The following is a 60,948-nucleotide window of genomic DNA, read 5'->3' on the forward strand; positions in this document are numbered from 1 at the left end:
GCCTATACCCGGAAGGCCAGACGTGATACTGGGGAAGGAATGAGTGAGTGAACGCAGTATGACATCGGGCCGCCAGGCTAGGTGTCAGTGAATGGAACGATCCTGCAGGGGGCATAAACTTCCAGGGAACAAGAGAGGCTTGTCTTGTCTGCATATCGTCGTTTGTCGGGTGGAAACCTTGTATGTCCAAAACCGTTTGTTTTGTGTTTATCATTTTGAAAATGATTTAAAATAGTGAAAACAGCCGATCTACAAGCACATGTGCTTGTAGAAATGCTGTTTTCACTACTTTTGTGCGACGGCCTTGTATGATGAAGCAGGGCTTTACTTTGCGAAAAGAACGTACAAATTTGAAACTTGGAGAATACGAGGTTTCCACCCGACAACGATGATGTCGATATACAGCTTGAGGTGGTGGGCAAATGACGTGCAGAGAATGTTAGACATGAAGACAGGGCCGTATTAATGTCAAAATGGGCCCCAGGCACAGGCCCATTTTCTAAAGAATTGGGGTTTTCCGTGAAACTATTTGTTTTTCTCTGTTAAAAACGGGTCACTAAACAATAATTTATATAGGGTGACCAGACGTCCCGGTTTACCCGGGACAGTCCCGTTTTCAAACTGCGTGTCCCAGTGTCCCGACAAATATCTCTAAAACACTAATATGTCCCGGTTTTCAACATTCACTGCAAAATTGTACCGGTTTTCGCCAGAATTAAATAATAGTAGCTGTTTTCAGTGGTTGCATAGACATTTATCATGTTCTTTTCATGAAACCTGCTCACCTAACCAATCAGAAAACATGAACAAATTCATTGCGTGTCTGAATTCAATACTGAGCCTGTTTGTCAAATCACGCACTGCCTGTTTGCAACCCTGCGGTGCGTGTGTGCGCGTGCACGAACGTTAGAGAATGGGCACGCGTGTGCGCGGTAACGTGCGCATTGCTTTTAGGGTCCCGGTTTTAGGCAACAGTGTTTCGCGTCCCGGTTTGAGTGGCTGAAAATATGGTCACCCTAAATTAATAGGCTAATATAATGTAAATCTCTCCCCTCCAGCTCATATTATGTAAACACTGCTGCACTCTACCCCCCAATACACTTTTAGGTATTTGTACTTTACTTGAGTATTCCCACTTTTACTTCTACTCCAACACTGTACATCTCAAAGGCAACATTTTTACTTTTACTCCACTACAATTATTTGAAAACTTTAGTTACTAGTTAGTCTACTTTGTAGACTATTTGTCGTCTATTTTCAGTGCTTGATACCAAAATGAACTGAGCATAATCAAGTGCACACTGGAGATGTGGCATAATGGCATAGATTTCTACACAGAGAGGGCAATTCTTTCAACATAAGATGTTCAGGAGAGCTTGGACAAGACTAATCTCTCGAGACAGCCTCAGAGAACGCTACGAGGTGTCGCCCTTTCTTCTTTGACGATGGGTTCCCAGATTGGGACAAGACAAATATGAATGCTGCTTTCAGGTATGGCATGGAAAGAGGGCATTTCCTTCATTGTTAAAAACGGCATTCACGGTCTGGAGAGGGCACTTTTTACAGACAGATAAAAGGGCAGGGGCTCAAGCCCCCTTTGATGTATGTGTGCACAGGCCTGGTGGCACTGGGAAGTAATCCACTGTGTGAGACGTTGGGCATGCAGCGACGCTCTCTTCAACCTGTGACTGTGACAGAACTTCAGAAGGAAGGAGGAGAAAAAACTGTTCAGCATCGTCTGGCACGACAATAACTCACCATCAAGGACGACGACGCCATCAGTCAGGATGCGTTTAACTCGTGTATTATGAGAAATGAAACGAAACAAAGGAATGCGTGCGAGACTTGATTAATGTGGTTCTTCCGTTTTGCAGAGGAGCGTTGTGGAGGAGCTCCACAGGGAGTCCACCGTTAACACGGGCATGACGATCCCCCCAGGGCCCTCCTGTGGCGAGGAGGGAGGAGAAACAGGAAGCAGGGGCGTCACAACGGGTAGGAAAGTGGGACTGAGTTACCAGGGCCCAAGGTGGAGGGGCCCTAGTAACTTTAGCTATTGAAAAATAGCAGATATACAAGCTCACAGCGCGGCACCGAGTGCCGCGCTGCGAGCTTGTAGATCTGCTATTTTTGAAAAGTTGAGAAAATCTGTGAAAATCTTTGAATATATGTATTTTTTAAGCGAACATTTCTAACTCAAATATTGCTTCTGGGGGTCCATGGAACTAAATATTTTGAGATCGGGGTCCGTGGCCAAATACATATCATCTTGGGGGTCCTTGACATAGGTTTCTTGCACACATTTTCAAAATAGCAGATCTACAAGCTCGCAGCGCGGCACTCGGTGCCGCGCTGTGAGCTTGTATATCTGCTATTTTTCAATAGTTAACATTCATGGGGGCAGCAAGAGCCGTTGGCCGCCGCGTCCACGTCCATGGACGCGGCCGTGGACGCGTCCATGGACGCGGACGCGAAAAAAACGTCCGTGGACGCGAGGCCGCGTCCACGGACGCAAACGGCCGGCCGTCCCGGCCGTGGACGCGGCCGTGGACGAGGCCGTGGACGCAGACGGCCGGGGACGCGGCCGTGGACGAGGCCGCGGACGTGGACGCAAACGGCCGGCCGTGGACGAGTCCATGGACGAGGCCGCGAAAAAAGGCAGCGAAAAAAAAAAAAAAAGTGTCTATTGTATGTATTTTTTGATGGAGAATTCAAATATGACCTTCTTTTTTGCATAGGACAACTCTAACCTGCATCAATTGGTATTTTATAATTGCCAATTGTACCCTATCCATCTGAAAAACAAATTGGATGTCTATTGTATGTATTTTTTGATGGAGAATTCAAATATTACCTTCTTTTTGGGATAGGACAACTCTAACCTGCATCAATTGGTATTTTATAATTGCCAATTGTACCCTATCCATCTCAAAAACAAATTGGATGTCTATTGTATGTATTTTTTGATGGGGAATTCAAATGTTACCTTCTTTTTTAGATAGGACAACTCTAACCTGCATCAATTGGTGCATCAACCTACTATCTATCTATCTATCTATCTATCCATCTATCCATCTATCCATCTATCTATCCATCTATTTATTTATACTTCACCTTTAGTCCAGAAGAGAGTTCAGCATCAGGAACTTGCACACATGTAACTGTGTCATGACTGTGTCATGGAGCTAAAACAGGGCTATGTTAAATACTCAAAATGACTCTGATGGACCAATCAGGGTGGTGGTGGGGGGAGGGATCAACAATAGACAGAAACTGGATAATGCTTTGTTAACTGTCCCACCTAAGTCCCTGCTAGTCTGAACAAACATCACCTTCCCTCTCATAACACTACTACTACTACATTTATATAAAGCTGCTCTTGCATTTGAATTCAAGTCTGACACAAGTTAAGGTTAACTTAGGTAGTATTTCATTTTGCTGGCTTTTAGGGTCTTTGTGTGAGTGTGTAGGCTCACAAATTATTATAATTGTCATTAAGTGACTCTATCTATCTATCTATCTATCTATCTATCTATCTATCTATCTATCTATCTATCTATCTATCTATCTATCTATCCATCTATCCATCTATTTATTTATACTTACTGTTTACATTTTCTATAAATATTTATTTCTATATAAAACTCAGTTGTGTGGAGTTATTGTGTGCCTTTTCTTGTAGCTAAAGAGTCCATTTGTTCACTAGACATTAAGTCAAGGTTACTATTTTGAGTTGAAGCTAAGTGTTTTATTGCTTTGTGGTTTAACATGATTTAAAAGGCAAATTCATTGTTATGGTTACTTTAGAAGACTGCTTTTGCATTCATGAGTTAAAAAGAGAGCCAAGCTAATTCAAAGAGTTAAGTTAAAGGAACACAAAACATGACCTAACTCGCTGCCATTGGACAGACAGTTACAACATAGGCCTACTCTTATCTTTCACAGAACAGACAATTATCATTTGTTTTATCTATTTGAGACTATGTAGCTGCTCTATGGGAAATAGAGCATTATATCAGCCTATTCAATTGATAATGACCAATGGGTGCCAGTTTCTAAGTAGTTAACCATATTAACATAACAATATATGTGGCCTAGACATGGATATTGCCCAATCAACTCGTAATCTACAGAAATGTCCACCACATCACACAGTATAAAACTTAGTAGGCTCAGTGGATTCACCTATGTTAAATCATGTCAGGTTAGTTTGGTTCAAGGTTCAAGTATAATCATTTATGAGACAAAAATGTAAACAGCACAAATGTACAATCACATCTCGGCTAGAATGATAACATAAAGTCCTGACTACTCCTTGTTATTGTGGTCCTAAATACTACAATGATTAGTTTGGATGCATTGCTTCTATCATGTCCAATTAAAAATAAATACATTACATACATACAGAAATCTGCCTTCTCCTGTATTGTATTAGTGACATTCATTATAAATAGTAAAATAACAGGACAGAGCAAAAAAGGCCTCTGTTGTGTCTTTATCTGATCACATGCAATCAGACACTCACACTGCACAGCAATATATAAACTTTATTACAGGCTCAAGGCCCACAGGGTAAGAAGACAATACATTACAAAGATAATAATTAAAAAAAACAACAACAGAGAGTACATTCACAAAGCCCCACCGGAGCTAAAGAGGCACTCATGCCAGTGTCCTCTAACGGTAGACGTGTACCTGACAGAGCTTTCCCCACATTGGTTACAGATATAAGGTTTCTCTCCGGTGTGAATTTGTTGGTGTATTTTGATATGTTCCAGTCTAGGAAAGCTCTTTCCACACTGGTCACAGCAATAAGGTTTCTTTCCAGTGTGATTTTTCTGGTGTGCTTTGAGATGATGCATATCACTGAACCTTTTCTCACACTGGACACAGCAGTATATGGCTTCTCACCAGTGTGGATTTTCAGGTGTCTTTTCAGAGCCGTCTTCAGAGTGAACCTTTTCCCACATTGGTGACAGCAGTAAGGTCTCTCTCAAGTGTGAATCTTCTTGTGTTGTACGAGGCTAGATTTTACAGTGAAACGTTTGCCACAGTGTTCACAGCAGTAAGGCTTTTCTTCGGTGTGAAATCTCTGGTGTACTTTCAGAGCAGCCATTAAACTGAACTTTTCCCCACATTGGACACAGCTGTATGGTTTCTCTCCTGTGTGAATTCGTTCATGTATTTTGAGATAAGACAATCGAGTAAAGCTTTTCCCACACTGGTCACAGCAATAGGGCTTCTCTCTAGTGTGAATTCTCTGGTGTTCTTTTAAAATCCCCTTTTGAACAAATCTTTTCCCACACTGGTCACAACAATAAGGTTTCTCTCCAGTATGTGAACGCTTATGATCTTTTAATTGTCCAGACCGAGCAAAATACTTCCCACATTGTTCACAGCTGAATGGCTTCACTCCGGTATGAATTCTCTGGTCTACTTTGAGATAATAAATTGAGCTGAAGGCTTTTTCCACGTTGGTCACAACAGCACTGTCTTGGTTTAACTGAGGACAGCACAGGACAGGGAGAGAAAACACACACCTGATAAGAGCCAGATTCACACATTGATCAGCATTTAAGTAACATCATCATTATTATTGTTGAGTCTGAAAAGAACAATACAATGTGATAGATCTTTACACATCTGACCCATAACATTATTAGCAATTCACATGGTTACTATAATAGGTGAGTCTTCTAGCTTTTTAAAAATGTAATATTTCATTAATTCTTTCTGTTACTAAGTGTAACATCCCACTTCTTAATTGTATATTATTTGGAAAGGGTTAGCAAAATGTTTGCCATAAATTCAATGCTGAGTTGCATTTGTTTTCCTACATTTTCCCCTTCAATGTATTATTACAATGTATTTACTATTTCTTACTTAGGTCTACTTAACTTTGTATTTTTACATTATTATATTGATCAACATTAACACATAGTGTGTGTTAGGTTAGGTTAGTTGCAGAGTGTCCACAACTGTCCAGAATACACTGTACATAATAGACTCCAGACTTCAAGTGAAGATGAAATCTCTAGACGGCACCAGCGGCAATTCTGATGAACGGGTGGAACCCAAAGACCATCAAGATCTCTGTAAGTCACAGACTGAGTAAGTCTCCAGATAAACTCACACACATCAAAGTGTTTAAACATTACTTTTATCATTCATGACATAATATCATGTTACTGTTACCTACATGCCTTTATATGGGGAGAACCAAGCAACTTTGACCCAGTTATGATTTTGCTTTTAATAGAAAGGAATCCCTTACATTGTTGTATGTTAAATTACTTTCTGATCTGTTTGTGTTCATTATAACAGCCACAGGAAAGATACATTGTTTCAGATTGTTCCAGAGACTGATGACAGACCCTGGATGTAGCTCTGTCAGGTACACGTCTACCATTAGTGGACACTGGCATGAGTGGCATGAGTGCCTCTTTAGCTCCGGTGGGGCTTTGTGAATGTACTCTCTGTTGTTGTTTTTTTAAATTATTATCTTTGTAATGTATTGTCTTCTTACCCTGTGGGCCTTGAGCCTGTAATAAAGTTTATATATTGCTGTGCAGTGTGAGTGTCTGATTGCATGTGATCAGATAAAGACACAACAGAGGCCTTTTTTGCTCTGTCCTGTTATTTTACTATTTATAATGAATGTCACTAATACAATACAGGAGAAGGCAGATTTCTGTATGTATGTAATGTATTTATTTTTAATTGGACATGATAGAAGCAATGCATCCAAACTAATCATTGTAGTATTTAGGACCACAATAACAAGGAGTAGTCAGGACTTTATGTTATCATTCTAGCCGAGATGTGATTGTACATTTGTGCTGTTTACATTTTTGTCTCATAAATTATTATACTTGAACCTTGAACCAAACTAACCTGACATGATTTAACATAGGTGAATCCACTGAGCCTACTAAGTTTTATACTGTGTGATGTGGTGGACATTTCTGTAGATTACGAGTTGATTGGGCAATATCCATGTCTAGGCCACATATATTGTTATGTTAATATGGTTAACTACTTAGAAACTGGCACCCATTGGTCATTATCAATTGAATAGGCTGATATAATGCTCTATTTCCCATAGAGCAGCTACATAGTCTCAAATAGATAAAACAAATGATAATTGTCTGTTCTGTGAAAGATAAGAGTAGGCCTATGTTGTAACTGTCTGTCCAATGGCAGCGAGTTAGGTCATGTTTTGTGTTCCTTTAACTTAACTCTTTAAATTAGCTTGGCTCTCTTTTTAACTCATGAATGCAAAAGCAGTCTTCTAAAGTAACCATAACAATGAATTTGCCTTTTAAATCATGTTAAACCACAAAGCAATAAAACACTTAGCTTCAACTCAAAATAGTAACCTTGACTTAATGTCTAGTGAACAAATGGACTCATTAGCTACAAGAAAAGGCACACAATAACTCCACACAACTGAGTTTTATATAGAAATAAATATTTATAGAAAATGTAAACAGTAAGTATAAATAAATAGATGGATAGATGGATAGATGGATAGATAGATAGATAGATAGATAGATAGATAGATAGATAGAGTCACTTAATGACAATTATAATAATTTGTGAGCCTACACACTCACACACAGACCCTAAAAGCCAGCAAAATGAAATACTACCTAAGTTAACCTTAACTTGTGTCAGACTTGAATTCAAATGCAAGAGCAGCTTTATATAAATGTAGTAGTAGTAGTGTTATGAGAGGGAAGGTGATGTTTGTTCAGACTAGCAGGGACTTAGGTGGGACAGTTAACAAAGCATTATCCAGTTTCTGTCTATTGTTGATCCCTCCCCCCACCACCACCCTGATTGGTCCATCAGAGTCATTTTGAGTATTTAACATAGCCCTGTTTTAGCTCCATGACACAGTCATGACACAGTTCCATGTGTGCAAGTTCCTGATGCTGAACTCTCTTCTGGACTAAAGGTGAAGTATAAATAAATAGATGGATAGATAGATGGATAGATGGATAGATAGATAGATAGATAGATAGATAGATAGATAGATAGATAGATAGATAGATAGATAGTAGGTTGATGCACCAATTGATGCAGGTTAGAGTTGTCCTATCTAGAAAAGAAGGTAACGTTTGAATTCCCCATCAAAAAATACATACAATAGACATCCAATTTGTTTTTGAGATGGATAGGGTACAATTGGCAATTATAAAATACCAATTGATGCAGGTTAGAGTTGTCCTATTCCAAAAAGAAGGTAATATTTGAATTCTCCATCAAAAAATACATACAATAGACATCCAATTTGTTTTTGAGATGGATAGGGTACAATTGGCAATTATAAAATACCAATTGATGCAGGTTAGAGTTGTCCTATTCCAAAAAGAAGGTAATATTTGAATTCTCCATCAAAAAATACATACAATAGACATCCAATTTGTTTTTCAGATGGATAGGGTACAATTGGCAATTATAAAATACCAATTGATGCAGGTTAGAGTTGTCCTATGCAAAAAAGAAGGTCATATTTGAATTCTCCATCAAAAAATACATACAATAGACACCTTTTTTTTCTTTTTTCGCTGCCTTTTTTTCGCGGCCTCGTCCATGGACTCGTCCACGGCCGGCCGTTTGCGTCCACGTCCGCGGCCTCGTCCACGGCCGCGTCCCCGGCCGTCTGCGTCCACGGCCGCGTCCACGGCCGGGACGGCCGGCCGTTTGCGTCCGTGGACGCGGCCTCGCGTCCACGGACGTTTTTTTCGCGTCCGCGTCCATGGACGCGTCCACGGCCGCGTCCATGGACGCGGCGGCCAGCGGCTGTTCGTGGCCAAATACATATCATCTTGGGGGTCCTTGACATAGGTTTCTTGCACACATTTTCAAAATAGCAGATCTACAAGCTCGCAGCGCGGCACTCGGTGCCGCGCTGTGAGCTTGTATATCTGCTATTTTTCAATAGTTAACATTCATGGGGGGCCCACAGTGAATCCTTGTACCCAGGGCCCAGAATTTGGTGTGACGCCCCTGACAGGAAGACAAGCAGGGTGAGATGGACGGGGGACTTGGTGCGGAATGTGAGAGCGAAAGGGAAAGGAGAGGGTTAAGTGCAAGGGTGTCGCACCAAATTCTTGGCCCTGCATGGGTACAATGATTCACTCACATTTTGTGCTTTAACTATTGAAAAATAGCAGATATACAAGCTCACAGCTCGGCTGCCACCGAGTGATATATATTTTTGAAAAGTGCTGAACATTTGTGCAAGTCTTTGAATATTTCAAATCCTTCTAAGGTTTATTGAAAAACCTATGTTTCCCATCTCAAAATATTTAGTTCCAGGGACAATTTGCACACATTTTCACGACTTTTCAAAAATAGCAGATCTAGTGCCACGTTGCGAGCTTGTAGATCAGCTATTTTTCAATAGCTAAAGTATAGAATAATGAAGGCCCCTCCACCTTGGGCCCTAGTAACTCAGTCGCTGTTTTTTGCCCTTGTATGGGTATTGGGAATGCTATTGGCTGCCAACGGTCACGTGCAAACACAGGGATACATGGGACATTGTCTTGAGCTTGCCGAAAATAAAGCACACAAAGAAGAATCATGCCTATGAGCACAAGCCCCTCCTACAGCATACCCTGCTTTAACATCAATTATAAAAACGAATTGGAGCATATTTTCACATAACACATATCATTGTGATTGAACCAAGGCTTTAAACTAGCGACAGGAACCATAAAGTATTTACAACAATGTTTATTAATGTCACGGTCACAGACCTTTGTCATTGTCTAGGTAGGTGTTGTATTTATGTGTGTTCCCTGGTCTAGTTGTCATGTTTCTATGTTCTACCCAGCTGCATCTCATGTGTATATCAGTCTTGTTCCCCAGTTAGTCTTTGTTGAGTCATTGTCTAGTGTCACCTGGCTGTCAAGATCGTCATGTACCTGTTTGTTTCCTGTATTAAAACACCCTACAATGGGTTTTGCACTCCACTTTGCCTGGTTGTCTGCATTTGGGTCCTCACCACACCACCAGATCCTGACAATTAAGGTAAGAAAATCAAATGTAAATGTTCAGGGGGAATGAATGTAAATATGGAGAACATATATGTTGCTTTTGGTATGACCAAATATGACCTTCTTTTTTGCATAGGACAACTCTAACCTGCATCAATTGGTATTTTATAATTGCCAATTGTACCCTATCCATCTGAAAAACAAATTGGATGTCTATTGTATGTATTTTTTGATGGAGAATTCAAATATTACCTTCTTTTTGGGATAGGACAACTCTAACCTGCATCAATTGGTATTTTATAATTGCCAATTGTACCCTATCCATCTCAAAAACAAATTGGATGTCTATTGTATGTATTTTTTGATGGGGAATTCAAATGTTACCTTCTTTTTTAGATAGGACAACTCTAACCTGCATCAATTGGTGCATCAACCTACTATCTATCTATCTATCTATCTATCTATCCATCTATCCATCTATCCATCTATCTATCCATCTATTTATTTATACTTCACCTTTAGTCCAGAAGAGAGTTCAGCATCAGGAACTTGCACACATGTAACTGTGTCATGACTGTGTCATGGAGCTAAAACAGGGCTATGTTAAATACTCAAAATGACTCTGATGGACCAATCAGGGTGGTGGTGGGGGGAGGGATCAACAATAGACAGAAACTGGATAATGCTTTGTTAACTGTCCCACCTAAGTCCCTGCTAGTCTGAACAAACATCACCTTCCCTCTCATAACACTACTACTACTACATTTATATAAAGCTGCTCTTGCATTTGAATTCAAGTCTGACACAAGTTAAGGTTAACTTAGGTAGTATTTCATTTTGCTGGCTTTTAGGGTCTTTGTGTGAGTGTGTAGGCTCACAAATTATTATAATTGTCATTAAGTGACTCTATCTATCTATCTATCTATCTATCTATCTATCTATCTATCTATCTATCTATCTATCTATCTATCTATCCATCTATCCATCTATTTATTTATACTTACTGTTTACATTTTCTATAAATATTTATTTCTATATAAAACTCAGTTGTGTGGAGTTATTGTGTGCCTTTTCTTGTAGCTAAAGAGTCCATTTGTTCACTAGACATTAAGTCAAGGTTACTATTTTGAGTTGAAGCTAAGTGTTTTATTGCTTTGTGGTTTAACATGATTTAAAAGGCAAATTCATTGTTATGGTTACTTTAGAAGACTGCTTTTGCATTCATGAGTTAAAAAGAGAGCCAAGCTAATTCAAAGAGTTAAGTTAAAGGAACACAAAACATGACCTAACTCGCTGCCATTGGACAGACAGTTACAACATAGGCCTACTCTTATCTTTCACAGAACAGACAATTATCATTTGTTTTATCTATTTGAGACTATGTAGCTGCTCTATGGGAAATAGAGCATTATATCAGCCTATTCAATTGATAATGACCAATGGGTGCCAGTTTCTAAGTAGTTAACCATATTAACATAACAATATATGTGGCCTAGACATGGATATTGCCCAATCAACTCGTAATCTACAGAAATGTCCACCACATCACACAGTATAAAACTTAGTAGGCTCAGTGGATTCACCTATGTTAAATCATGTCAGGTTAGTTTGGTTCAAGGTTCAAGTATAATCATTTATGAGACAAAAATGTAAACAGCACAAATGTACAATCACATCTCGGCTAGAATGATAACATAAAGTCCTGACTACTCCTTGTTATTGTGGTCCTAAATACTACAATGATTAGTTTGGATGCATTGCTTCTATCATGTCCAATTAAAAATAAATACATTACATACATACAGAAATCTGCCTTCTCCTGTATTGTATTAGTGACATTCATTATAAATAGTAAAATAACAGGACAGAGCAAAAAAGGCCTCTGTTGTGTCTTTATCTGATCACATGCAATCAGACACTCACACTGCACAGCAATATATAAACTTTATTACAGGCTCAAGGCCCACAGGGTAAGAAGACAATACATTACAAAGATAATAATTAAAAAAAACAACAACAGAGAGTACATTCACAAAGCCCCACCGGAGCTAAAGAGGCACTCATGCCAGTGTCCTCTAACGGTAGACGTGTACCTGACAGAGCTTTCCCCACATTGGTTACAGATATAAGGTTTCTCTCCGGTGTGAATTTGTTGGTGTATTTTGATATGTTCCAGTCTAGGAAAGCTCTTTCCACACTGGTCACAGCAATAAGGTTTCTTTCCAGTGTGATTTTTCTGGTGTGCTTTGAGATGATGCATATCACTGAACCTTTTCTCACACTGGACACAGCAGTATATGGCTTCTCACCAGTGTGGATTTTCAGGTGTCTTTTCAGAGCCGTCTTCAGAGTGAACCTTTTCCCACATTGGTGACAGCAGTAAGGTCTCTCTCAAGTGTGAATCTTCTTGTGTTGTACGAGGCTAGATTTTACAGTGAAACGTTTGCCACAGTGTTCACAGCAGTAAGGCTTTTCTTCGGTGTGAAATCTCTGGTGTACTTTCAGAGCAGCCATTAAACTGAACTTTTCCCCACATTGGACACAGCTGTATGGTTTCTCTCCTGTGTGAATTCGTTCATGTATTTTGAGATAAGACAATCGAGTAAAGCTTTTCCCACACTGGTCACAGCAATAGGGCTTCTCTCTAGTGTGAATTCTCTGGTGTTCTTTTAAAATCCCCTTTTGAACAAATCTTTTCCCACACTGGTCACAACAATAAGGTTTCTCTCCAGTATGTGAACGCTTATGATCTTTTAATTGTCCAGACCGAGCAAAATACTTCCCACATTGTTCACAGCTGAATGGCTTCACTCCGGTATGAATTCTCTGGTCTACTTTGAGATAATAAATTGAGCTGAAGGCTTTTTCCACGTTGGTCACAACAGCACTGTCTTGGTTTAACTGAGGACAGCACAGGACAGGGAGAGAAAACACACACCTGATAAGAGCCAGATTCACACATTGATCAGCATTTAAGTAACATCATCATTATTATTGTTGAGTCTGAAAAGAACAATACAATGTGATAGATCTTTACACATCTGACCCATAACATTATTAGCAATTCACATGGTTACTATAATAGGTGAGTCTTCTAGCTTTTTAAAAATGTAATATTTCATTAATTCTTTCTGTTACTAAGTGTAACATCCCACTTCTTAATTGTATATTATTTGGAAAGGGTTAGCAAAATGTTTGCCATAAATTCAATGCTGAGTTGCATTTGTTTTCCTACATTTTCCCCTTCAATGTATTATTACAATGTATTTACTATTTCTTACTTAGGTCTACTTAACTTTGTATTTTTACATTATTATATTGATCAACATTAACACATAGTGTGTGTTAGGTTAGGTTAGTTGCAGAGTGTCCACAACTGTCCAGAATACACTGTACATAATAGACTCCAGACTTCAAGTGAAGATGAAATCTCTAGACGGCACCAGCGGCAATTCTGATGAACGGGTGGAACCCAAAGACCATCAAGATCTCTGTAAGTCACAGACTGAGTAAGTCTCCAGATAAACTCACACACATCAAAGTGTTTAAACATTACTTTTATCATTCATGACATAATATCATGTTACTGTTACCTACATGCCTTTATATGGGGAGAACCAAGCAACTTTGACCCAGTTATGATTTTGCTTTTAATAGAAAGGAATCCCTTACATTGTTGTATGTTAAATTACTTTCTGATCTGTTTGTGTTCATTATAACAGCCACAGGAAAGATACATTGTTTCAGATTGTTCCAGAGACTGATGACAGACCCTGGATGTAGCTCTGTCAGGTACACGTCTACCATTAGTGGACACTGGCATGAGTGGCATGAGTGCCTCTTTAGCTCCGGTGGGGCTTTGTGAATGTACTCTCTGTTGTTGTTTTTTTAAATTATTATCTTTGTAATGTATTGTCTTCTTACCCTGTGGGCCTTGAGCCTGTAATAAAGTTTATATATTGCTGTGCAGTGTGAGTGTCTGATTGCATGTGATCAGATAAAGACACAACAGAGGCCTTTTTTGCTCTGTCCTGTTATTTTACTATTTATAATGAATGTCACTAATACAATACAGGAGAAGGCAGATTTCTGTATGTATGTAATGTATTTATTTTTAATTGGACATGATAGAAGCAATGCATCCAAACTAATCATTGTAGTATTTAGGACCACAATAACAAGGAGTAGTCAGGACTTTATGTTATCATTCTAGCCGAGATGTGATTGTACATTTGTGCTGTTTACATTTTTGTCTCATAAATTATTATACTTGAACCTTGAACCAAACTAACCTGACATGATTTAACATAGGTGAATCCACTGAGCCTACTAAGTTTTATACTGTGTGATGTGGTGGACATTTCTGTAGATTACGAGTTGATTGGGCAATATCCATGTCTAGGCCACATATATTGTTATGTTAATATGGTTAACTACTTAGAAACTGGCACCCATTGGTCATTATCAATTGAATAGGCTGATATAATGCTCTATTTCCCATAGAGCAGCTACATAGTCTCAAATAGATAAAACAAATGATAATTGTCTGTTCTGTGAAAGATAAGAGTAGGCCTATGTTGTAACTGTCTGTCCAATGGCAGCGAGTTAGGTCATGTTTTGTGTTCCTTTAACTTAACTCTTTAAATTAGCTTGGCTCTCTTTTTAACTCATGAATGCAAAAGCAGTCTTCTAAAGTAACCATAACAATGAATTTGCCTTTTAAATCATGTTAAACCACAAAGCAATAAAACACTTAGCTTCAACTCAAAATAGTAACCTTGACTTAATGTCTAGTGAACAAATGGACTCATTAGCTACAAGAAAAGGCACACAATAACTCCACACAACTGAGTTTTATATAGAAATAAATATTTATAGAAAATGTAAACAGTAAGTATAAATAAATAGATGGATAGATGGATAGATGGATAGATAGATAGATAGATAGATAGATAGATAGATAGATAGAGTCACTTAATGACAATTATAATAATTTGTGAGCCTACACACTCACACACAGACCCTAAAAGCCAGCAAAATGAAATACTACCTAAGTTAACCTTAACTTGTGTCAGACTTGAATTCAAATGCAAGAGCAGCTTTATATAAATGTAGTAGTAGTAGTGTTATGAGAGGGAAGGTGATGTTTGTTCAGACTAGCAGGGACTTAGGTGGGACAGTTAACAAAGCATTATCCAGTTTCTGTCTATTGTTGATCCCTCCCCCCACCACCACCCTGATTGGTCCATCAGAGTCATTTTGAGTATTTAACATAGCCCTGTTTTAGCTCCATGACACAGTCATGACACAGTTCCATGTGTGCAAGTTCCTGATGCTGAACTCTCTTCTGGACTAAAGGTGAAGTATAAATAAATAGATGGATAGATAGATGGATAGATGGATAGATAGATAGATAGATAGATAGATAGATAGATAGATAGATAGATAGATAGATAGTAGGTTGATGCACCAATTGATGCAGGTTAGAGTTGTCCTATCTAGAAAAGAAGGTAACGTTTGAATTCCCCATCAAAAAATACATACAATAGACATCCAATTTGTTTTTGAGATGGATAGGGTACAATTGGCAATTATAAAATACCAATTGATGCAGGTTAGAGTTGTCCTATTCCAAAAAGAAGGTAATATTTGAATTCTCCATCAAAAAATACATACAATAGACATCCAATTTGTTTTTGAGATGGATAGGGTACAATTGGCAATTATAAAATACCAATTGATGCAGGTTAGAGTTGTCCTATTCCAAAAAGAAGGTAATATTTGAATTCTCCATCAAAAAATACATACAATAGACATCCAATTTGTTTTTCAGATGGATAGGGTACAATTGGCAATTATAAAATACCAATTGATGCAGGTTAGAGTTGTCCTATGCAAAAAAGAAGGTCATATTTGAATTCTCCATCAAAAAATACATACAATAGACACCTTTTTTTTCTTTTTTCGCTGCCTTTTTTTCGCGGCCTCGTCCATGGACTCGTCCACGGCCGGCCGTTTGCGTCCACGTCCGCGGCCTCGTCCACGGCCGCGTCCCCGGCCGTCTGCGTCCACGGCCGCGTCCACGGCCGGGACGGCCGGCCGTTTGCGTCCGTGGACGCGGCCTCGCGTCCACGGACGTTTTTTTCGCGTCCGCGTCCATGGACGCGTCCACGGCCGCGTCCATGGACGCGGCGGCCAGCGGCTGTTCGTGGCCAAATACATATCATCTTGGGGGTCCTTGACATAGGTTTCTTGCACACATTTTCAAAATAGCAGATCTACAAGCTCGCAGCGCGGCACTCGGTGCCGCGCTGTGAGCTTGTATATCTGCTATTTTTCAATAGTTAACATTCATGGGGGGCCCACAGTGAATCCTTGTACCCAGGGCCCAGAATTTGGTGTGACGCCCCTGACAGGAAGACAAGCAGGGTGAGATGGACGGGGGACTTGGTGCGGAATGTGAGAGCGAAAGGGAAAGGAGAGGGTTAAGTGCAAGGGTGTCGCACCAAATTCTTGGCCCTGCATGGGTACAATGATTCACTCACATTTTGTGCTTTAACTATTGAAAAATAGCAGATATACAAGCTCACAGCTCGGCTGCCACCGAGTGATATATATTTTTGAAAAGTGCTGAACATTTGTGCAAGTCTTTGAATATTTCAAATCCTTCTAAGGTTTATTGAAAAACCTATGTTTCCCATCTCAAAATATTTAGTTCCAGGGACAATTTGCACACATTTTCACGACTTTTCAAAAATAGCAGATCTAGTGCCACGTTGCGAGCTTGTAGATCAGCTATTTTTCAATAGCTAAAGTATAGAATAATGAAGGCCCCTCCACCTTGGGCCCTAGTAACTCAGTCGCTGTTTTTTGCCCTTGTATGGGTATTGGGAATGCTATTGGCTGCCAACGGTCACGTGCAAACACAGGGATACATGGGACATTGTCTTGAGCTTGCCGAAAATAAAGCACACAAAGAAGAATCATGCCTATGAGCACAAGCCCCTCCTACAGCATACCCTGCTTTAACATCAATTATAAAAACGAATTGGAGCATATTTTCACATAACACATATCATTGTGATTGAACCAAGGCTTTAAACTAGCGACAGGAACCATAAAGTATTTACAACAATGTTTATTAATGTCACGGTCACAGACCTTTGTCATTGTCTAGGTAGGTGTTGTATTTATGTGTGTTCCCTGGTCTAGTTGTCATGTTTCTATGTTCTACCCAGCTGCATCTCATGTGTATATCAGTCTTGTTCCCCAGTTAGTCTTTGTTGAGTCATTGTCTAGTGTCACCTGGCTGTCAAGATCGTCATGTACCTGTTTGTTTCCTGTATTAAAACACCCTACAATGGGTTTTGCACTCCACTTTGCCTGGTTGTCTGCATTTGGGTCCTCACCACACCACCAGATCCTGACAATTAAGGTAAGAAAATCAAATGTAAATGTTCAGGGGGAATGAATGTAAATATGGAGAACATATATGTTGCTTTTGGTATGACCAAATATGACCTTCTTTTTTGCATAGGACAACTCTAACCTGCATCAATTGGTATTTTATAATTGCCAATTGTACCCTATCCATCTGAAAAACAAATTGGATGTCTATTGTATGTATTTTTTGATGGAGAATTCAAATATTACCTTCTTTTTGGGATAGGACAACTCTAACCTGCATCAATTGGTATTTTATAATTGCCAATTGTACCCTATCCATCTCAAAAACAAATTGGATGTCTATTGTATGTATTTTTTGATGGGGAATTCAAATGTTACCTTCTTTTTTAGATAGGACAACTCTAACCTGCATCAATTGGTGCATCAACCTACTATCTATCTATCTATCTATCTATCCATCTATCCATCTATCCATCTATCTATCCATCTATTTATTTATACTTCACCTTTAGTCCAGAAGAGAGTTCAGCATCAGGAACTTGCACACATGTAACTGTGTCATGACTGTGTCATGGAGCTAAAACAGGGCTATGTTAAATACTCAAAATGACTCTGATGGACCAATCAGGGTGGTGGTGGGGGGAGGGATCAACAATAGACAGAAACTGGATAATGCTTTGTTAACTGTCCCACCTAAGTCCCTGCTAGTCTGAACAAACATCACCTTCCCTCTCATAACACTACTACTACTACATTTATATAAAGCTGCTCTTGCATTTGAATTCAAGTCTGACACAAGTTAAGGTTAACTTAGGTAGTATTTCATTTTGCTGGCTTTTAGGGTCTTTGTGTGAGTGTGTAGGCTCACAAATTATTATAATTGTCATTAAGTGACTCTATCTATCTATCTATCTATCTATCTATCTATCTATCTATCTATCTATCTATCTATCCATCTATCCATCTATTTATTTATACTTACTGTTTACATTTTCTATAAATATTTATTTCTATATAAAACTCAGTTGTGTGGAGTTATTGTGTGCCTTTTCTTGTAGCTAAAGAGTCCATTTGTTCACTAGACATTAAGTCAAGGTTACTATTTTGAGTTGAAGCTAAGTGTTTTATTGCTTTGTGGTTTAACATGATTTAAAAGGCAAATTCATTGTTATGGTTACTTTAGAAGACTGCTTTTGCATTCATGAGTTAAAAAGAGAGCCAAGCTAATTCAAAGAGTTAAGTTAAAGGAACACAAAACATGACCTAACTCGCTGCCATTGGACAGACAGTTACAACATAGGCCTACTCTTATCTTTCACAGAACAGACAATTATCATTTGTTTTATCTATTTGAGACTATGTAGCTGCTCTATGGGAAATAGAGCATTATATCAGCCTATTCAATTGATAATGACCAATGGGTGCCAGTTTCTAAGTAGTTAACCATATTAACATAACAATATATGTGGCCTAGACATGGATATTGCCCAATCAACTCGTAATCTACAGAAATGTCCACCACATCACACAGTATAAAACTTAGTAGGCTCAGTGGATTCACCTATGTTAAATCATGTCAGGTTAGTTTGGTTCAAGGTTCAAGTATAATCATTTATGAGACAAAAATGTAAACAGCACAAATGTACAATCACATCTCGGCTAGAATGATAACATAAAGTCCTGACTACTCCTTGTTATTGTGGTCCTAAATACTACAATGATTAGTTTGGATGCATTGCTTCTATCATGTCCAATTAAAAATAAATACATTACATACATACAGAAATCTGCCTTCTCCTGTATTGTATTAGTGACATTCATTATAAATAGTAAAATAACAGGACAGAGCAAAAAAGGCCTCTGTTGTGTCTTTATCTGATCACATGCAATCAGACACTCACACTGCACAGCAATATATAAACTTTATTACAGGCTCAAGGCCCACAGGGTAAGAAGACAATACATTACAAAGATAATAATAAAAAAAAACAACAACAGAGAGTACATTCACAAAGCCCCACCGGAGCTAAAGAGGCACTCATGCCAGTGTCCTCTAACGGTAGACGTGTACCTGACAGAGCTTTCCCCACATTGGTTACAGATATAAGGTTTCTCTCCGGTGTGAATTTGTTGGTGTATTTTGATATGTTCCAGTCTAGGAAAGCTCTTTCCACACTGGTCACAGCAATAAGGTTTCTTTCCAGTGTGATTTTTCTGGTGTGCTTTGAGATGATGCATATCACTGAACCTTTTCTCACACTGGACACAGCAGTATATGGCTTCTCACCAGTGTGGATTTTCAGGTGTCTTTTCAGAGCCGTCTTCAGAGTGAACCTTTTCCCACATTGGTGACAGCAGTAAGGTCTCTCTCAAGTGTGAATCTTCTTGTGTTGTACGAGGCTAGATTTTACAGTGAAACGTTTGCCACAGTGTTCACAGCAGTAAGGCTTTTCTTCGGTGTGAAATCTCTGGTGTACTTTCAGAGCAGCCATTAAACTGAACTTTTCCCCACATTGGACACAGCTGTATGGTTTCTCTCCTGTGTGAATTCGTTCATGTATTTTGAGATAAGACAATCGAGTAAAGCTTTTCCCACACTGGTCACAGCAATAGGGCTTCTCTCTAGTGTGAATTCTCTGGTGTTCTTTTAAAATCCCCTTTTGAACAAATCTTTTCCCACACTGGTCACAACAATAAGGTTTCTCTCCAGTATGTGAACGCTTATGATCTTTTAATTGTCCAGACCGAGCAAAATACTTCCCACATTGTTCACAGCTGAATGGCTTCACTCCGGTATGAATTCTCTGGTCTACTTTGAGATAATAAATTGAGCTGAAGGCTTTTTCCACGTTGGTCACAACAGCACTGTCTTGGTTTAACTGAGGACAGCACAGGACAGGGAGAGAAAACACACACCTGATAAGAGCCAGATTCACACATTGATCAGCATTTAAGTAACATCATCATTATTATTGTTGAGTCTGAAAAGAACAATACAATGTGATAGATCTTTACACATCTGACCCATAACATTATTAGCAATTCACATGGTTACTATAATAGGTGAGTCTTCTAGCTTTTTAAAAATGTAATATTTCATTAATTCTTTCTGTTACTAAGTGTAACATCCCACTTCTTAATTGTATATTATTTGGAAAGGGTTAGCAAAATGTTTGCCATAAATTCAATGCTGAGTTGCATTTGTTTTCCTACATTTTCCCCTTCAATGTATTATTACAATGTATTTACTATTTCTTACTTAGGTCTACTTAACTTTGTATTTTTACATTATTATATTGATCAACATTAACACATAGTGTGTGTTAGGTTAGGTTAGTTGCAGAGTGTCCACAACTGTCCAGAATACACTGTACATAATAGACTCCAGACTTCAAGTGAAGATGAAATCTCTAGACGGCACCAGCGGCAATTCTGATGAACGGGTGGAACCCAAAGACCATCAAGATCTCTGTAAGTCACAGACTGAGTAAGTCTCCAGATAAACTCACACACATCAAAGTGTTTAAACATTACTTTTATCATTCATGACATAATATCATGTTACTGTTACCTACATGCCTTTATATGGGGAGAACCAAGCAACTTTGACCCAGTTATGATTTTGCTTTTAATAGAAAGGAATCCCTTACATTGTTGTATGTTAAATTACTTTCTGATCTGTTTGTGTTCATTATAACAGCCACAGGAAAGATACATTGTTTCAGATTGTTCCAGAGACTGATGACAGACCCTGGATGTAGCTCTGTCAGGTACACGTCTACCATTAGTGGACACTGGCATGAGTGGCATGAGTGCCTCTTTAGCTCCGGTGGGGCTTTGTGAATGTACTCTCTGTTGTTGTTTTTTTAAATTATTATCTTTGTAATGTATTGTCTTCTTACCCTGTGGGCCTTGAGCCTGTAATAAAGTTTATATATTGCTGTGCAGTGTGAGTGTCTGATTGCATGTGATCAGATAAAGACACAACAGAGGCCTTTTTTGCTCTGTCCTGTTATTTTACTATTTATAATGAATGTCACTAATACAATACAGGAGAAGGCAGATTTCTGTATGTATGTAATGTATTTATTTTTAATTGGACATGATAGAAGCAATGCATCCAAACTAATCATTGTAGTATTTAGGACCACAATAACAAGGAGTAGTCAGGACTTTATGTTATCATTCTAGCCGAGATGTGATTGTACATTTGTGCTGTTTACATTTTTGTCTCATAAATTATTATACTTGAACCTTGAACCAAACTAACCTGACATGATTTAACATAGGTGAATCCACTGAGCCTACTAAGTTTTATACTGTGTGATGTGGTGGACATTTCTGTAGATTACGAGTTGATTGGGCAATATCCATGTCTAGGCCACATATATTGTTATGTTAATATGGTTAACTACTTAGAAACTGGCACCCATTGGTCATTATCAATTGAATAGGCTGATATAATGCTCTATTTCCCATAGAGCAGCTACATAGTCTCAAATAGATAAAACAAATGATAATTGTCTGTTCTGTGAAAGATAAGAGTAGGCCTATGTTGTAACTGTCTGTCCAATGGCAGCGAGTTAGGTCATGTTTTGTGTTCCTTTAACTTAACTCTTTAAATTAGCTTGGCTCTCTTTTTAACTCATGAATGCAAAAGCAGTCTTCTAAAGTAACCATAACAATGAATTTGCCTTTTAAATCATGTTAAACCACAAAGCAATAAAACACTTAGCTTCAACTCAAAATAGTAACCTTGACTTAATGTCTAGTGAACAAATGGACTCATTAGCTACAAGAAAAGGCACACAATAACTCCACACAACTGAGTTTTATATAGAAATAAATATTTATAGAAAATGTAAACAGTAAGTATAAATAAATAGATGGATAGATGGATAGATGGATAGATAGATAGATAGATAGATAGATAGATAGATAGATAGATAGATAGAGTCACTTAATGACAATTATAATAATTTGTGAGCCTACACACTCACACACAGACCCTAAAAGCCAGCAAAATGAAATACTACCTAAGTTAACCTTAACTTGTGTCAGACTTGAATTCAAATGCAAGAGCAGCTTTATATAAATGTAGTAGTAGTAGTGTTATGAGAGGGAAGGTGATGTTTGTTCAGACTAGCAGGGACTTAGGTGGGACAGTTAACAAAGCATTATCCAGTTTCTGTCTATTGTTGATCCCTCCCCCCACCACCACCCTGATTGGTCCATCAGAGTCATTTTGAGTATTTAACATAGCCCTGTTTTAGCTCCATGACACAGTCATGACACAGTTCCATGTGTGCAAGTTCCTGATGCTGAACTCTCTTCTGGACTAAAGGTGAAGTATAAATAAATAGATGGATAGATAGATGGATAGATGGATAGATAGATAGATAGATAGATAGATAGATAGATAGATAGATAGATAGATAGATAGTAGGTTGATGCACCAATTGATGCAGGTTAGAGTTGTCCTATCTAGAAAAGAAGGTAACGTTTGAATTCCCCATCAAAAAATACATACAATAGACATCCAATTTGTTTTTGAGATGGATAGGGTACAATTGGCAATTATAAAATACCAATTGATGCAGGTTAGAGTTGTCCTATTCCAAAAAGAAGGTAATATTTGAATTCTCCATCAAAAAATACATACAATAGACATCCAATTTGTTTTTGAGATGGATAGGGTACAATTGGCAATTATAAAATACCAATTGATGCAGGTTAGAGTTGTCCTATTCCAAAAAGAAGGTAATATTTGAATTCTCCATCAAAAAATACATACAATAGACATCCAATTTGTTTTTCAGATGGATAGGGTACAATTGGCAATTATAAAATACCAATTGATGCAGGTTAGAGTTGTCCTATGCAAAAAAGAAGGTCATATTTGAATTCTCCATCAAAAAATACATACAATAGACACCTTTTTTTTCTTTTTTCGCTGCCTTTTTTTCGCGGCCTCGTCCATGGACTCGTCCACGGCCGGCCGTTTGCGTCCACGTCCGCGGCCTCGTCCACGGCCGCGTCCCCGGCCGTCTGCGTCCACGGCCGCGTCCACGGCCGGGACGGCCGGCCGTTTGCGTCCGTGGACGCGGCCTCGCGTCCACGGACGTTTTTTTCGCGTCCGCGTCCATGGACGCGTCCACGGCCGCGTCCATGGACGTGGACGCGGCGGCCAGCGGCTGTTCGTGGCCAAATACATATCATCTTGGGGGTCCTTGACATAGGTTTCTTGCACACATTTTCAAAATAGCAGATCTACAAGCTCGCAGCGCGGCACTCGGTGCCGCGCTGTGAGCTTGTATATCTGCTATTTTTCAATAGTTAACATTCATGGGGGGCCCACAGTGAATCCTTGTACCCAGGGCCCAGAATTTGGTGTGACGCCCCTGACAGGAAGACAAGCAGGGTGAGATGGACGGGGGACTTGGTGCGGAATGTGAGAGCGAAAGGGAAAGGAGAGGGTTAAGTGCAAGGGTGTCGCACCAAATTCTTGGCCCTGCATGGGTACAATGATTCACTCACATTTTGTGCTTTAACTATTGAAAAATAGCAGATATACAAGCTCACAGCTCGGCTGCCACCGAGTGATATATATTTTTGAAAAGTGCTGAACATTTGTGCAAGTCTTTGAATATTTCAAATCCTTCTAAGGTTTATTGAAAAACCTATGTTTCCCATCTCAAAATATTTAGTTCCAGGGACAATTTGCACACATTTTCACGACTTTTCAAAAATAGCAGATCTAGTGCCACGTTGCGAGCTTGTAGATCAGCTATTTTTCAATAGCTAAAGTATAGAATAATGAAGGCCCCTCCACCTTGGGCCCTAGTAACTCAGTCGCTGTTTTTTGCCCTTGTATGGGTATTGGGAATGCTATTGGCTGCCAACGGTCACGTGCAAACACAGGGATACATGGGACATTGTCTTGAGCTTGCCGAAAATAAAGCACACAAAGAAGAATCATGCCTATGAGCACAAGCCCCTCCTACAGCATACCCTGCTTTAACATCAATTATAAAAACGAATTGGAGCATATTTTCACATAACACATATCATTGTGATTGAACCAAGGCTTTAAACTAGCGACAGGAACCATAAAGTATTTACAACAATGTTTATTAATGTCACGGTCACAGACCTTTGTCATTGTCTAGGTAGGTGTTGTATTTATGTGTGTTCCCTGGTCTAGTTGTCATGTTTCTATGTTCTACCCAGCTGCATCTCATGTGTATATCAGTCTTGTTCCCCAGTTAGTCTTTGTTGAGTCATTGTCTAGTGTCACCTGGCTGTCAAGATCGTCATGTACCTGTTTGTTTCCTGTATTAAAACACCCTACAATGGGTTTTGCACTCCACTTTGCCTGGTTGTCTGCATTTGGGTCCTCACCACACCACCAGATCCTGACAATTAAGGTAAGAAAATCAAATGTAAATGTTCAGGGGGAATGAATGTAAATATGGAGAACATATATGTTGCTTTTGGTACCAGAACAGCACAACTAGCGCCCAATCATAGGAACTTTCAGTTCTGTGCTTGCTTCATTTTAAATCCGGTCAACTGGCCCCCTGTTTAATTCATGTTACCAAATCACAGGCCCATTTGGTTCCATTTGTACACTCTCAGAGTTACAGACCTAATTTGGCCCCCTGGTGGTCCACGTACGGACCCGACGTTGAGAACCAGTGTGAACGCGCCCGAGTCGGGTTAGATTTGAACCACTTTAACCATTATTTTATGCTTTAACTATTGAAAAACAGCAGATATACAAGCTCACAGCGCGGCACCGAGTGCCGCGCTGCGAGCTTGTAGATCTGCTATTTTTGAAAAAGAGTGAAAAAGAGTGCAAGTCTTTGAATATCTTTGACCCGATCTTTGACCCGACTTCTAAATCCTTCCTCTAAATCATGCTGTTCTCAAACCTTTTCATGTCAAGGACCCCCAAAATTAAAATTACAGGTATTTGGCCACGGACCCCCATCTCAAAATATGTTGTCCCAGGGACCACCCAGAAGTAAATATTTGAGTTACAAATGTTCGCTTTTAAGTAGATATATTGAAAGACTTGCAAAAAAAAAATCTTGATTTTTCAAAAATAGCAGATGTGCCGCGCTGTGAGCTTGTATATCTGCTATTTTTCAATAGTTAAAGCAGTCAATAATCCTAGGCCTAAATGGGTTAATAGATCCAATAGGAGATCTTGTGAGCAGGGGTGTCAGGCAATCCAAGACAGTTACGGTATGTTGAGAGTTGAGACCTTGGAATTATGAGGTTCAATCAGCGTACAGAATGGTTTTCGAGATATTGAGGTCCAATCCAATCCACTTCATTTATAGAGAACATTTAAAACAACAGTGTTGAACCGAAGGGCTGTAAAGTGATGCTGCAAAGTGCTGCCAATCAGCCACTATTCTCCCTGCATGCATCAGTACAAGCCAGGGACGTGGTGGGCCCCTGATTCAGCCCGGGAAAAAGAGGCGAGAGAGATCTCTCTGACTCTCTATAGCGCTGCTGCTACTAAAATATTTGTCATTTCAGATCATGACGAGTGACAACATGAGTTATATTTCGTCATTGTCGGGTGAAAACCTTGTACAGTATGTCCAAAACCATTTTAAAAATGATTTAAACTAGTGAAAACCAAAATGGAACAAAGGCCGAATTTTTTATTTTTTTTCCTAATGGCCGGCCTGGACCGGCCGGAAATGAAGCGGCCGTTCGGGAGTTGTCCCGCTTCTCCCAATGGCCAGCACGTCCCTGGTACAAGCACATGTGTACTGGACGTGCAGGCACGCACGTGCACACATAGACATCAAAGGGGGCTTGAGCCCCTGCCCTTTTATCTGTCTGTAAAAAGTGCCCTCTCCAGACTGTAAATGCAGTTTTTACTATGGAGAAAGAAATGCAAATGCCCCCTTTTCCATGCCATACCTGAAGGCAGCATTCGAGAGAATTGCCTTGTCCAAACTCTCCTGAACTTGAATGCAGCATCTTACATGTATGTTGAAGGAATTGCCCTCTCTTTGTAGAGATCCATGCCGTTACACCACATCGCCTGTATTGACTTGATTATCGTTGTTGTCGGGTGGAAACCTTGTACGGTATGTCCAAAACCGTTGGTTTTGTATTTATCATTTAAAAAATGATTTAAACTAGTGAAAACAGCCAATCTACAAGCACACAACGCCTCGCACCGCGAGGCGTTGTGTGCTCGTAGATCTGCTGTTTTCACTACTTTTGTGCGACGGCCTTGTATGATGAAGCAGGGCATTGCTTTGCGAAAAAATGTACACATTTGAAACGTGGAGATACGAGGTTTCTGCCCCGACAGTGACGATATGCTTCATACAGTGTGGTATAAATAATGCACCGAAAATAGGCGACCTCCATGCTCACAACGCGTCGTACTGCTTGGAGGTCTGCTAGTTTCGATATATTTCCACCAAAAGGCCCTTTTAGAAATGTCAGCCCCTGCCTCTCTAACATTCTCTGCACGTCCCTGTGTGTACTGGACGTGTGTTTCAGCCAGTGAATGAATGAATAAATATAACGTATACTGTATCTAAATGCACGCACGCATGCATGCACACACACGCGTGTGGCGTGCAAAGACGCGGTCATGGTTTATTGACCGTGTTTATTTGTATCAACGTAATCTCCTCCATTTGCTGCCAGGCATGCTGTAATTTGAATGCCTCCAGCCCAGGAGGGACACGAGCCTTCTGGAAGTGAATAATGAAAGGAAGTTATAGACAGAGAGAAGAGACAAACAGAGATCACACTGCCACAGGCCTGTGTGTGTGTGTGTGTGTGTGTGTGTGTGTGTGTGTGTGTGTGTGTGTGTGTGTGTGTGTGTGTGTGTGTGTGTGCGTGCGCACGTGGCGTGTAATATAGTGGTGAAAAATAAAAAAGCTGGCTCTTGGGCATGTGTGTGTGTGTGTGTGTGTGTGTGTGTGTGTGTGTGTGTGTGTGTGTGTGTGCGTGCGTATGTGCGTGTGTGAGTGTGCATGTGAGTGACTCAGCTTTCAACCCTCAGTAAAGAGGTCTCATCTCAGAAAATCTGCACCATTTTATCAGATTCATTTTTCTGACATTCCCAGACAACACACAATGATATGGTATGTGTGAGCGTACCGTACGTACTGTGCATGGCAAATTCATTTTGCTGAGTTTTAACCCGGTCTGAAATGGAAGTTCCGAAAGTCAGGTGAATTTAGTTGCTCTCTTTTGTAGAGCCCAGAAGTGAATCTAGACCAAATCACTATTTCCTGATATGGTCCCTCTTCTAATGAACGGGGACTGGGATGTGCAGAGAGTGTTAGAGAGGCAGGGGCTGACATTTCTAAAAGGGCCTTTCGGTGAAAACATCGGAAATAGCCGACCTCAAAGAGCTTGGAGGTCAGCTATTTTCAGTGCGTGATACCACACTGAACTAAGCATGATCAAGTGAATACTGGAGATGTGGTGTAACGGCATGGATTTCTACATATAATAGAGAGGGCGATTCCTTCAACATAAGATGCTGTATTCAAGTTCAGGAGAGTTTGGACAAGGCAATTCTCTTGAATGCTGCCTTCAGGTATGGCATGGAAAAGGGCAATCGCAGTTCTTTCACCATAGTAAAATCTGCATTCATGGTCTGGAGAGGGCACGTTTTACAGATTGATAAAAGGGCAGGGGCTCAAGCCCACTTTGATGTCTATGTGTGCCTGAATGGGGACTGCGGAGACCTTTATTTTTTGATCATTTCATTATGTTAATATTTTTTATAATGTGATGTTGCGTCAGTGCATGCATGAAATAACTATCAAAGAATGAAGGTCCCCCATTAATTAGAACCATGCTTGCGTCACTGAATAGATAAGGCACTTCACACAATATACATTTTAAAACTTGGTGACCCTGGATCAGGGACGTGCTGGGCCCCTGATTCAGCCCGGGAAAAATAGTTGGAGAGGCCCTCTTTTTTTGTTATATATTCGTCGTTGTCGGGTGGAAACCTTGTATGTCCAAAACCGTTTGTTTTGTATTTATCATTTTAAAAATGATTTAAACTAGCACACAAACTAGCACAAACTAGCACACAAACTAGCACACAACGCCTCGCGGTGCGAGGCGTTGTGTGCTTGTAGATCTGCTGTTTTCACTACTTTTGTGCAATGGCCTTGTACCTGTATGACGAAGCAGGGCTTTGCTTTGCGAAAAATATTATAAATTTGAAACTTGGAGATACGAGGTTTCTGCCCGACAGTGACGATTTTCTTTGTTGGCCGCACAGCCCCCAAAATGGAACGAAGGCCGACATTTTATTTTTATTTTTTCCTAATGGCCGGCCTGGACCGGCCGGGAATGAACCGGCCGTTCGGGAGTTGTCCCGCTTTTCCCAATGGCCAGCACATCCCTGCCCTGGATTGAGTAAACATGCTTTACATTTCTTTGCCATCTGCCATCCGCCAGTGATTCCCTCCTGTTGTCATCGGACTTGGTGACTTCATCAGTGGGACCTGTCAGATGTATGATGACATGACATCATGCACTTAATCTGTCATTGGGAGGCACATGTCAGCTGAATGATCATTCATATCATTCAAATGTGAAAAGGAAGGCTGAACTTGACTCGCCCTAGAGTTGCTCCATCTCTCTCACACACAAAACTTTTTTTTTTTTTTACAACAAGTGTTCATATTTTAGACAGTCATTAGAGAAAAGAAAAGATGAGTGTTAAAATGTTTTCATTTACTTCTTTCTGTCGATTTATTGATTTTAACGATTTTGATTTGCATGCATGCCCCCAGGTTGGGGGCATGCATGCATGCAAGTGGCTAATATATATTATTTTTAGACACAATAAGCCCATTCCCAAGATGCACTGCAATCTTTCATGGGCAGATGTGACTTATGGGAGCTGGGGTAAATAGTAACAAAGAAATTGCCAGCTTATTGTGTCTAAAAAGACATATTTAGCTCTTGTACGCATGCCCCCACCCACTGAAATCAAAATACTAAAATCGCTAAAACAATAGAAAGCAGTAAATGAAAACATTTTAACACTCATCTTTTCTCTAATTACAATCTAAAATATGAACCCTTGTAAAAAAAAAAAAAAGTTGTCCTTTAAAGCTATACTGTGTAAGATGCTCAACTAGTGGTCAGTAGCCCTATAGCAAACCGCGGTCGCGTCCGCGTCTTTCGCCCGTTTTTCGTACCTTCACACCCCCGCGTCTGCCTCCACAACGCCAAGAGCTATCTTTAGAGGGGTCCCTGGTTCCTGTGCGTTCAGGCATTCCGGAGAAACGGACTACTTCACCCTGCCTGGTAGGCGAGATTACCTTTTGAGTAAAGAGACACACGGGCGACTACAAATATGGCCGCCATAGCGACCCCACTTCAAGATGCGCTGTGATTGGCCGGCAGTGTATAACCCTCGCTGTGATTGGCCGGTAGTGTGATGACGCAATTTTTCCGCGAAAACCGGTCCCCGGTAGGGATCATAGAAAACATATAAAGAGAAGGCTTTAGAAGCTGAAAATAACGGAGTGGGGGTTCTAAAACTTTAGCGATTTAACAGTTAGGACAATTTTAAGATTTGTTTTATAAAAAAGGTTACATGGTATAACTTTAAGGTAGTCCATCGTGGCAGATGATGACTTCTGCTACAATGTGTGGGTCCTTTTATGCCGGATGTGCACTGTCTGCCAAAGACAGGGCAAGTGAGGATCTAACCCAATGGGGCAGGTGCAGACTTGGCCAACTTCCTCCTCCAACTTTTTGCCAGGCGATGTTTCAAGGCAGTTTGGAGGCGTTTGACGTGGAACGCCTCGAGCATCTTCTGATGCCAGGGAGTATAGATGGTCCATGACTGACAGCCTTATATAGGAGCGTGGATAATATGCATATTGCCTTGTAGACTGCTATTCACACGCATGCACGCACGCACGCACACACACCAGTGGAGTATCGATATTTAACCAGCCAAGTGAGCGCCTTCCACTTGGTTAGCCCGGGTCTGAGGAAATAATTCAGCACCAGGCACATGCACACATAGACATCAAAGGGGGCTTGAGTCCCTGCCCTTTTATCCCTCTTGTAAAAAGTGCCCTCTCCAGACCAGGAATGCAGTTTGGTGAAAGAAATGCAAATGGCCTCTTTCCATGCCATACCTGTCATGAAGGCAGCATTCAAGAGAATTGCCTTGTCCAAACTCTCCTGAACTTGAATGCAGCATCTTATGTTGAAAGAATTGCCCTCTCTGTGTAGAAATCTCTCAATCAAGCATCGAAAATAGCCGACCTCCAAGCTTGGAGATCGGCTATTTTCGATGTTTTGACCAAAAGGCCCTTTTAGAAATGTCCGCCTCTGCCTCTCTTAACACTCTCTGCACGTCCCTGTTCAGCACCACGGCCAGTGCCAGTGCTCAAAGGGGGAAAGGTATTATGTGCCAATTTATGACGAGCAAGAGAAGACCGCATGCTCTGCATTGGTTCTCTTCTGATCAAGCTTTTTACTATGAATATTGCTGAGTGTTCCTCAGACTCTGCTGACTCTCCACTAGTGTTAAGACACAGTGCTTGGGCCGTGAGCGAAAGCTGAGTTGCTACAAAACTGACCTTTCTCTGTTTTATAGGCAACGCAGGACCTAAACTTTTGGCCTGGCTCTTGCTTTAATGGACAGATAACCCAGATTGGGAAGAACTTGTGCCGAAGTTTTTTTGTTTGATTTGTTCCCCTCCCCCTCCCTGTTGGAAACAAACCCCCAACAAACTGTGACATCAATGAACTGTCAATCATTATCTAACATAACGTCACTGTCGGGCAGAAACCTTGTATCTCCACGTTTCAAATTTGTACATTTTTTTCGCAAAGTAAAGCCCTGCTTCATCATACAACGCCGTGGCACAAAAGTAGTGAAAACAGCAGATCTACAAAAAGATCTGCTGAAAACAGCAGATCTACAAGCACACAACGCCTCGCAGTGAGAGGCGTTGTGTGCTTGTAGATCGGCTGTTTTCACTACTTTAAATCGTTTCTAAAATGATAAATACAAAACGAACTGTTTTGGACACACAAGGTTTCCACCCGACAACGACGATAAGTAAGTAGGTCAGGTCGGAGAATGATTATTATCACTTATCGTTAAAGTGATTGTGGGAGACAGTTGATATTCTGTCATCTTAGTATCCACCCGTTTCTGCCAGAATTTACCGTAGAATTATTTGTGGGACACATCCGGTTAACAGCAGACATACAAGCTCACGTCGCGTCGCAGATGCAACCTCTGTGAGCTTGTAGATCACACACTCGGCTGCGACGCCGGAAATGCCGCACGCCTTCTGCGCAATGCACCATGGGACGTTGGAAATGGGTGGATAAAGGCACATGACATCTATCAATCTTTGTCTCTCTCTCTCACACACACACACACACACACACACACACACACACACACACACACACACACACACACACACACACACACACACACACACACACACCACACCCACACACAAGTTTATAGGTTTGTTATTTGTAGTGAGATATTTAAGCAATATTACACGAGAGAGTGTGCATGCATATAACACGGTTATTCGGCACAACAGCCTTACCGCAGGAACGAGCCGACAGGCGAGTTCCGTAGGTAGGGCTGGAGTGCAGGATAACCTTGTTAATGCAGACCCTCGAGTGTAATATTGCGATTATACAACTGCTGCCCTTGAAAAAAACACGTCAACGTCATTTCATTGTAATTAAGATATTCGATAGGAATTTGTAATTTTTTAATGCTACATTTAGCTACTATGTCTCTGAACGTCACATGAAAACCGCTAGCCTAGCCGCCTCGCATAGTGTGGGGAGAGAGGAGCGCTTGCTGTCTTTCGTGACCAACGCAGCTGATTTCTTTACTTGATGAGAGACAGTGCATCTGTGCTCGTTATATGCACGGTTGGAGAGCCTGTTTTCCATTGAGAGCCCGACTACCTGTTGTATAATATCTAATAACCCATCCAGTTACAGTATTAGACTGCACAGTCCGGAGGGAGAGAAAACAAAGAGAAAAACATAAGGGCAAGACAAAGAAGACTAGACTAGGATAACTGTCAGTCAGTCAGTCACAACAGGAAGGAGTAGAGAGAGAGACACACACACAAAACCCACAAAATACACAAAGAAACAAGTTAACCTAGTCTTTTACAGTGAAAAGGTGGGTTGTAAGCATGTTTTTAAAAGTCCCTAGAGTGGAGGCATCCACACACACACAGGTACACAATTTTGTGTATGCGTGTGTGTGTGTGTGTGTGTGTGTGTGTGCGTGTGTGTGTGCGTGTGTGCGCGTGTGTGCGTGCGTTCGTGCGTGTGTGCGTGCGTGCGTGCGTGCGTGCGTGCGTGTGTGCGTGTGTGTCTGAGTATGTGACTGTGTGTGTGGTTGTGTGTGAAGGCCAGGGGAGTGAGAATTGTTGAGATATCATATCAGTTTCAATTATTTCAGCATTCCGCTCGTATCCACGTCACGTGCAAGCACCGGGGTTTGAGAGAGTGAGTCATTCTTCCTGACATTCACAATGGTTAATGCGTGCTCTATCTCTCTCTGTCTGCCAGCATGTTTCAAAAAGAGTATTTGTCTGAAGGTGTACATCTGTGTGTGTGTGTGTGTGTGTGTGTGTGTGTGTGTGTGTGTGTGTGTGTGTGTGTGTGTGTGTGTGTGTGTGTGTGTGTGTGTGTGTGTGTGTGTGTGTGTGTGTGTGCGTGTGTGCTCAATTATGTGTATCTGTCTGTGTACATGTATGGCATAAAGCCAACCTGACCTGCAACAATATGGAGGTTAAAAAAGATGGGCCATGTATTATCAGAGAAAAACAGAGGTACAGTACAGTATGTGAATGCTCGTGGTCGCTCGCGTCGCTCTGCGTGTGCGGGCAACGCGTGTGCATGTGTACGCGTGTATGCGGACGTGTGTGTGTGTGTGTGTGCGTGCGTGTGTGAATCAGGTGTCCCCCGGTGTCTGTCAATGTGCTTGTCTGTTTGGACTCCAGAACACGTGTGTTCTTCTGCTGTTGCACGTGTGTCTGCAGGGTGTGCTGCTCGTAATTGGGACGGATGAAGAATGATAATGCCAGGTCCATTCAACATACACATCATTCTGTCGCGATTGTGTCCAATAATGACTTTGGAGCGTGGCTGGGTTAGAGTTCAGATAAAACCTATTTCTCAGCTATATGGAATGACACATGTGGACAGAATGTCTCCTGTCCTGGACTTACTAGGACAACATTGTATGTTGTTAAGGGGGGGAGGGGGGAGAAATACCCAGGTAGTCAAACCAGTAGGTGATTCAAACCCAGGAGGAACTTGTACCAGGGAGTGGGACGTGCAGAGAATGTTAGAGAGCCAGGGGCTGAAATTTCTAAAATGGCCTTTTGGTGAAAAAATTCTAAAATAGCAGACCTCCAAGTTCACAACGCGTCGCGCTGCGACGTGTTGTGAGCTTGGAGGTCGGCTATTTTCATACTTGTTACCACACTAAACTACGCATAATAAAGCCAATACTGGAAATGTGGCGTACAGCATGGATTTCTACACAAAGAGGGCAATTATTTCAACATAAGATGCTGCATTCAAGTTCAGGAGAGTTTGAACAAGGCAATTCTCTTGAATGCTGCCTTCAGGTATGGCATGGATGGAAAGAGGGGCATTTTCATTTATTTCACCATATAGTAAAAACTGCATTCATGGTCTGGAGAGGGCACTTTTTACAGATGGATAAAAGGGCAGGGGCTCAAGCCCTCTTTGATGTCTATGTGTGCACGTGCCTGACTTGTACTGATGTTCTCATCCACAGTGACTCATATAAACACAACCGTCAAATATGCGTATAGGTTTCATCAGCTTTTATGTCCACAGACTCAAAACTTTCCGTGAAATCAACATTTCTCTTTGTATCTTATATTAAGATCCAAAGATAAGAAAGAGTCGGTCTAATGTGGACACAGAGGCGAGAGAGAGACATTTCTCTGGCATTTTATGCCTCTATAAGTTAATGCAACACAGCTCTGTTTACACTTTTATGTGTTCCCATTTACATTTAACAGCATGTGGTGACTGATGACTGAGATGAGACATTTACTTGGAAGGAAAAGGAATATATTAGAATCTGACACCTTTACACCCGTCTATTGGTTGACCGGCAGGCCTAGAGTCTAAGGGTGCGACAGTTTACAAAATTCACGGTTCGGTTTGATATTTTGGTGTCACGGTTCGATACTTTTTCGATACAAAAAATAAACGAAAATGTCCTTGATTTATAAATGTATTTTTATAACTACGTATTTTTGAGCGGTATACGTGGCTGTGCGTGTGTCCGTAGCCTTTTTCCTCAGCGTTTTGCCATAGCAAAATGTGTGTACATAGCATCATGTTTGTCTAGTGATGTCATATGTCGTATGTCTGTAGCCTTTTTCCTCAGCGTTTTGCCATAACAAAACGTTGTCTAGCATAGCCTGTACATCCTAGACTCAAATCCTAGTCTGAAGACGTTATGCAAGCACGACCACCGCTCACCTCACATTGGGTGTGATTTTTTTTCTTTTAACTTTGAACAAAACAGTACCCAACCTCTAGGGTAGTGGTTCTCTAAGTGGGCTCTGCGGGCCCCTAGGGGTCCTCGAGGTGGTTCCAGGGGAATGTGGATGTGGAGTGGTATTGTATTGTATTTTATGGTTCGGTACAGGGTCATTCGGTTCGGTACACCCCCTCGTATTCAACGGTTCAATACGAATACATGTATTGTTGCACCCTTACCAGAGTCCACAGCATGATGGTCCAAACAGAAAAGGGTTAATGATGAGGATGGAATGGAACGTGATGTGCACTTGTATGTGAGACATGAAGTGAGAGTTATCCGTGAGCTGCTGTGATGGGAGAAGGATATCAAATGGAACCCAACCACCGTAAAGACTATTAAGCATCATATAGCCTATATCCCTACTCTGCCTGCAAGCATGTAACCTTGATACATGAAAACTGTTTCACTCCTTTCACTTGTACATATTTTGTTCTGATTGTATTGTATTATATTGTGTACACTTCTTGCCTCTGCAATGTAAACCTATGTATTTTCTCATGCAATTTACTTCGCAGAGCAGAGGTAAATATTGTACTTTTACTGCACTTCAACTAATTTAAACTTAATTAGGCCTACTTTGTAGATTGACTATTATTACAAAACATAGACTGTCTAGGCCTACATCTGCTATTTTGAAAATAGCAGATCTACAAGCTCACAATGCAAAATAGAAAATCTACAAGCTCACAATGCATTGCGATGCATTGTGAGCTTGTAGATCTGCTATTTTCAAAATATTGTAATTACTTTTATGCATATGATACGGTGTGATACTCTTGTGTCATAGTATTTCTACATTGTATACTGATACTTTAATAAGTGAAACACATTTGAACAGGGGCGTCAATTGGGTATGGCAGGGGTATGCAGCTGCCATACCCTGGGTCCAGGTGGAAAATAAAAGTTTATAAATATAAATCCATGAATGTCTTTTTGTCTATCTGTTCGGGTTATTATGTTGTTAAATTACAGTAAAATAACTATGCAACATTTTTACAAAATGGTCACTTTAACAATAACAAGGTATTATAATTAGGTCTATATTCTCCACACTTGTATTCTCCCCATCTTGACAGAATGGTATATTCCCAGGTTCCTGCAGGTCAGCTGCACAGGTGCAATGCATTATTGTTAATTGTGGCACGTTTACTAACATGCCAAGTTTAGCTGCACTTGAACAACCGTTCCAGGCTGCCATATCCAGCCCAAGAAACCATAGAAATGGAAAATATTCGCGCGCGTGCAAGACACCAGTCATGTTGCCATACCTTAGCTTTTTCTGAACTGACGCCACTGCATTTGAATATACTTTTTCCACCACTGAGAGAAAGAGAGAGAGAGAGCGAGAGACCCCTTTTTGCGCCTGCTCGCCACAGTGACACACGCACCAGCGACTATACTCCCGTAGTAAAGTTGTTCTCCTTCACTTCTCAGCCTGAACGGGGGCGGAATGCAGAGCGCAGCGCTTGCATGAATGGGGAGGCTTGGATTTATGAATAGAGCGATAGATTTATGAATGAAACACGGGAGCTAAAAAATGATATCGCGCTGAGATTTTAGCACGCATTTGAAGGCTGCATGAAAACTGCCCGTACACAAACCTTTTTCACTGACTCTGTAAATAAATAAGTGCCTTTTTATGTAACTTTAGGACCAGGTCCTACTTTAAGATAACATAATACTTTGTCGACTAAAGACCTGCATAACAGACGAACTGGTTTAAAAGCACTTTGCCATGGCTTCTTGTTCGGAAACTTTCGATCTCAAAGGACATTTCGCGTGCCAGTCGTCGTCGCCAAGCGGGACGAGGTGGGCGACCACCTAAAAAATGCACCTCCATGGACGGACCACCACCACCACCATGCAGGTCCTCAATGCACGGTTCCTGCCGCAGCTGATGTCCCGGCCGCTGGAGGAGCAGCAGCATGATGACCCGATGGAAGGGACGGCCAGTCCCCGGTGGAACGCCACCGTGGCCGGGGGAGGAGAGGGCGCGGAGAGCCGGGGACACTTCCCCTGGGTGGGGACGCTGCTGTCCAGCGTGCTGATCACCACCATAGTGGTGGACATCATCGGGAACCTGCTGGTGATCGTGTCCGTCTTCAGGAACCGAAAACTTAGGAAAGCAGGTAGGCTGCTGATATTCAATAGGGGCAGGGGTCTTCAACAGGGGGTCCGGGACCTCTAGGGGGTCCTCCAAATCCTTGTGTGATAGAAGCTTTTTTTTTCTCTTTTTTTTATATTAACCACTTGAACCCTATAGCGTCCATATTCGGAGAACTTTAGCCAAACATAGCAGATCTACAAGCTCACAAGCTGTGAGCTTGTAGATCGGCTATTTTCGGCAAAGAGGTTTGGTGTAGAGGGGAAAAAGAGCAGACTGGGTACAGAGTGAAAGTTCAAGTTTATTAAGTATTGACGGTTCAAGTGGTTAAATATCTGAAAACACAAATTGACATGAATCAAAAATACACTGATGACTGTGCTGTCAAACGATGAACCTATATGGAATCTATGGGTAGTGGCTAGTGGGGGTCCCTGCTTCATCTCTTTCTCGACTAAGGGGTCCTTGGCCTGAAAACGTTGAAGACCCCTGCAATAGTTTAACAGGAAAAGCCGACCTAAAACAAAGTCGACCCAAACTTGTTTCCCAACAGGTCTGTGGCCTTAAGCTATAGATGCAGAATAGACTAAAATCAAATCTTTGCTTCTGGGGGTCCCTGGAACAAAATATTTTGCGATGGGTGTCTGTGGCCAAATACATATCATGCTGGGGGTCCTTGACATGACAAAGTTTGAGAGAGAAAATGATATTAACATAAGTTTATTTTCAGAAAACTGTTAGGATTTAGAAGACATTTGTAGAATGCGCTTATCAGTGGTTAAGGACCCCCAAAATGTGTTTTTGGCCGCACGGACCCCCCATCTCAAAATATTTTGTTCCACGGATGGACCCCTATTGCAAAATATTTAGTTCCAGGGACCCCCAGAACAGAAGCAAACATTAGATTTCAGTCTATTCTGCATCTAGCTTAAGGCACAGACCCGTTGGGAAACAAGTTTGGATCGACTTTGTTTTAGGTCGACCTTTCATGTATTCCTGAATAGAACTGAAAAGCAGCAGATCTACAGCTCGCAGCAGATCTACAAGCTCGCAGCGCGGCACTCGGTGCCGCGCTGTGAGCTTGTATATCTGCTATTTTTCAATAGATAAAGTTATTAGGGCACCTCCACCTTGGGCCCCAGTCACTCAGTCCCACTTTCCTACCCCTTGTGACGCCCCTGTCTGCCTCACATAGCCTATTATCTCGTCTAATAGGCTAATTCGACAGATCGACACCGTCTGATACGCACACACACAACCGACCGAGAGCAGTGCGTGCATTGATTGATTGATTGATTGATTGATTGATTGATTGATTGATTGATTGATTGATTGAATAGGCTACTTTATTAAATTGGATTGGAAAAGGTACAGCACAGTTAAAGTTCACTGAATCACACTGATCATACAAGTCAACTAACAACCATAGCCATACTCAATTCATATAAATTCATATACATCTTCTGGCGTCCTTGATTCCATGGTGAATGAGTCTCTATAGCGCGCACGAAAACGCATCCATCACTGCATGCATGCATGATGCACAAATGGACACGATGCATGTTAAAACCAGGCACGTGAGCCCGTTTGTAACAGTTAAAAAACACATTCCCAGCCAACCAACCGCGGGAACCAATGGACTAGAAATATAGCCTGCCCCATTGCAATTTCAAGCAGTGGCGTCAGTTCAGAGAAAGGTATGGCGCGCGTGCAATCGTCATGTTGCCATACCTTAGCAACAGGCATGATACATTTAAATAAGTAGGCCTACAATTTATTTTTTCCCCCGTTTCTACGGTTTATTGGGCTGGATATGGCAGCCTGGAACGCAGTTGTTCAAGCGCAGCTAAACTTGGCATGTTAGTAAACGTGCCACAATTAACAATAATGCATTGCACCTGTGCAGCTGACCTGCGGAACCTGGGAATATACCATTCTGCCAAGATGGGGAGAATTTAATACTTGTTAAAGTGATCATTTTTGTAAAATGTTGCATTTGTAGTTATTTTACTGTAATTTTACAACCAGCACAGATAGACAAAGAGACATTCATGGATTTATATTTTAAAGTAACTTTTATTTTCCCCCCTGGACCCAGGGTATGGCAGCTGCATACCGCTGCCATACCCAATTGACGCCCCTGATTTCAAGTGATCAGAATGTTGTATTGGCTCTCCCTCGTGCTCCAACTTGGTCTGTTAAAGCACAATATCACTTTTCATTCAACGTATACGTTTTGTGAACGGTCAGTTTGAATGGATTCACTGTCGAGCAGACAAAAAGAAAGCCAAATAAGCCCTGAAACCTTTCTCATCGCTAGAAATAACTTCAGTTGTAGGGTATAACTTGTATAGGCTATACCCAGGGGCGTCACAAGGGGTAGGAAAGTGGGACTGAGTTACCAGGGCCCAAGGTGGAGAGGGGCCCTATAGTAACTTTAGCTATTGAAAAATAGCAGCCAAATAAGCCCTGAAACCTTTCTCATCGCTAGAAATAACTTCAGTTGTAGGGTATAACTTGTATAGGCTATACCCAGGGGCGTCACAAGGGGTAGGAAAGTGGGACTGAGTTACCAGGGCCCAAGGTGGAATAGTAACTTTAGCTATTGAAAAATAGCAGATATAATAGATCTGCTATTTTTGAAAAGTCGTAAAAATGTGCGCAAATCTTTGAATATGTATTTTTTAAGCGAACATTTGTAACTCAAATTTTGCTTCCGGGGAGGGGTCCCTGGAACTAAATGTTTTGAGATGGGGGTCTAGCTGTGGCCAAATACATATCATCTTGGGGGTCCTTCACATGAAAACGTTTGAGCACCACTGACATAGAAACATAAGTTTCTTGCACAAATTTCACGATTTTTCAAAAATAGCAGATCTACAAGCTCGCAGCGCGGCACTCGCTGTGAGCTTGTATATCTGCTATTTTTCAATAGTTCACATTCATGGGGGGCCCGCAGTGAATCCTTGTACCCAGGGCCCAGAATTTGGTGTGACGCCCCTGGCTATACCTATCGCATGTTAACTGATATAACTAATTAACTAATTGAGACCTTGTGTTGTGAAGGATTGATAGATCATCATAACACCCGCGTGGAGTAAGCTAATTAAGTCTACAGAGATTTGCCATGTAGGCCTAGAATCTTCAGATAAGTAGCCTATTAGCCTAAGGCAGGGGTCTTCAACGTTTTCAGGCCGAGGACCCCTTAGCTGAGAGAGAGAGATGAAGCAGGGACCCCCACAACCTGTTCATAGATTCCATGTAGTTTCATTGTTTGACAGCACAATCATCAGTGTATTTTGGATTCATGTCAATTTGTGTTTTCAGATATTTAACCACTTGAACCGTCAATACTTAATAAACTTGACCTTTCACTCTGTACTTAGTCTGCTCTTTTTTCCCTCTACACCAAACCTCTTTGCCGAAAATAGCCGATCAACAAGCTCACAACGCCTCGCAGCGCGAGGCGTTGTGAGCTTGTAGATCTGCTATTTTTGGCTAAAGTTCTCAGAATATGGACGTTAGGGTTCAAGTGGTTAATATAAAAAAGGAAAAAAAAAGTTTCTATTACACAAAGATTTGAAGGACCCCCTATAGTAACTCTGAGGACCCCCTAGGGGTCCCAGACCCCCTGTTGAAGACCCATGGCCTAAGGTGTTATCTTAGCTGCATGGTTAAAATCAAATTTCTAAATAACCCATTAGACTTTGCAGTAGGCCTATTAGCCTACTGCCCTACTCATGGGTTTTACTTAAGTAAAAGTAGCAATATGGCAATGTAGAAATACTCAGTTACAAGTAAAAGTCCTGTATTCAAAATATGAGTAAAAGTACAAAAGTATTGTTATCAAAATGTACTTATAAGGTACAAAATTAGAAAGTAGGCTACACATTATTCAGAATGTGCCAGTTCACACGTTTTCAAATGTGTAGGCCTACAAATATTTGAAAATAGCAGATCTATAAGCTCACATCGCCACACATTTTGAGCTTGTATAGATAGATCGGCTATTTTCAAAAGGCCTTATAGCCTAGGGCTGAAGTGGTTAATGTTTTGTAATAAAAATCTACAAAGTAACTGTGGGGCTGTTAAGTCTGACATCATTTTGTAGGCAGAGGAGGAGAACTTTTGGGGCCAAAAGGCCCCAGCGCCCGTGAATCTTTTTACTATTATTACTAATTACTAATTTTTCTTCTCTTTGTTGTTGAAAGGAAAGTGGTAGAATTATACTTTAGTCGTTATTTTTGTCTTGGATCTGTTGAAATAGCAAGGTACAGATATTGATAATAAATCTGCTTGGAGCCAGGTCTGACTACAAAATGATGTCACGGCTTAAAAGCCCCATAGTAACTCAAGTCTTAAAATAAATGTAGTGGAGTAAAAGTACAATATTTGAATCCAAGATGTATAGAGGATAGGCCTGCAAGTAACGATTATTTTCATAATCGGTTAGTTGGACGATTATTTAAACGATTAATCGATTAATTGGATAATGGCACTTTTTTGCAGTTACCTTTACAATTTAGCTTGAAATTGTTTTAGACATTTTTTAACCAACAATAAAGACTATAAAAAAAACTTCCTTCAGAAATAATAGCCTATTTTATTGACTGTATATACTTTGACTGTACATAACTGTACTTTTATATTTGATTAAATTGTAACATATCTCTAACTTAAATATTGTTTTTATTGTTATTCATTCACATGTTTTATTTTACATAAAAGAAATTCATTCATTCAAGTCCAGTGGTTTTCAAAGTGGATTCCTGGGGTTCCTTTAGAGGGTCTAAATTAAGTCTGTATACAGTACAAATGGAACCAAATGAACACTAACGGGTCCATTTGGTTCCATTTGAACACCAAAATATAGGCTAATACTGTACAGTAAATTGCCATTGATTTATTGTTCACACTGTCGGCTGTTTGTAAACTTAAGAGCTTCAAGGCTCACAACTTTCACAAGACACACCTCCGCCGATCTGCAAGCTCACACAGCGTCATGGATGCAAGGTGCTGTGGGCTTGTAGATCAATGGTGTTCCTTCCCTGCGTTCAGTGCATTATACACCGTAGCATTAGGTAGGAATGCACAGCAGCAAAAGAGAGCCGCACATGATACACCGCATTTAAGATTAAACAACGTCAAATGTAACCTGTTTGATGCAAAACATCCAGCCGCGTTCGTCCATTAGTTCAACGCGGGGACGCGTCGTTGTGTTGAACGTGCAAGTGAAACTACTGTGCTATGCTACTAGCCTGAGTAGCAGCCTGCTACGCTACGCTATGTTCCGTGGATTGGCCCCGTCACGCCATCACCTCGCCTCTCATCTGGCCGGGCAGGCCATCGCAGGACATGGAAAACCAGTGGAAACCACTCGAGAAGCGTACTGACAAACCAATCCACGGAACGCAGCACAGCAGGCCGGCACCCAGGCTCATCTCCCCCTTAGCTTAGTAGCCGTAAAGCTACATCTAACGTCTCAAAACAGCCACGATTCGTTGCCGATAAAAATCGATAATCCAATTCGTTGGCAACGAATTTGATTACCGATTTTTATCGATTTAATCGATTAGTTGTTGCAGCCTTAATAGAGGAGTAGAAGTAAAAGTATTGGAAATTGGAAATACTCAAGTAAATTACCAATACCTCAAAATTGTACTTAAGTATACTTGAGTAAATGTACTTACTATAGTGTACAGGACAAGGGCAATCGGTTGTCAAACAGCTTGCGTAGCCAAAGCACTTTAGGGACCGTCTATAACGCAAACGTGGAGAGGAAATCAATTTTTTAGCATCCTAATTGTTAGGGCTCATTCGGCAGCATGCATGGACACCCATAAGATATCTTATTAAGAGCACTTAGTTAGATGTGCAAGGGGCATGCCCTGCATAGCCAACACTCCAACACTTAATGGAGCAGGGACGTGCAGAGAATGTTAGAGAGGCAGGGGCAGGGGACATTTCTAAAAGGGCCTTTTGGTGAAAATATTGAAAAATAGCAGACCTCCGAGGTCGGCTATTTTCGGTACTTAATACCACACTAAACTAAGCATAATCAAGCCAATACTGGAGATATGGCGTAACGGCAGGGGCGGAGCTACCGGGTAAGCTGGGTAAGCGGCCGCTTACCGGCCCGCGGACCACGGGCCGGCCGTCAGACCATCAGATCACATGGATCTTTAGTTTAGCCTATTATTTGGACGCACTTTGCGTTCTCCGCCTCTAGGTGGGGCAGGCGGGCCCATTTAAAACTTCATCATCATCATCAACAGCTGCCCATTGTCACACTTACATCATCATCAATCACTTGTCAGTCAACACAAGCCAGCTAGCCTTCAGCAATGCGTTGTTTATGCATGGCTTAATCATGAGCGGAAATGCATATAAACTGTGCCAAGCGGTGATTGTCAAAATTGAAAAGGGTTAAAAACTAATTGAGAAGCACAATGGGACAAAGGAGACTGTCATTGTGGCTCGCATACGGGCCCGGTGTTCACTTGTTCCGCCAGTGCGTAACGGCATGGATTTCTACACAGAGAGGGCAATTCTTTCAACATAAGATGCTGCATTCAAGTTCAGGAGAGTTTGGACAAGGCAATTATCTTGAATGCTGCCTTCAGGTATGGCATGGAAAGAGGGCATTTACATTTCTTTCACCATAGTAACAGCTTTTACGCATGGTCTGGAGAGGGCACTTTTTACAGACGGATAAAAGGGCGGGGGCTCAAGCCCCCTTTGATGTCTATGTGTGCACTTGCCTGCAATGGAGCTAATTCCAAGAATGTTTATCCATATTCATCAGCAATTTGCTGTACACATCCTCACATTAAAGCAAGATTTCTTGGAATTCTCGGATATTTAAATGGGGCCGGGGTTACGCAGGGTAAAATCAGGTAGGTGTGTGTTGTTTGTTTCCACAAAATAACGACTTTAATTAACCACTTTACAATACAAACCCCAAAATCAATCTTCCAGTTCTAGGCAACACAGAAGGGGGGGGGGGGGGGACTTTTTTTCTATTCCACACAACTCCTCTAAGTTATATTAATGACATAGTTCAATATTGAAAATGGGTGGTCTTCCCCTTTAAGGTCTTCAACCTTACAGCGATGTGTTGTGAACTTGTAGATCTGCTATTTTTGGCTGAGATGTTTGTTGTAGCCTAAAGAGAAAAGAGGGGTCCTTAACCACTGATAGGCACATTCTACAAATGTCTTCTAAATCATAACAATTTTCTGAAAAAAACTTATGTTGCCATCAGTGTTTCGCAAACTTTGTCATGTGAAGGACCCCCAGAATGATATGTATTTGGCCACGGACCCCCATCACAAAATATTTTGTTCCAGGGACCCCCAGAAGCAAATATTTGATTTTAGTCTATTCTGTATCTAAGGCCACAGACCCGTTGGGAAACGAGTTTGGGTCGAGTTTGTTTTAGGGCGAGTTTTCCGGTTACCGCGCTGTTGATTACTGTGTGTGTGTGTGTGTGTGTGTGTGTGTGTGTGTGTGTGTGTGTGTGTGTGTGTGTGTGTGTGTGTGTGTGTGTGTGTGTGTGTGTGTGTGTGTGTGTGTGTGTGTGTGTGTGTGTGTGTGTGTGTGTGACACGATCTAGCTTTGCATGTGAATGTCGAAACCGGACGATTCTTTTTTTCCTGATTTCATGGCACCCATGGGCATGTTTCAGACCATCGATTTTTTCAAGGTCAAATTTCAAGGTCAACTCTGGCATTGTGTACCTTTGGAGGTTAAAAGACCTGCATGAATCCAACATATTAGAAAAGATAGGCCTATGTAGGCATTTACTGTATGTCAATCAAGTCTATGAATCTGTGAAATCTATGAAAAGGTTTAATCTGCATCATGTGTGGGGGTCCTTCTGCATCTCTCTCTCAACTAAGGGGTCCTTGACGTGTATTTCTTTTTCACACAAATATGCATAACAAAATGAATAAATGAAAAATAGATATGATTGTAATGTGACAAATTGCCAGTTTATATTCCTGGGAGGTTAATCCCAGGAATCTAAACCAGCAACCTGATCACACGCATGAGGATGATGAATCTGCAAGCACTTGATTTCCCAATTTCTCAGGACACAGTCCTGACTGAGAAAGTCCTGAGTTGGCTATTAAGCTATTATCCAACAGAAGAGGACCGTGAACATTAAGAAAGAAAAGTCTAAAAAGACAAAATGCTGTCTGACATGATGACATCCATTAACATCTGTTGAAAAATGCATCCTATTCTCAAAGCACATAGCAGTCTATCTATGCCTGACAGTGTGAGAGAGGGAGATGGTTGGAGAGAGAAACAGAGTGGGGAGGGGATAGTTAGTTTATCTATATCCAAGATCATTTTCGTCCTGTCACTCATGTGTCCAAATCTGCCAAACACAGAGCATTAGCATCTTCTGAACCCTACAGCCTTTGAGCCTTAACCTTATGTGACAGAATGACAAACTAGCAATAGCTAGAATCAATGCATAGACAGGAAGCCAATGTCATGTCCCAGGGCTCACATTGTGAGCTAGTAGATCAGAAAAAAAAAAAAAAAATCGCTTTTTGAGCGGTTAAGGCCTTTTCACACAGGCGCAATTTTCAACCATTTTCGCTCACTTCACACTGGGTGTGATTTTTGTTGTATGAAGAAGTATATAGGGCAGGGAGTATTATATAGTTGTTAAAATAACAAATAATAGTTTGGGGGTGTGAGCCACCAGTATAAATGCTTTGTTTAACAGGTCTAAGTGTCCCAAAACAGACGGCCCAAGTAGGAGGTACAGTAGATACTAGGAGAATCAGGGGTCATTGCCATTCTGGCTTGTGGTGGACATTTTTGTTCAAATTCTATGCCACGGACATACAAATTTGTAGACAAAAACAGAAAGAGCTACTAGCTAGCCCTAAATGATCAGGTTTGTAACTCTAAGAGTGTACAAATGGTAATGGAGTTATGGGAGTCTCCTAGTGGACTGTGCCATACTGTACATCATACGTCATTGCGACCGTCAAGTCACAGTTACTATCAAAACCTCCACCGGCTGTCAGTCAGTCTGTCCGTCACACGTCACGTCACACTTTTGCCCTACTCATATCTCCGCCACTATCCATGCCAAACTTTGCACACACACTCCTTGGCTGCCAAACCAACCTCATTTCTCGCATGGCCCTCTTCTAGCGCCACCATGAGGCCGATTCTTGTAAAACACATTTTTGGACATTGCTCCTATACAGATTTTGCCCTAACATCACGCAAAGCGGTACACAGTATATCTAAAGTCATGTCATCAACATGGATCTTTCCCATTTCCCATATTCCCTCCCGATTGGCTACCATTGCCTTCTATAGTTTGTGTATGTGACCTGACACGCTTATCTTCCGATTTAGGGAGTCTTACTGGTAATAAATGTAGGACTTATTCTGTAGAAATATAAAACATAGAAGTAGTCTTGCCACGGACACATTTGTCCTTGCACGGACATATTGATGACCCCTCTATAGGAGACACATGTGGATATACATACCCATATCCCATTTGTTACTGTACCTCTTTAATTAGATCCTCTCCTCTCCTCTCCTCCTCTCTCCATCTGCATGTCTTGTGAGAGACTAAATTACCTTATCATTAGAGATGCACCTACTGTCACAGTCAATCATGTCAATGTCAGACAAGGCAGATCTGACAGATCATGAATCTCATCTCTCCAAAGAAACACCCATTTTGATTACCTTCATCTGTCGAGTCCACATATCATCGTTGTTTGTATTAACAAGAGCTTGTGACTAGATACATATCGTCACTGTCGGGCAGAAACCTTGTATCTCCAAGTTTCAAATGTGTAAATTTTTTCGCAAAGCAAAGCCCTGCTTCATCATACAAGGCCGTCGCGCAAAAGTAGTGAAAACAGCAGATCTACAAGCACACAACGCCTCGCGGTGCGAGGCGTTGTGTGCTCGTAGATCGGCTGTTTTCACTAGTTTAAATCATTTTTAAAACGATAAATACAAAACAAACGGTTTTGGACATACAAGGTTTCCACCCGACAACGACGACACATAACATACGATTACAAGAGATGATGTGTGAAAGAGAGAGTAAGAAGGATTCTGTGGGGAAGGTTTCTGTCTGTAAATGCGACGGTTTTATATCTCACACCATCACCAGAAACTGCAGCGCACTTTACACTTTTGTGTTTTGTGCTGTTGCACTTTGATCTGTTCGGTTGTATTCTGATCTGTTGTTCTCTGATCTAATCTGTTCTGCTTTGTGCCTTTGGAGAAACCCGGAAATTCACACACTCACTCCCTAATTGACTGATTCACTGGAAATCAATCCACTGCAGGAGTTATGAGTGAGTTTGAGCTTGTCATTGATTTCAAAGCTGGCCAGATTATTGTCTCTCAACCTTTCCACAGCTCAGCAAAGCTCTAGCCATATCCGCACTGCATACACTTATTGACTGGCTCTAAATGTCACAGATATGATCATGTAATTTGAGGATGCCATGATGCAAAGAAGTGTTGGACTCCAGCCCAGAACACATTAACATGGAGAAAATAATCATCATAAACCTAACTTATAGTCTTGGAACCCCCCTCCCCAACCCTCCCCAAAATGCAATACATCCCTTTATATTAAAATTGCCGGGCGGGCTGCGGACCTGCCGTCAAGCTCATGTCACCATGACTCTGCATAAATTACAAAACAAAGTTTAAGAAGTAGTGAAAATAGCAGATCTAAAAGCTCACAATGCAGCACAAAGCAACGCACTCTGAGCTTGTATATCTGCTATTTTCACTCACTTGTCTGGATCCCGGCAAACTATTGGCAAAACGTCAAATTTCTCTTTTGGGTCTTGAGCTAAAAAGTTTGGGAACCACTGCTTTAGCAAGCAAGAACTGAAGGACCTTCTTGACTTTGTGGATGATGAGTAGTCCATGATGATATATACACAGAGTACTAGTAGTCCATGATGATATACACAGAGTACTAGTAGTCCATGATGATATACACAGAAACTTTATCCACACAGTGGCTCAGTTTGTGGCCAGCTGTCAAACACTTTAATGACTGCTGGCGTGCGGTCAGAAGTTACTTTTTTGTCACTTGGAGAAGACAGCTGCTCACTATCAGCACTTTTGAAGTGCTTTGCCAATGACGAGAATGGTCGAATTGTGAACTCCAGGCATTCCTAATGTTTTTTTGTGAATAGCCTAAAGCTTTTTAATGACTGAAAGCTTGAAGCTGAGAAGAATGAGACAACTCTGTGGCGTTTTAAGCTCATGTCATGACCAATCTAAGACTGAAACTTGAACAACCGTCAAAGGAGCTTTTCTTGTTTCTTTCTTGTTCTTCTTCGAGACAAGAACGCTCCTTCGGCGTCGAAGTGACAAGAGATCCTGTCACAAGTTCAACTACAGTAAGTGGACAGTGATGCCAAACATGACAGCTGTAGCATATTTTCTTGATCATCCCAGTCAACAAAGCTTTTCGAGGAGAGACTGATAGTGGGGATGGGATTTATGGTTCTTTGAAATGAGACGGATCTCTGGGATTCCTTTCAAAGAGCTGTTCAAAAGACTCATTTTAGTTACTCGTCACTTTGTAGATTTTGATTGTAATCACAAATCGCTGAGTTACTAGGGCCCAAGTTGGAGGGTCCTTTAGCTATTGAAAAATAGCAGATATACAAGCTCACAGCGCGGCACCGAGTGCCGCGCTGCGAGCTTGTAGATCTGTTATTTTTGAAAAGTAGTAAAATGTGTCAAAATGTTTAAGCGAACATTTGTAACTCACATTTTGCCTCTGGGGGGTCCCTGGAACTAAATATTTTGAGATGGGGGTCCGTGGCCAAATACATATGATTTTGGAGATTCTTCACATGCAAAAGTTTGAGCACCACTGACATAGAAACAGTTTTTTCAAAAAAAACCTTAGAAGGATTTGAAATAAGACACCTAGCACAAATTTATAAGATTTTTCAAATAATAGCAGATCTACAAGCTTGCAGCGCGCTGTGAGCTTGTATATCTGCTATTTTTCAATAGTTAAAGCACAAAATAATGTGTAATAATGCGTTCCCAGTTCATGGGGGGGGGGGGCCACAGTGAATCCTTGTACCCAGGGCCCAGAATTTGGTGCGACACCCCTGCACACACACACACACACACACACGCACGCACGCACGCGCACGCGCACATGCACGCACGCACACACACACACACACACAGACACACACAGACATTATCTTCTCCCTCTCCCATGTGTCCTGCACTGTCTCGATCCTGGCAGCACTTTTATAGATACGAAGAACACAGCTAAAATCTCTATAGAGCAATTGAATGATAAACCTGTGATTTGTGAAGTGCTTGTGGTTTTGCATTTCGAACATTTGTCATTTTGCCAACCTCTATGCCTCAGAGATGAAGAACAATGAACTTGGGATAATGGTCTCCCCCCCCCACCCCCACTGTGGATAATGGCAAATTGATATAGTGTAGGGTTAAAGCCGGAGCATCCATGCACCAGAGGTGACAAATATGCCCACAGTTTTGTTGCACCTTCATTTATAACAGAAATGTCAATGTATATGGCATAATAATAAGGGAGAGAAGGTCACATATTCTTTTTTATCAGGTAGACCAGTGTTTCTCAACCTTTTTTTCTCCATGGGCACACTTTTCATGTCCCAAGAATCCATGGGCACACACCAACATAATACGAGGGTGTAAATATCGTCACTGTCGGGAAGAAACCTTGTACCTCCAAGTTTCAAATGTGTACGTTTCTTCGCAAAGTAAAGCCCTGCTTCATCATACAAGGCTGTCACACAACAGTAGTGAAAACAGCAGATCTACAAGCACACAACGCCTCGGCTGTTTTTACTAGTTTAAATCATTTTTAAAATGATAATTACAATACTGGCTTCCTTGCAGTTTCAAGGGGCACACTTGACCCTTCTCAGGGGCACACCAAAGGTCCCCAGGCACAGTGGTTGAGAAACACTGAGGTAGACAACCGTGTTAGGTGCGGGGTATTCTCTTCAGTTGAACATTACAAAGACTCGAGAGCAAATCTCACTTTAGGCTTGGACCACTGGCGTGGCTGATGCAGCCTGACAGCGCGGGTTCGATGGGGAAATCTCGCTTTTTCGACGGCACATCATTTCGACTAAGGGTTAGGGTTAGGTTTAGGCATAGTTTTACTGAGGTTAGGGTTAGGGTTTGGGTTAGGTTTGGGCATAGTGGTTAACATTCACCAGGTTAGCATTCACCAGTGTCGGCAGGTTAGCATTTCACCAGGTTAACATTCAGATGCTATGTCGAACATGCTCCCGGATTCGATTCCCTATCCTGATGACTGTTGCTGCGTGCCCCCTCTCTCCCCTTTTCAGTCTACTGTAATCTATCAACTAGGAAGGGAAAGATGGATGGATGGATGGAATAAAGTCAGACAAGTACTATATAGTTTGGTTGCCCTGCAGGTGCAACCAAGGCAAAAAAAGCCCCCAAAAGATTGTAAAAATAATAATAATCTCAGTTTAGTTCTTGCCTGGCGTTGCCAGCCTCTATCACACACTTCGTTTTGGGAAGAAAGTCTGGGATTTCAGGAAGAGCTTTCATTTCTACCTCATTGCCCCAAACCATGTGCCCCAAGCCTACAGAAACCACGTGCCCCAAGCATACAACCCTGATTGGCCAACCCTTGAAGCTGGTTGAGGAAATAGAATCTCAATCGATCGGTGCCAGACCGTACTACAACACCACTACCGCCAGGGGGTGGTGTTGTGTTCGGTCTGGTTTATTAACCAGGCAAGTTTAGCTCTGGAGAGGAGAGGAGAAGACAGGACAGGACAGGACAGGACAGGACAGGACAGGACAGGACAGGACAGGACAGGACAGGACAGGACATATTAAAGAGGTGGTGCCATAGTTTTGTACTTTTTATGTTTTGTATGTGTGTATGGAGTTAACATTACTCTAATAGACCTCCAGCTGTGGTTATAATGTGCACATTTGTCTTCCCTGTGTATTTTTGGTTTCTTCCTGAAAGCTGAAACCCTCTGAGTCAAAAGGCCCGATCGAAAAAATAAGCGAACATATACAGTATATGTGAAAATAGACAAACATTTGCCAAACATAGCGGATCTACAAGCTGAATTTGTACATCAGCTATTTTCAGCAAAGACATTTGGTGTAGAGGGGGAAAAGAGAAAGTAGAGACCCAGCTGGGAGTAATCCCGGTCGATGAAGTTTCTAAAACGGCTAGTTCCATTCCTTGATTCTGATTGGCTGGTTGCCGTGGTATATGAGACTATAACCCACACCTTGAATCAGTTTATATCAAAGCCAGGTGCGTTATTTCTTTCCACTGTGCCGTGAGGCTGAACTAGAGAAGCGAGCGTTTGATTTTCTCTCAAATCCTGCCGTGCGGGTGTTTCTAAGCACCGCCCGCATGCATAGGACAGTGACTGAATGGCTCCGGACGGGGCTTGTAAAGGCGAAAAGCGCCTCTATTCTCCAGGCACATACTCGGCTGTTAGTTTAGGTTGCTATGCTAGCGTTTTTGATGTGATGTTCACCCACAAAGCAGCTAAATCTGGATGAAAATAAACATGTGTATGGATCGAATATGGTTCTTAACATGAGACTGATCTAACGCATAAGTGTTGTTTCCCTATTTTTTGGCAAAAAGAATGACTTGACTTTATAAATACACACTGGCTTCCGTATCCGTCCCTGGATGTGGCTGGTAAACAAGGAAATGTCTCTTCCTGGTGGCGGAGAAGTGTACCTTTTTCTTTAAATAATGGAATGCTATTATTTTCATGTTGCAATATTGTGACTGTTTTAGAAGAGGGTCGGAAACACTCGGCTGGCGCCTCGTGTTTCCCAACGCCTTTCAGCCGGTGTATACTACCCCGGGAACCACTCGCCTCTTGTGGCTTATTGCTTTAATATACACTGTGAAATGGCAGGGGAATAAGACGCATCTCTCTCCCATAGTGTAGGCCACTCACATAAGAGGTGCAGGCTGTTAGTGGGAATACTGAGCGTGCTAATAAAGACAAAGCTAGGACGAAATGCATTATGAATGGCAGCTAACAACTCCACACCACAACCTTTCTCTCTCTTGAACCCTCGTCTGTTTATTATAATAGCCACCTGTGACATTATAAGAGGGGGGAGTTGCTGTCAGGAATAGTAATGGAGAGAAATCCTAATAATGAGGGGCTAAAATCAATCTCTAATAAATATTGAATGGTACTTGAATGGCACGTACTGCATTGTTGCTAAGCTCCTTCAGAACTCATCTTGTGATCATTAAAGAAATTAGTCTTTGTAGGCAGACATGCGGAGAATTGTCAATCAAAGGAATGTGCTTGTTCTGTGACTTCTCAATTACAGACATTTTGCTAAATAAACAAGTATTTGCCAGTGTTGCTGACTTTGGTGGCATAGTTAATTTTTACAGCTTTACTAATGGATGGGTAAGGAAAAAAAGATCACTTTATTTCCTGTGAATCTGCCTGTGAAGTCCAGTCCAGACACAACAAAGTATTTCACCTATAAATCGAGTTCAGTCTTCAGGGGCATCAATTGGGTATGGCAGGGGTATGCGGCTGCAATACCCTGGGTCCAGGGGGGGACCCAGGGTATTGTAAAATGACATATTTAGCCACTTGTAAGCATGCCCCCAACCACTGAAATAAGAATCTCTAAAACAATATAAAGAAGTAAATTTAATCAATTTAACACTCATCTTTTATATTCTTTAATTACATTCTAAAATATGAACCCTTGTCCTTTAAACAAAATGAGGGGGGAGTGCATTAACAATTTAACAGATTAAACATGACTATTTTGTGGTTTACAGCCTGGTAAATCAAAAAATATCTCAAAAAAATTCAAATATGGACTTAGAATGTTATTTTGTCTCAGGTACTCAGTTGTTAGTCTTCAAAACATGCTTTGCAGTAAAGGGTGGGATTATTTCACACAGAGGGAACGTCTCCCTGCGAGGCCTTGGGCCGGTCACACCTCCAACGGTGTGGACTATGCATGGCATCGTCCTCTTCCCTGAGCCAGGCCTAAACCTGACCGCATACCAAATAAGATGTTTTGCTGCAGGGTCTTCAGCTGGGGACCACCATTCATGGACGTTTCGCTCTCTTATCCAGAACATATCCTGGTGGCGGGACAGTGAAAAAAAGACATCTCCCTGACACTCCCTGCAGCTCAACTTATTTTGATGTGTATTTGCTCAGTCTAGGGTTGCATTGGGGGTAAGTCCCTGCGACATACTAGCGTCATGTCCAGGGGGTGTACTTGGACATCAAGCTGCCTCACGCTATCAGAAACAAGAGGTCTCCTGCCCTATGGGCCTCATGGCTTGGCAAGGCTTACTTACTTACTTACTTACTTTGCTCATTCTGGATTAGATCCTAAAGGTGCTTGGGAACATGTAGAGAGTGTCTTAAAACAGTGAGTCACCATGCTCTTTGTTTCATTGCAGTTTTCCTTGTTGTTGGTCTAATAAACATGCTTTGCGGTAAAGAGTAGGCCACCCTTGGTGGGATTAGAATGTAGGCGTTTAGGATTATATACACTCTGTGTGTGTGTGTGTGCGTGCGTGCGTGCGTGCGTGCATGCTTGTTTGTTGGTATTTAGCACACAATGAATTTCACGTGCCTTTTACTTGAAAGTTGAACCTTGAACCGAGTGTATGTGTGTATAAAGTATAAAAAGATTAAAACAAAACAGGCACAAATGACAAAATTATGTCCCGATCTCTCACATTAATTAAAAAAAGTCTTATTTACATGCAGAGTTAAGCTCTGGCATTTAAGTGAAATGTAGCCTAGATATTTTGAGATGCTTTTGTGGCTTTATTACATTTTAGAGAAAAAACAAAACAAAACGTCATAATAGCTCCAGTGAACAATTGATCAGTGCGAAATGACTTGCCCTCACATATATTTAGTATCATTTTAAACTTGAAATACAATGTTATTTTCAGTCAGTTCTAACCTAAATAGCTATTATCCCAACGTTTTCCTTGCAACATAATAGACAGACTTATGATATTGCATTTCTGTGGGTCCATACAGAGACAGCGCTGCATAGTGGAATGCATTACCCTTTAATGATGCCAAAAACAATCAGCTGGAGTTGATGGGCTGCTTAATGATCCGTTTTCCATTCAATTCAAGTTTGAGGAACATGGCCTTGTTTTTGCACTCGCTAATTGATTTGTTTCTAGAGTTTAGTCATTTTCTGGTCTCTTCCAAATCCAATACATTGCCTCTGTGTTCTTGCCATTCTCAGCTGTGCACTGATTGAGCATTGCGAAACCTAAAGAGGTGGTGCCATAATTTTGAACTTTTTCTGGTTTTCATACGTATGATGTTGACAGTACTTCATAAGACCCCCTGGTGTGGTTGTTATGAGCAATTATGTAGTCAACCCCCCACCTGAAAAACAGGCATACTTAATGAACTCGTGGGTGTGGCCTCATAGAAGTAAAGTAGGTTCCCACACTCATTCACCCTCCAATCTCATTCGTTCACAATCTAACATACTCCTTCATTCTAATAGTAAAACCTATTCTTTTTAATTTACAAGGCTGAGGAAGACCGCTAGGTCGAAACGTCCGTTGATTCTGTCCAGAAGAGGTACATGAACCATGAGAAAAGGATATTCCTTGTGTGACATTTTCACGTCATATTCGAGCCGTGCACCTTAAAGACTTAATCTGGAGCATTGCAGGCTTTCTGCTTTATTGCAGTCATCTCTGTAGTTTTTTTTTTAAAAACAGAACACCACTCACTTTACCTCTAAACAAATGGAGGTCCGTGGCCTAATGCATATCAATATTCAATTAGGTTGTTGATCTACCTGACTGTGTCCCTGACAAACCCCTTTGTCTTCTTAGTTTTTCTTCTTAGTTTTTCACTCTCAAAAAGCGCCTGCAATGTAGTGCATTTAAAACTACATTGCAGTGCACATCATGGGGTGATCACTGCTTGCCTCCTGTGAATTGTTTTATTTTTATTTTTGTTTATTTTCTGTTTATTTTGTTGCTGAGTGACGTCAGCAGACAAAGTGACGTGAGTGAGATGAAAAAACCTGGGTGAAATGTGCCCAATCTCAACAGGAAACAACGGTATGTGCACTTTAGGCCTATATATTCCACGCTGACTCATCCATGTTTATCTGTCTGTCTGCAGGGAATGCCTTTGTGGTGAGCTTGGCCCTGGCCGACCTGGTGGTGGCGCTGTACCCGTACCCTCTGGTGCTGACGGCCATCTTCCACGACGGCTGGATCGCCGGCTACATCCACTGCCAGATCAGCGGCTTCCTGATGGGCCTCAGCGTCATCGGCTCCATCTTCAACATCACCGGCATCGCCATCAACCGCTACTGCTACATCTGCCACAGCCTCAAGTACGACCCTAGGAACAGAGAGATATAAGGAAAAGACACTGATGTGTTTTTTGGCACCACGGCTACTAGGGATGGGTATCGTCTGCGATACTTTTAATGGTATCGATCGCATGACGTCGATACTATCGAGTATCGGTTCAAGTAAAAACGAACCTCGTTTCGATACTCTTGCACGCACCCCTGGCCGGTCGCATCTGTAACAGTTGGGCTACTGAGAGTTTAATGACTGCTTTAGTAGGCTACACTTGTTACTGTGGAAAATAGCCGACAATAGCCTATAATGTTTATTATTATGATGTCTATACTCTCTGCTCTTGACATGAAAATGGCTGAATAACTGGCTTAATAACCTATTTTGGTGTGTAAAATAGCCCATAGAAAAAGGCAAATAATAATTATAATAATAATAAATAAAAAGTATCGAAAATGGCATCGAAAAGGGTATCGTATCGATTCCCAGGTATCGAAAAAGGTATCGTATCGATTCAAAGGTGAACGATACCCATCCCTAACAGCTACCGGTATGTGCCATGACACTCTCGGTGGCAAGACTCGCACCGGAAGTTCGGTGAATGACATTATGAGTCTATGAGAGCCGACTGGACAACTCATGAACAAAAAAATAATAATTCTGAACGATAGAGACCTTTATAAAATACTCGGCTCAGGAATATAAAAGAAAACATGCCACACATTGTTTTCTACTGTGTTGCTTTTCGGTGTGTATGCTGTATAACATTATAGAGGCATCTAAAGAGCACAAACTACGTTTCTGAACTAGCTAGTATCGCGAGACTCTCCACCATTCCCTGTCTGGAATCCAAATATCGCGATAGCTCAGAGACAAAAACTATACCTGCCGCTGTTTAGCTGCCTCAATAACATTATGTACTGTGCACATCGAAAAGCAAGTGTAAAAATACCTTCTTTTATATTCCTGGAGCGATTATATAACAAAGGTCTCTATCGTTCAGAATTTTGTTTTTGTTCATGAGCTGTCCAGCCACGCTCCCATAGACTCCAATGTTATTCATTGAACTGAGAGTTTTGCCTCCGAAAGTGTCATGGCTAGGGATGGAGCCCTAAACAAGGGTAGCGTGATAACCCGATAACAGATTTATCGTGTGTTCTTTGTGATTTGGGAGTTGTGGAGGATGAGTTTCATTTTGTTTTTCACTGTCCACTGTATCATGACCTCAGAAATTCCTTATTTGAAAAAATGCAAACCAAAAGTCCAGAATTGTTTTGGATGTCTGAATGTTCTATGTTACGCTGGTTGTTCAATAAGGACGTTTTTCTTTTGGCAAATTTCATAGAGAAGGCATGGCAGGTGCGTTGGAGAACATTGTACCCTTTAATAGCAGCATGGACTATCATTGGACTATCAATGTGTTCTTCTTAAGCATTTTTGTCTGTGGTGTATCTTGGTGTATGTATGTATTATGTTTGTGAGTGTCTTGTAAGCCCTTGTGGGCTGGGCATCATTTGGTGCAGGACACATAAACAAAAATCTCTATCTCTCTATTGAGTACCACCCGGTATCAATAAGCTTTGGGCTTATCAAGCTTGTTATCGAGCATAGCGGCCCATGATGTCTTGTTTAAACAATCAAGATAAGAGGCAAATTATTACAGTACTATCCATAATATAAAGCTATTTAACAGTTATTGCACACTAATTAATGATCGTTTTAATGATATTTAATGATATTCATTACTTTTGTCAATTGTCATCTTCATAGATGGAGGTCAGCCACAAACTCAAAGTTGCAACAACTGGCCAAAAAAGATATATGCAGTTATGTTCTGAATTTGTCATCTCATATCTTTCCACAAAATATTAGAAAACGCTCAATAGTGGGCTCGCTAAAAGCCTGGCTCAATAAGCAGGATCGATAATGTTAAATAAATTATTAAGTTAAATAAATATGGATATGGTAAATGGTGCATTTATATAGCGCTTTTTTCCGAAGCACTTTACATGGATTGTGCATTACATTCACCCATTCACCCACCGGTGGCGGAGGAAACCATGCAAGGCACCAAACTGCTCACCGGGAGCAACTAGGGGTTCAGAGTCTTGCCCAAGGACCCTTCGACATTCACTCAGGGGGAGCCCAGATTCGAACTGGGAACCCTTCGGGAATTCCCCTTCGTGCTCTAATAACGGTTTCTCTACCCCTGAGCTATGCCAACCCTGGATAAATCCATAACCAAAATAAGACAGAGACGAGCCAAAGGACTATCAATAAATTGCTGTATTTGAAGGGAGTCAGACAAGGAAGACAAACAGTGAGCATATACCATCCTAGTGGCAGCTTGGTAATGCTCTCTCTTCCTAGATGGAAGTTAACATACACTACAGTATATAAGGAATACAGTATATGACAGTTAGATTGTGGGACTCATTGATTCGTTCCCAGATCATAACAAGAAGACAGAGACACGTAGTGTTGGTAACTTTCCACTAGTGACATACAGTATAACCAAAAAATGATTTCGTAGTCAGGGCAACCAAATGGTCTCCTATACTGTTCAGAGTAGTTCATAGAATATAACCTTTTATGGTCATATGAGCCTCATATACAAATCATACAATTATGTATCATAATTCTTATCAGATAAGGTGCTTATTATCAATAAAAATTAATGAGCTCCATCCCAAGTCATGGCGCATAACCGTGGTCTTCTCCTCCTTCTCCTATAGGTACGACCGCGTGTTCTCCAACGGTAACACGGTGTGCTACGTGGCGCTGGTGTGGCTGCTCACGCTGCTGGCCGTGCTGCCCAACTGGTTTGTGGAGTCGCTGCAGTACGACCCGCGCGTCTACTCCTGCACGTTCGCACAGTCGGTGAGCTCGCCGTACACCATCACCGTGGTGGTGGTGCACTTCATCGTGCCCATCGCCATCGTCACCTACTGCTACCTGCGGATCTGGATCCTGGTCATCCAGGTAGGGGTGGGGCGATATGGTGATAAATATCGTTCGTCGTTGTCGGGTGGAAACCTTGTATGTCCAACACCGTGGAGGCGTTGTGTGCTTGTAGATCTGCTGTTTTCACTACTTTTATGCGACGACGGCCTTGAATGATGAAGCAGGGCTTTGCTTTGTGAAAACATTTACAAATTTGAAACTTGGAGATACAAGGTTTCTGCCCGACAGTGACGATATGCCTTTTCAGAGATATCGTATATATCGTGATACAACGATACAATATATAAAAAAACAAAAACATTGCAGAATTCATTTGAACCTGCATTTTGGTCTAAATCGGTAGTTCTCAAACTTTAAAATGTCAAGGTCTCCCCTTAACTCTGACAGCATACAAATGGGATCAAATGGACCCGTAAGGGTCCATTTAGTTCTGCTGTCAGTATGCTTAGTATGCTGTCAGAGTTACATAGTTGTAAGGGTCAATTTAGTCCCTGGACCCCACTTTGAGGACCATGGTCTAAGTGGTCTGTTACTCCTTTTTCTTTTAGTTTTTGTTAACTTGCAGGTGGTTGTACTGTTAAGTAACTTGAAAAATAACCATAAAAACCAACATGAAAAAGAATCGTGATGAGATCGTGTATCGCGACACAGCTCGTGAAAATATGGTGATATTGTATTTTTTCGCCCACCCCCTACCCTACATCCAGGTGCGGCGGCGGGTCAAGCCGGACACGCGGACGCGCATCAAGCCGCACGACGTGCGCAACTTCCTCACCATGTTCGTGGTGTTCGTGCTGTTCGCCGTGTGCTGGGCGCCGCTCAACCTCATCGGGCTGGCCGTGGCGCTGGAGCCGCGGCTGGGCCGCTCCATCCCCGAGTGGCTGTTCACCGGCAGCTACTTCATGGCGTACTTCAACAGCTGCCTCAACGCCGTCGTTTACGGCGCGCTCAACCACAACTTCAGGAAGGAGTACAAGAGGATCGTCCTCATCATCTTCAAGTTCCACTGCTGAGGAGGAGAGGGCGCTGTTTCTCAAAACTTTCACATTTCAAGAGTCGACCCCTTAACTCTGACAGTGTACAAATGGAACCAAATGAACCCTAACAGGGTTACAGACTTGTATGGCTCAGTTTAAACGCCCTTAAAGGAAACCACAGAGACCCTGGAATCCACTTTGAGAACCACGCTGGGATGGGGGGTGGGTATTTTTAAGGGGGCCAGGCTTGGTGTGAGCTTATTTAAAGGGACATGGAATTGAAATGAGGAAGAGTGCAATGACTTTAAAAGAAAGTTGTCCAATTTTTTTAAACGGAAACACGGAGGCAGAAAGTAGTGCATCGGGCGACGCAAGGAAAAACACATGAAGGATACGAGAAAGGCAAAGAGAATCACTGTGAACCATCACAATTCAAGATCTGAACACTAAGATCTCTTACAACCCTGTATAATAGTCTCAGCTTGTCTGTGCCCTTGGGAATGGAGTTGTTTGGTTGTGAACAAGCGAGAAAGCGAGGGGCGACTTGTATTGAGCACAAAATAAGGGCTGAGGAGAAGGCGATAAGAAGTGAGAGAAACAGGCTTCGAGAGAAAAGACAAACGCAGAAAAAAGGCAACAGGGAGAGCGAGTCAAGATGGGAAGGAGATAGTCATTTTAGTGTCAACACACAGGGGCGTCACACAGGGGGGGGGGGGGAGAGAGTGGGACTGAGTTACTAGGGCCCAAGGTGGAGGGGCCTTAATTATTTTTTACTTTAGCTATTGAAAAATAGCAGATATACAAGCTCACAGCACGGCACCGAGTGCCGTACTGCAAGCTTGTAGATCTGTTATTTTTGAAAAGTTGTGAAAATGTGTGCAAATCTTTGAATATAATGTATTTTCTAAGCTAACATTTGTAACTAATATTTTGCTTCTGGGGGTTCCCTGGAGCTGAATATTTTGAGATGGGGGTCCGTGACCAAATACATATCATTTTGGGGGTCCTTCACGTGAAAGGGTTTGAGCACCACTGACATAGAAACAGGATTTTCAAAAAAACCTTTGAAGGATTTGAAATATTCAAAGACATTTTCACGATTTTTCAAAAATAGCAGATCTACAAGCTTGCAGCGTGGCAATCGGTGCCGCGCTGTGACCTTGTATATCTGCTATTTTTCCAATAGTTAAAGCACAAAATAATTGTGCGGGGGCCTGCATTGAATCCTTGTATACCCAGGGCCCAGAATTTGGTGCGACACCCCTGTCAACACAGATGGGTACAGAGACAAGACGGGAGCGGTGCTCATGGGTGTTTTTCTTTTGCCCTGTGGTGAACAACAAGGCCACCGGCATGTTAACTCTGTGTAGTGCGGGGCCTGAAGGGGAGACAATGCTAATTTCGTGCAAATCAGTCCAAATTTTGCACAGATGTAGCCCAGG

The 60,948-nt window shown here is 41.5% G+C and overlaps 1 protein-coding gene across 1 annotated transcript; it reads left to right on the forward strand.

Moving 5' to 3' along the window:
* Positions 1 to 36,868: 36,868 nt before the first annotated feature.
* Positions 36,869 to 59,542, forward strand: mtnr1al (melatonin receptor type 1A like; the record flags this gene model as incomplete). The annotated part of the gene is made up of 4 exons (XM_080746807.1): positions 36,869 to 37,169; positions 55,378 to 55,594; positions 58,301 to 58,547; positions 59,237 to 59,542. The coding sequence occupies 4 exons, from the start codon at positions 36,869 to 36,871 to the stop codon at positions 59,540 to 59,542; spliced, it is 1,071 nt and encodes a 356-aa protein (XP_080602933.1).
* Positions 59,543 to 60,948: the final 1,406 nt, after the last annotated feature.

This window comes from Nannobrachium achirus, assembly GCF_963921795.1.
Source record: "Nannobrachium achirus genome assembly, chromosome: 17".
NCBI lineage: Eukaryota > Metazoa > Chordata > Actinopteri > Myctophiformes > Myctophidae > Nannobrachium > Nannobrachium achirus.